At 39.5% G+C, this 72,089-nt stretch overlaps 1 long non-coding RNA gene across 1 annotated transcript; it reads right to left on the reverse strand.

Annotated features, from left to right (window-relative positions):
- Positions 1-981: 981 nt before the first annotated feature.
- On the reverse strand, positions 982-50,035 carry LOC142142839 (uncharacterized). The gene is made up of 3 exons (XR_012689352.1): positions 49,434-50,035; positions 1,902-1,987; positions 982-1,204 (listed from the first exon to the last, which is right to left on the reverse strand). It is a non-coding gene; the product is annotated as an uncharacterized LOC142142839 (long non-coding RNA).
- Positions 50,036-72,089: the final 22,054 nt, after the last annotated feature.

Raw genomic sequence — 72,089 nt, forward strand, 5'->3', positions numbered from 1 at the left:
TAGGTTAGTTGCCAGCTATCAAATTGACCCTAGTCTGTGTGTGTGCTGTTAGGGAATTTATATTGTAAGCTCCAATGGGGCAGGGACTGATGTGAGTGAGTTCTCTGTACAGCACTGCGTAATTAGTGGCGCCATATCAATAAATGGTGATGAATTCTAAAGTATCTCTGATAGCTGGAACAATTGTCTCTGCACAATGGATAGTCTAGTGCTTACTAGTATGTAGGAAAATAGCAAAAGATGAGGATGGGACAATATCTTCCCTTCCTAATCTCTGAAAATATATGAGCTAATAGCTCATCTTAATCTTAATGTTGCATTCCAATACATACTATTCCCTTAGCTTCACATCATACATACACATGTGATCACATACATACTTTGTTAGTAAAATTTTCTATTGTTGACAACTTTCTTTTCTAGATACGCATAACAGTGTACTTTAAAATATTATAACACAACAGGATCTCTTATATATATATATATATATATATATATATATATACATATCTATATAGAAAAGTAATATGCGCTATTTAAACAAACAAAGCTGTATATAGCAATTGCAAATAGGACTATGTAAAACAATTTTACCGTTATCCCTCCAGGTTCACTCCAGCACCTCTGATAGACTCTCAAAGCAGGAATTCAGTTTATCAACACAAGATGTAAATTAAAAATATAAAACAATAAGCGTTCTTACTTTCTTTGCCGCGTCATACACCCTTTGTTGAGAAACCGAAAATCATAGGTCTGTGAGTCCTAGAAGTAAAGTGGAGTCCGCTCACGAGCACCCATGCTGTTATGTCTGTATGTATCATTGCAATAATGATTCTCCAATGCGATTACTGTGATTCCAAAGCACAAAGGTTTATTTGCAAAATATTACAACCCAAAGCTTGGCATGCACACACTTGCGCTGTTAGCACTAGCATAAGCTTCTATCAGAACGCTCTGATTTCCGAGGCCAGAGGTGAACAATTTATACAATGTACAGTTGTAAAAAACAGTGATATCACAAAATGACACAGTTACAGTACTAAGATCGACATTCATAGGTCAATGGGTCATGACCTCCCAAGATCTTTACATGCCATTGGTTGATTCCTCTGGTCATTGTTCCTTGAGGTGGTCAGATTTCCTTCTTCTGGCTCCCGCCTCTAGACCTGTGTAAACTGGTTCTTTTATGACATCTCTGGACTTGCTATTTGGTGTATAAAAAGTGATATTATTTATTACTAGCGCTACATAAATAATACTGGAAACATTCTCATGCAATTGCAAACAGAATGATGCCAATCCTGATGTAATTTAAATATTGAAAACATTAATTAGCCTCTTCATCACTTTATTGTTTTATATTGAAAGTTAGAAAATATGTGAAACATATTAAAATTCTGCTACGGTAATAATTACGTTATGTATTAAACGCATCACAACTGTTTGTAGTGTACAAAAATGATTTATTACCACCTTTGTCCAAATATTAATCTTCCAAATATCCAAAATATAAGCAGCTGTCAGGGGTTACAGAGATCAATGTAGAAAAGGAAAGTCAGGTCAGCAGAAATCAGAACACATGAAGTTCCAGCAGCACTAGCTATTGTGTAAGATTACAGAATACTGAATGTGAGCAGGGTGGCTCCTTAAATAATGCAATAATTATGGAGAGCCAGGGAGAACTGGAATGGGGTGAAGTACAAGAATACTGACTGGGGATGCTCATGGTCTTTGTAAGCTATTTTATCTTCTTGCAGGATTTGCACCCACAAAGAATATTCATAGAAGGCACAGAGCCTGACACAGTACAGCTGAACTGCCTTAATTACTTGGAAAAAAAATGCAAAACAGCTAAACATAGTAATATTTTTTTATTATATTATAGTGATATGTTTTTTTACCTAGCGGTAACATCTGCTTTGCTTTACAGGAATGTGCACTGAAAGAAAAAATCCTTCTCGATAGACTTTAGAATGCAATGGAGAGGCTGGGAATGAAAAATGCAAGTGGTTAATCTGCTGTGTTTATGACATAGAAAATTACAAAGGAACCTATATAAGAGCATGCATAGGAATGATAGATTTCTTCCATGTGACATGACTATAACACCCATTTCTGGATCTGAATCAGGAAGATTTACCACAGAAATTTCCATTACATTTGCTAAATGGATTAACCCATTTTGGAATAAGTATAATTATAATATTTGGGGCTAGATTTACTAAACTGCGGGTTTGAAAAAGTGGAGATGTTGCCTACAGCAACCAATCAGATTCTAGTTATCATTTATTTAGTACATTCTACAAAATGACAGCTAGAATCTGATTGGGTTGCTATAGGCAACATCTCCACTTTTTCAAACCCACAGTTTAGTAAATATACCCCTTAGTGTGTTGTTAAATTTATACTTTGCACATAACACACCATCTCCGTTTTCCTGCTGATTCGTATATTTTAAAGATTAATATGTAGGGTCATTTAGTATTTTAATAATTTATTAATTTTGTATTTTTTAATAAAATGCTCATTAATTAAGACAATTCTATGATCATTTAAACTGTGCCATATAGGGACGTTTTTTACCAGACAGGAGTACGTATTATCTTTATATAGCACCGTCTTCTGTTGTTTTTATTGTGGTTTTTTTGTTGCTAGAGGTGGCTATATCCCTCATTTGGCAGCTGATTCTTTTTATATATAGTTTGAATATATCTGCCATAGTGGGTGAGATTATACATCTTTATTAAAGTAAGTAAAGCATTTTTACACATTTTATGTATTTTCTCTTCACTAGGAGGTGAGACTTTACACCTTACACAAGTTAAATAATTAGAACCTGAATCTCAGTTTTACCTTTTTTGTTAGCTACTTCAAAATAATATGTACTATGAGGTCTAATTGTTATTTGTTGATTTAAAGGACTTTAGTTTTTATCTATACATTTGGCAACAACAAGTGGATGCTAACATCAATTATACACTTAGGGCTTGAGTCATTAATGAAATTAAGGCAAATAAAAGAGTAACTGTTCTCCTGGACAAACCATGTTACAATGCAAGGGTTGCAAATTATTTTATTATTTTGCACATAAGTTAAATACTGGCTGTTTGGTCAACTAGCACAAATACGTGATAGCTTTATTTTTACAATGAAATTTAAAGTTGATCTAGCACATGCCAACTATAAATCTCTCCCTATATTTTAAATGCATATCCCCCTCCAATACAACATGGTTTTGCTCAGTGGCAAAGTTACTCCTTTTCTATGTTTTTCTCTCCTTAATTACTCAGGCCATTAATCAGCACAAGGGAAAATGGCATATGTTAGGAATCATCTGTGTGAAAATGTAATCTGTTATACACTAAAATTATTGTTGAGGATGTGACAAGATTATATTTTGCAACTGGTAACATTAAGATATGAGTGGTTATGTATAACTTTTCTGTGTCAGACAGTGTAACCAACAAAAGGGAAAAATATACAAATCTTCTCCTGCATCACAGTGTCTCTAATCCGCTGCTACTCCCTGTGATTATTAAAAACACTGGGATGAAAGGCCATGCTTCCTGAGTAAACACAGTTTTTGCACCTGGCATGACAGTTGTCTTTGCTGCCAGAACCTCTTCCTCTACTAAGCGGAAAATAAAGTTATTCCACAGGGTGGTGAAAAATAGTCCCCAGAAACGTTTGACCTAAGCTCTAAATTACATTGTGCCATTGATATGAAGACACTGTTATATTTACTGTACCATTCAGATGCTTTTTTTAAAAAAAAAAGATTTTGAGCTATGGTAGGAAAATGTAAGCAGAGCGACTGAGGGAGATTAAGGAAGACTTCCCGGTTGTCCGTTCTGGATAATAATCATAAAATAGATTGAAATTTAAAAATATGCTGTAGTTGAGGGAACCAATAATGACCAATAAGCACAAATAGATATTCACCAGCAACTTTCATTTGCAGCATCACAGCAGTATGCATACAGTCATGGTCAAATTTTTTGAGAATGACACAAATATTATTTTTCACAAAGTCTGCTGCCTCAGTTTTTATGATGACAATTTGCATATACTCTAGAATGTCATGAAGAGTGATCAGATGAATTGCAATTAATTCCAAAGTCCATCTATGCCATGACAATGAACTTTATCCCAAAAACATCATTTCCACTACATTTCAGCCCTGTCGCAAAAGGACCAGCTGAGATAAGGTCAGTGATTCTCTCGTTAAGACAGGTGAGAGTGTTGACGAGGACAAGGCTGGAGATCACTCTGTCATGCTGATTGAGTTAGAATAACAGACTGGTAGCTTTAAAAGGAGGGTGGTGTTTTAAATCATTGTTATTCCTCTATTAACAGTGGTTATCTGCATTAAAACATGTGCAGTCATCATTGCTTTGCACAAAAAGGCCTTCACAGGCAAGGATATTGCTGCTAGTAAGATTGCACCTAAATCAACCATCGAATCATCAAGAACTTCAAGGAGAGAGGTTCAAAAGATGAAAAGAAGGCTTCAGGATGCTCAAGAATGTCCAGCAAGTGACAGGACTGTCTCCTAAAGTTGATTCAGCTGTGGGATCGGGGCACCACCAGTGCAGAGCTTGCTCAGGAATGGCAGCAGGCAGGTCTGAGTGCATCTGCATGCACAGTGAGGCGAAGACTTTTGGAGGATGGCCTGGTGTCCAGAAGGCCAGCAAAGAAGCCACTTCTCCCCAGCAAAAACATCAGGGACAGACTAATATTCTGCAAAAGGTACATGGATTGGACTGCTGAGGACTGGGGTAAAATCACTTTCTCTGATGAATCCCTTTCAGATTGTTTGGGGCATCTGGTAAAACGCTTGTCCGGAGAAGGTAAGGTGAGCGCTACCATCAGTCCTGTGTAATGCCAACAGTAAAGCATCCTGAGATCATTCATGTGTGGGGTTGTTTCTCAGTCAAGGGAGTGGGCTCACTCACAATTTTGCCTAAGAACACAGCCATGAATTAAGAAGGTACCAAAACATCCTCCAAGTGCAACTTCTCACAACCATCCAAGAACAGTTTGGTGACGAATAATGCCTTTCAAAGCATGATGAAGCACCTTGCCATAAGGCAAAAGTGATAACTAAGTGGCTTGGGGATCAAAACATTGAAACTTTGGGTCCATGGCCAGGAAACTCTGCAGACCTTAATACTATTGAGAAGTTGTTTTCAATCCTCAAGAGGTCGTGGACAAACAAAAACCCACAAATTCTGACAATCTTCAAGCATTGATTAGGCAAGAATAAGCGGCCATCAGTCACTATGTTACCCAGAAGTTGATTGACAGCATGCCAGGGTGAATTGCAGAGGTCTTCAAAAAGAAGGATCAACATTTCAAATATTGACTCTTTGCATAAATTTAATGTAATTGTCAATAAAAGCCTTTGACACTTATAAAATGCTTGTAATTTTACTTCAGTATACCATAGCAACTTCTGACAAAAATCTTTTGGACATGACTGTAGATACGTAGTTGTTTAAGCAGCAAAAGGATATACATCTATCATGTTTAGAAAGAAGCCCTGGTAGCCATTAACTGCTTGGCATGCTTTCACTTGTATACCTAGAAATACAAGTTCCAGCATGTGCTGGCAGCCAGTGCCTGCTGTGAACAGTAATGCCACATATTAATGTGACATTAAAAAAGCACACCTATTCTAAAGTATTTTATTGTAAAAAAAGACTCACCCATGCCCACCTTTGCATCTTTATTCCATGCCAAAATCCATAAGAATCACCATCTTCTGGTCTTTTATAGACAGGGATCTCAATGTTTCTTTCTATCATTATCTTCATTATGTTCTGTCTTTCTATCTATGGCCAAGACTATTTATAGACCACATCTATTCTCTTCATCTCCTTTTTGTTTGAAACACTTTTTAATTTTATATATATATATATATATATATATATATATATATATATATACATATATATACACAGAGTGAGAGAGATAGATAGATAGATAGATATAGATTCTCCGCTGCACGTCTGATGTCTGCAACTGTGTACCTATCCCGGCTTCTTCCAGACGATTCAGCGATACCTCCTGAACCTCCTGCAGATACTATTCCTGTTTGTATTACCGATCTTCTATCTGTCTCCCATGTTAGTAGGCTTAAACAGCGGGCGCAACCTGCAGTTTCTCAGCAGCCAAGCCTTTCCTGCCTTGTAGCAGTTCACGGTGAAGACCTGAGAGGCTGTTAGAACCTGTGCCCTTCTAAGCCGGTATAAATACTGACTGACGGACTTCCTTGAGCATAACAATGACCAGCAAAGGATACTGGGATAGGCGGGCATATATAAGACACAGTCAGGTGTGGATGATTAACAAGCTGTGCTAGTTAACCCCTGGTAGTGGTAAAGGCAGAAGAGCAGCACTTCTGGAGGACCACAGGTACTGCAGGGTAATATAAACACTAGAGACACAATGCAGATCATAACATTATTCCCATCCTACAGGAGTCGATTCCAGACGCTCCATAAAAAGTTTCTTTCAGGCTTTTCTCTTCTTCTGCTTTCTCTTCTTCTGTGATTTTTTAAGAGACATAATTGAGCCCTTCTCCAATGGAGTGCAGACAAAGCACAATTCTTCGAAAGCACAAGAAGAATTGTCAAGTTCATCCACTAAGTCTTTAGAAGTATCAAATTAAGCCTCAGAGTTTGAGTACCAAACTAGAGTCGGAACAGGACCTTTTATTTTATGACAAGATGGTGATACGCCCATGAAGCCGGCAACCAATGTTTGTATCTGTTGTGATTGATGCTGGCAGGGAATGGGTTTTTCCTTGTTTTTCTCTTTGTTTTTAGAAGATTATAGATTGAGCAATGAAAACATTGTGCATACATGATTTGTGAACAAACTCAGGAACGGATACAGTGGTTGGAATGGAAACATGAGAACTCTGACCAGGAGATTTGACTGAAGATGAAGTGTATTTCTAATAAACGGCATTGATAAAGTCCATGGTATTATGAATAATGGGGTAATCAGAATTAAGTATTGAGAAGGCTGTGGCTCCCCTTTGGAACACATGATTATTGATCCCACTTGATTAAATTGGTCAGCATTGTAATTCGGAAATTCTTGAAACAGTTTCATACAAAATTAAAGAACTGTAGTCAATTGTTTGAGGACTCTGTCAAAAAAGACTGGAGGATGATTTGACGATTCAGAAGAGGCAGAGCAGGAGTCCCCAGCTGGGACAGCAAGCTGCGCTCACCTGACGGAAAGCCCGGACTGAGCATACCACTCAGACTGAACAGCACTGTGAGAAGCCTCAGACCAGAACAAGGCCAGAAGGAAACTCGGGCTGAATCGAACTGTGTGGCAACTCGGGTTGAACCATACTGTGTGGCAATTCGGGCTGAACAGAACTGTGTGGCAACTCAGGCTAAACAGTCAGTAATGTTTCTGGAGCGTACTGGAGGGATAGAGCTCTCTCTAGAGAAGACTGGAGGGACAAGACCCTCTCTGGAGCGGACTGGAAGAATAGGACCCTCTCTGGAGTGGACTGTAAGGGCAGCACCCCCTCTGGAATGGGCTGTAAGGGCAGTGCCCCATCTGGAATGGGCTATAAGGGCAGCACCGCCTCTGAAGCAGGCTGTAAGGACAGAGCAGGAGTCAGCGACTGGGACGACACAGCAGGAGTCACCGTCTGGGATGGCAATCTGGGCACATCAGACAGAAAGCCCGGACTGGGCACACCACTCAGATCGGACAGCACTGTGAGAAGTCTCAGACCGAACAGCACTGTCAGAAGTCTCAGACTGGACAGCACTGTAAGAAGCCTCGGACCAGACAAGATAATTCGGGCTGAACCGAACTGTGTCGCAACTCGGGCTGAGGCGAACTGTGTGACAACTCAGGCTGAACCAAATTTTGTGGCAACTCAGGCTGAACCATCAGTAATGTTTCTGGAGTGGACTTGAGGGACAGTGCCCTCTCAGGAGTGGACTTGAGGGACAGGGCCCTCTCTGGAGCGGACTGGAGGGACAGTGCCTTATCTGGATGGACTGTAAGGGCAGCGTCCCCTCTGGAGAGGGCTGTAGGGGCAGTGCCCCCTCTGAAGCAAGCAAAGTCTCTGGAGTGGAGGCAGAAGCTTGCAGCATGAAACTGGAGGCAGGTGCTGGCAGCATGGAACTGGGGGCAGAGGCTGACAACGTGAAACTGGAGGCAGGAGCTGACACCTTGCGACTGGAAGCAGATACTAGCATCTCAGAACTGGAGGCAGAGAATGGCACCTCAGAAGTGGCAGAGAATGACACCTCAGAACTGGAGGCAGAGGATTGCACCTGGGAGAAGGAAGCAGAGGATGGTAGCTCAGAGCTGAAAGCAGAGGATGGCAGCTCAAAACAGGAGGCAGGAGCTGGCACCACAGGACAGGCAGCAACTGAACCTGGCCCCACAGGACAGGCAGCAACTGGAGCTGGCACCACAGGACAAGCAGCAACTGAAGCTGGCAGATTGGGCCCCATGAGCAGAACAGGTTAAAATTTAGAAACAGGAAGTGAAGCGCAAGCAAATCCGAAATGATTAGTAGAGTAAACAGAAGTCGGTTATGTACGCTTTTGTGGTCTGCAGAATGGACAGTCTTGTCAATAATGTACATCCCTTGCACAGTAAAGACGTAATTTGTTAGTCCTTCTCCGTCGTCGCTCCTCTTCGGTCGGATGGAGGCGTGTACCACTTACTAACCTGGAGTTTGTTACACAGTAGTTATTAGTTAAATGCAAATTTGTAATAGCACTATTAAGAGGTGCTGTTTGCATGGATTCAGCAGTAGACAAAGTTGGTTGAGGCAATTCAACAGTATTGGAATTGGGAGAAACAGAATATGATAGTTTCTCTGAGGGTTCAAAAGTAAAGCAGAAAATTGAGTCAGCTGACAGAGTTACAAAATTATGTCTGTTTGTAGACACTGTAGCAGAGACAGTTCAGTCATTTGTAAGCCAGACATGTTTGCAGGAGAAAAAAAATGTAAACAATTGCAATGAGAGTCCCAGGAGAAAATCTGAAGCAGGATTTTTCACATGACTCCAAGTCTTTTTTTTAGCATTGCAATTATAGACACGGAGCCAGGCATATGATGAAAAAAATTGAGCTGTTTATTACAGAGAAAACAACAATCCATGATGCAATGAACACAGATTGGGTCTGAACATAATCAGGTTTTCAGTAATAGCAGGAGTAATGCATTGTCAGGTTACCTCAAGGAGAGATACAGGTAATTGATTAATGCTGTACAAGGAAACAGGAACTGGCTAAGCATGGATATCCACAGAAAAAGAGAAAGCAGGCAGTGATCCAGAGTACAAACATAAACAGACGAAGAAACATCAATGACCAGCAAAGGATACTGGGATAGGCGGGCATATGTAAGACACAGTCAGGTGTGGATGATTAACTAGCTGTGCTAGTTAACCCCTGGTAGTGGGAAAGTCAGAATTGGTCAACACTCTGTTCTTCCCCTCGCATTAACAGTAACCAGCCTAGGCTATGAGCACTGGTGCTAAGTTCCTTTATAGGGGGGTCTACGCAATTTATTTATCTATTTAATTATTTTTAAAATGCATTAAAGTGCCAGTCATCATTATCAAGTTAATTTAACATGCAGTAGACCGATGATAGCTAATTGGTCTTTGGTTGCTATAGGTTACTACACATTTGCACTGTTAGTAAAGTAGGCTCACTGACTATAATCAATGAATCGGTAACCTAGTTAGCAACAGTGTGTTCTGTATATGTTTATTGTTACTTTCTTTTTATGTTTGCATATCAAAGATTACACAAAAGAGAAGCAAAGCTAAGCATTTCTATTTTATTATTGCACACTTTTCTTTGCTTTCAGTTATAAAGAACAGCAGTGGCAACCTTTACTTTGGTAAAGGTAATCATTACAGTTTCCTCTCAGCTAGGGCTAATATAGCAAAAACATATTTACGCCATTATAAAAAAAATACATTCTTCTTTTTCACATATATAAATAAATACGTCATACAAACAGTTTTAAGATAAGTGCTTTAGTTTTAACAGTTTAGTCCCATGGTTATTCTGAAATGTGATATGGGAGTTAATCTTGATGATAAAACTAAATTTAAAAAAACACAGCACAGTGGTTAAGAGTCAAATTTTTCATAGGATTTACTTTCTGAAATATCTTCTAAAAAGATTGCTATCAAATAGCTCAATCCCTTCTTGACCGGAGATTGTTTCCACTATAATTACCTGAACATTTTTTATACCTTCATTTTGTGTTTGCTTCATGCCGGGAATAATTTTTAAGTAATTACTAAGTAATCAAGTTATATGTATATATAGTACTGTAGAGGTATATTATTATAGGTATATAATATGTTATCATATATAATATGATATATAATATGTTATATTATATATATATATATATATATATATATATATATATAATATGTTATATACGTATATAATATGCTGCTCTATACCATGCCGCCCTGCTCCTTTCCTATACCTATCCTCTCCCCCAGCCCCCTTCTCCGGCGCAACTCTCACTGCCCCACCTCTCACCCTCCCCCTCGCTCCATAAACCCTAACAATCTCATCCGCATCTCCCCAGTTCCCTCCCTCCCTTTCTCATGTGCCCTCTGGAACTTCAGATCCATCCGTAACAAACTATCCTCCATCCATGACCTCTTCATCTCCAACTCTCTAATTCTTCTTGCCATCACTGAAACCTGGCTTACTTCGTCTGACACTGCGTCTCCTGCCGCCCTATCCTATGGGGGCCTCTCCTTCACCCACTCCACCAGACCGGATGAGCGTCCAGGAGGTGGAGTGGGCCTCCTCCTGTCTCCTAACTGCACTTTTCGGGTCATTCCTACTTTACCTTCCCTCTCCTTCTCCTCCTTTGAAGTTCACTCCATCCGACTCTTCTCCCCTATCCACCTTCGTGTCTCTGTCATTTACCATCCCCCAGGCCCCACCTCCCTTTTCCTCGACAACTTTGCTTCCTGGCTCCCCCACTACCTTTCCTCTGACCTCCCCTCCATCATACTTGGCGACTTTAATATCCCCATTGACAACTGTTCCGACCCCGCCACCATCAAACTTCTTGCGCTTTCCTCCTCTCTAGGCCTCACTCAGTGGACCTCCTCACCCACCCACTGTCTCGGTCACTCCCTCGACCTCGTCTTCTCCCATCTCTGTGATCTTTCTGACTTCTCCAACTCTCCCTTCCCACTCTCTGACCACCATCTCCTCTCCTTCACGCTGTCCTCCTCCCCTGCTCCCGCCCCACCTAAAGCCACCCTCACTAGGCGCAACCTTGATGCTATCAACCCTACCTCCATCTCCTCCTCGCTTGAATCTCTCCTATCACCCCTTCCCTCCCGGGCCTGTCCTGACCAGCCGTCCTCTCTCTACAACCTCTCCCTCACTACTGCCCTTGATGCTGTCGCCCCGGCCTCCTCTATCCGCCAACGCCGCCTGATTCCCCAACCATGGCACTCCAAACTCACCCGCTTCCTCCAAATGTGCTCTCGCACTGCTGAACGCCTCTGGAGGAAATCTCATTCCCTGGCTGACTTCCTCCACTTTAAATTCATCCTCTCCTCTTTCTACTCTGCCCTCTGCCTCGCTAAACAATCCTTCTTTAAGTCCCTCATTTCTTCTCAGTCCTCCAATCCCCGCCGCCTCTTTGCCACCTTCAACTCGCTACTCTCTCCCCCCCTCTGTCCCGCCTTCCCTCTCCGCTTCTGACTTCGCCACCTTTTTCTCTTCCAAAATTGAGGCCATCAGACTGAACATCTCCTCTTCCCCTTCTCCAGCCACCCTCATTGCTTCTCCTCCCTCCAACAAGCAACTTTGGTGCTCCTTTTGCCCCACAACAGGCGAAGAAGTCCGCTCTCTTATTCGTTCCTCCCCACCCTCTACCTGTCCTCTCGACCCCATCCCCTCTCACCTCCTTCGCTCTCTCTCCCCCACTGCCTGTTCTTATCTCGCACACCTATTCAACTTATCACTCTCCTCTGGTGTAGTCCCCTCCTCTTTTAAACACGCTCTTATCTCTCCTATCCTCAAAAAACCCAATCTGGACCCCTCCTCTCTTGCTAATTATCGCCCAATCTCACTACTACCCTATGCCTCCAAATTACTTGAGCGGATTGTCTGCAGCCGCCTCGCCAAACACCTCTCTGACCATTCCCTCCTTGACCCTCTGCAATCTGGCTACCGTCCCCAACACTCCACCGAAACTGCCCTGGCCAAGGTTACTAATGACCTCCTATTGGCTAAGTCCAAGGGTCACTTCTCCCTACTCATCCTCCTCGACCTCTCCGCAGCCTTCGACACCGTGGACCACCCCCTCCTGCTGCAAACTCTTCTCTCTCTCGGTCTCTCTGGTTCTGTCCATGCCTGGTTCACCTCATAACTCGCCAACCGCTCCTTCTCTGTATCCACGTCTGGTTCTTCCTCCTCCCCCTACCCTCTCCCTGTAGGAGTCCCGCAAGGCTCTGTTCTCGGCCCGTTACCCTTCTCACTCTATACCTTCTCCCTTGGTGCTTTCATCTCCTCCTTCGGTCTTCAGTATCACCTTTTTGCTGATGACATTCAGCTCTACATCTCTTCTCCTGATCTTTCTTCCACCCTCCTCTCTCGTGTATCTGACTGTCTCTCCGCCATCTCCTCCTGGATGTCTGCTCGCTTTCTTAAAATTAATATCTCTAAAACGGAACTTATTGTCTTTCCTCCACCCAGACTCCCATCCCACCATGACCTCTCTATTGTCATCAATAATACCACCATCTCCTCTGTCACCCAACTCTGCTGCCTGGGTGTCAGCCTCGACTCCTCTCTCTCTTTTGCTCCCCACATCCATTCCCTTGCCCAAACCTGTCGCTTCCAACTACGCAACATCTCCCGCATCCGTCCCTTTCTCTCACAGGACGCCGCCAAAACTATCATCCACGCACTCATCATCTCCCGCCTCGATTATTGTAACCTCCTCCTCACTGGCCTCCCCCACTCCCGTCTCTCCCCCCTCCGCTCTATACTCAATGCGGCCGCTAGACTCACCTTCCTCTCATGCCGCTCCTCCTCGGCCTCCCCACTCTGCTTCTCCTTACACTGGCTTCCCTTCCCCTATAGAATCCTCTTCAAGCTCCTCACCACCACTTACAAGGCTCTCTTCCACTCTACCACCACCTACATCTCTAACCTCCTCTCCATTCACACTCCTGCCCACTCCCTGCGCACAGCCAATGATCGCCGCCTCTCCTCCACTCTCATCACCTCTTCCCACTCCAGAATCCAGGACTTTTCCCAGGCAGCCCCCCTTCACTGGAATGACCTCCCTCGTTCCATCCATCTCTCTCCTACTATGTGCTCCTTCAAACGTGCACTGAAAACTCACCTCTTCCGTAAAGCCTACCAACCATCCACTTAACCACCTCTCCTCCTCCACTCACTCTCCCGTCTCTCTTCTGGCTCCCCTTATGCCTGTTCTGTCTAACCTCCCTTAGGATGTAAGCTCACATGAGCAGGGCCGTCTTCCCTCCTGTCTCCTCATCTGTTCTTCTACTCCATGCTTATTGTATTAGCCTGTGTGGAGCTTCTGAAGTATTGGTATTTTTGTTTATTGTTCTGTACTGTTTCACCCTGTATAGTCCACTGTTTGTACTGTGTACGGCGCTATGGATACCTTGTGGCGCCTAACAAATAAAAGATAATAATAATAATAATGTTATTGTGTAGATGTATAGACAGTTAGGGGCCTATTTATTAAACTGTATTTCAGCTCAGGCTTGCGTACATTACTCTATTTCAGGTCTGCTCTATGGAGAGAGCATTGCGGTAAAGGGATCTTCGGATCCCTCATCACATCACATCTTACCGCTGTCCCCTCTGGTCAAAATCGCAAAGGTGCGAGAGTGACCATAAAAAGATAGGAAATTGGTCTTCGCAGGAACAGCAGTTTTTTTTGTGACTGGACACAATCTTTCAATCCTTATCTTTGCAATAAGGATTGATAGGGATTGTGTTAAAAATGAGGTAATTCTTAAATATGCCCCTTAGCACAGTCCCAGAAATTTTCACTAAATTTCATTGCCCAGTTCAAATACAAATATGGAGATACAAGGAGTGATTCATTAAGGAACGCAAAGTGAACACAATTTGTATTTTTCTCTTTAAACGGACAGAATATGCAAACATATACATCCAAGCAAAGCAAAAAATGGATCTCAAGAAGTGTTGAGAATGCAGATTGGAAAACCAAAACGACATTGTTATAGAGCACAAAACAAGTTTGGATTAATATACTGTATGTTTGATATTACCCAGAAGATCACCATACTATGTTACATTGTGAAATAATAAACTACTTGCCATTTAATTAAGTTAGCAGAAATTGTTCATTACAGTGCATTTATGGATAATGAAATGCAATATATCCTAAAGTTTATTCTAATCATGGTTGCCTAAAATAAATCAAAATACAGTACACTTTTGCAGAACAATTTCAGAAGTGACTGACACTGTAATTATGGTGGATTAAGTAAATCTCATTCACACGGCTTGCATTTGAAAGGTATTTCATCGATTGTGAAGTGCATTGAAAAGAGAACCAATGAAACGTAATGTTATTTTCTTGCTAGTATAAAGGCCATATGTAGAGTCGGACGCAATTTCAGTCTAAAATGTCGACATAATTTCATCTGACACATTCTACATATAATGCTGAATTGGGTGCATCTCAGCTGGTCATAATCATTATCAATTCGTATCTTACATCAGGGGTACAGCACCTGCTACAGATACATTTCCTGATAGGAGTCTCTGTGCCTGCGTCTAGGTCTACATCTGTTGCATTTACTTGAACATGCCCTTACTGTAGTTGGCCTACACTTGCATGCCCCTTAGTTTCCCCCGATCCACCTCTATAAGTGTAAGGAGTCGTATACTCAAGATGTTCTACCTACAGGTGCAAGTGTAAGTCTCTTTTGTGGGCATGGGCTGTAGTGAAATTCATATTTTACATTACACAATTGGATTTGCATCCAACTTTACATGAGGCCCTGTATGTGCAAGTTACCATGATCCTTATTAACACACCCTTATCCTGCTATAGAACAGAATGTATTGTGAAGAGTCATGCAATCCTTTCCTTCCAGAGCCATTTGGGAGAGAGAGATGTGCACCAATGGGGGTATGAAGGGTGTGATGACCACTCTTCATCCTTTCATTGAGTCTCATCTGAGAGTTTCATTTAATGTTATGTGATTTTTAACTCTATGTAGTAAAACACAAATATAATGCAAGACTATCCCCTCTGTGTCCATCTACTTTCCGTCAGTGATTGTGTAATGTCAGCTTTACCTAGGATTACAAGAGGTTTCCCAAATGTCACTGTTTTCCAAAGACAGTCCCCCTTTTTCCCACTTGAATGTTTAACTCGATAAGCTTGTTTGACATAATGCATTCCCTTTGAGGCACCCAAATTAACAGTCTAAGTTCGACTGTGTTGCTGTAACTGTTTTGCTTCATTTGGAACCTGACAAGAAATATGGGATGGACTCTATGGGCTGAGAAACCTTTCAATCTCTTGGGTGCCATGGCTTTTGCTTTCAAAATCATGGGAGCCCTAGAGCACAAAGAGGTCTTTAACCTAGCAATGTAGGTGGGCAAGTGTTACTTTGCCAAGACACCATGACAATAGGGGGAAGCATATGAGGCTGTGGGTACTGATTTCAGGCAGCTAATACTTTACATAGGTAAGAACTTGAATTTGAACAAGGTACAAATAGAGCTGAAGAGAAACTAATCAAAGAATGGCAAAGGATGACTCGGACACTATTGGGTAAATGTATCAAGCTGAGAGTTTTCCAGCGGGTTTGAAAAACCAATCAGATTCTAGCTATCATTTATTTAGTGCATTCTACAAAATGATAGCTAGAATCTGATTGGTTGCTATAGGCAACATCTCCACTTTTCAAACCCGCCGGAAAACTCTCAGCTTGATACATTTACCCCTATGTGTGCTACATGAAAAAACAGACAGTATTTAACTTATGTGCAAAACAGAATACTAATTTTCACCCCTTGCATTGTAACATGGTTTTGTCCAGGAGACTTAAATAAGAAACTTCTTCATTTAAGTTCCTTAATGAATCAGGCCCAATGTCTTTATCTGAGCAATTTTTGAAAAAACAGTTTAGCATATGCAGCTGACTGATATTTAGCTGTCTTGGTGATACTATCCTACGGGGTAAGAGTTAACTTACCACTTTGCCGGATCAGTGTCTACAGTGTTACCAGCACATTCATGCACAGTGGAAGTGAAAGCCCAGAGTTAGGCTTTCAGTTCCACTAAAGTGGGAAAAAAAATAACTAATGTTGAAGAAAAGGATCAAATTTATTTTAGACAAATAAATGTATTATTAAAATGTGTAAACCATTACTGAATTGTAGAAAAACTGCTTTATTCAAAAAATAAGGTATTTTTTATAAATTTAGTTCTGCTTTCGCCATCTACGTGCAAAGTTAAATAGATTTGCCATGAAAAGGGTAAACCTGGCAGTGTTATTGGAGGTGATAGCTATGAGTAGTTGGCAAAGCGAAAATAAGCACTATCGTCGGCAAAAGTTCTGCTTTTTCCGGCGATAGTGCTTTTTGGCCTTTCTTAAAAATGCCACTTAGCCCCTTAACAAAACCATTCCAACCATATAGACTTAAAGTAGAAACTATTAATTAATTTGCCTAACAAGGCATGTGGATATTACTGTGCATGCATCATGGAACAACATGCAAGATTTTTCTCCCCCACTGCTCTGTAATGACTTTTAAATACAGCGACCTCAGGAACAGTGAACTTTCCATATTTATGTGGCCTGGGTCACTAGCTAAAGTATCTAGTATTGGGAGCTAATTGATTTTTAATGTATTCATATTGTGCATATATATATAATTTGTTTTAAAAAAATTTAGCTAGTTCAGTGTGTGTGCCTGGCTAATTGTGTTCACAGTTTGTGAATTAGCACTGAATTATTACCCATTGTTGATGATTAGGAATGACTTGGCAAATCTAACAATGCTGTCAGATATACTGTCCAAGCAGGCAAAGCATATCCCTGTGTTTAAAAGGACTTACATGATTCCTCTCTCAGCACATTTGTAACACAAAAGGCTTTTCATGTTCACTACAGCTAGATTTTTCGTTGGCAGTTAGTACCGAGTTAGACTTCACCAAATCAATGCATTTTAGCAGATGATTAAAGGAGCCCAGCTGTAGTTTACTATAAATATGTGATGTTCTGTGGCAAACTCAAAGCAAATTCTAGGAAAATTTATTATATCATATTTACTTATTGGAATGGCTGTAAATGTATTTTGTGGACACATCATTTCGTTGTATTGAAAAAGTCCAGGCAGAAATGTACACCCATATTCATACTTGTTATAAAATTTTAAGTTTTGTATATGCCTTAGTGCTTAGATAGTGTGGAGATTGCGGGCCAAGATGGCAAAAGATTTTACCAGCATATGGAAAGAGTTGGCAGTAGCATATGGAAGATCAAGGGTGTTGTTTGCTAACTGTGAATTTTTATTATTATTATATTATTACATATTACATTGCACTGTATATGGAAGGTATCATGACACAAATAACTAACATACAATAACATGAAACAGAACGTAAAGATGGCCCTGTCCAAAGGAACTTACAATCTAAGAGGTGTGGGGAACAACTGATACATAATATAGTGGAATAAAATTGGGGCTGGCGGAGAAAGTGTGTGTGGCTACTGAGGAGGTTTAGAAGGCTTACAAGGCAGAACGGTGGTGGTAATATAAGAAAACACTTTGAGTTGTGCAACCTTAACAGACAAATCAGTTGATGTTCTGAGAAACAGCTGCCGCCTTGCTAGTATCAGTGAAAATGGAATTTGGTTGTCCCCCCACAACATCGCAAGCTGGGAACTGAAGAATACAGATAAAGAAGTTCAACTCATGACTGTTCATGTAAAAAAGAAAACTACTGATATCCAAATAAGGACTGGGGGCGTTGTTGAATATGTTATGCTGTAGCTAGCAGCAACGTATGTTGTATCCTTAAAAGGCTTGGGAGGAATAATATTTGTAGTGACGCAATAAGCTCGATAAAAAGGTGATTCAAATAAATGACCTCAGCTCAGAATCTTAAAAGGATATACGCGTGTATGTCTTGATTACTGGTCTCCCAGTTAACTGGTTTATAATAAATCACAGACAAGCTGAAGGACATTGATAATTAAAAGAACCTTAATACTACTGTAAGACAGAAGCATTATCAGCTACTAATGTTAAAACTGGCATTGGCGACTGGAATTTCTGTGCAGCTGCCAGTGGTGTGGTAAGATTGGAATGGGGAGAGACAGTGGAAACTGGAGACATGAAAGATGAACCAGTCACTGTAGAAATGTCAGGACAGTCGGATGCTGGCAACCATGACTGTCCTTTACCATTTCTCTCAACTGAAGCATCTCTTTCTTCTGACTCTGAGGGGCCAATTCAATTGATGGTATAACACAGCATTAAATGATTGTAATGCTATTTTGTGTCATTTTGGAGCGCAATGATGTTTCCCGCAATTCAATTGCAAGTCTAGCATAACGGTTTTCTTTCCTGAAAGTAGCATATCACTGCGGGTTTGAGCCTCATGTTAAGGTATAGGTTAAAGCTAAAGGGGGCTATTCAATTGTAATTTAACTCGGCGGTGTAAACTGTCAAATAGGCAGTTTTATCTCGAACCTCTCTTAACCTAATGTATTAAAAATCTGAAAATGTATTGTTTTTTTTAATAAAATACAAAGAACAGTATAAAGCATGCAAATATTTTTTCCAAAGATTACAAATCCACCCTATTATGTATATATGTTTGTAGTAATATGTTTTGAGGTACTTTGGTATGAATATAACTGCAAATTACTGTAGTGTAATTACAATATAATAAAAAATGGGTAGTGTAATGTAATGCAATTGAAATTTTCACTGCAAAAAATTGCTAAATACTCATAGATCCGATGGAGTCACAAGGGAATCACCAGAAAGTCCGGAGATGACAGTTTAATGTTGCCGGAGACTTTTGTTATAGCTTCTAAATGGCCGTGTTAAGCCCTCCCCTCTCCTCCCATAACATTCGCATTCACCTATGATTCACACGCGGGGGAGGCATTTATAGTTTTGAAATTGAATTGCACTATTTAGAACGTGAAAACGGCCACTGCTTCAGAGTAAATGCAGAGTGGATTTTTTTTTAGTTTAACCGCAACATTAAACAAATATTATCAGATCAATTGAATCTGTCCCTGAGTGATGCTGGGACACTGCTGTTAGCAGAAAATGTGGTAGCTGCAGCTTTCACCAAGGAAGCTGCCTAGATTACCTAAGGAGGCAAAGAAATGTAGACAGCTGACAGTTGAACTGTTCAAAACAACTCTGTTCTTGTTGTGATGACATTCCTTGGTACCAACTTGTAATTTCCCAAAACTGGTTTATGCTCAATAGAAATACCTGTGTGAATTCTTTTGGTCTGAAGTGTCAGTGTTAAACCCTTTACAAGAAATATACATGCTTATCAGAGTTCACAATAAAGTAGATACAAGTTGAATGTTAACTTTTGTATACTCAATTTGTTTTGAGCAGAAGCCAGTTTTGTATTATTATTTAAATTCATGACCACTATTTTACAGACTGAAATGAAATGACTTGCATTTGAACAGATACGGACAGTTAATAGACTGCGCTGACTGGTGTATACACTACAAATCATCTTCCCTACTTTTGGCGATTCTAAGAATACAAGTCGCAATATGTATGAAGCTGGGATTTTGCAAACTTGCTTGAGATTGCTGTGAAAATTGCCAGAATCAATAGGAGAGATTAGCAAACACATCAGCTTTCCACTGCTGACCAATGTTAACATAACAGGAGGCACAATATACGTTTTAAATATGAGGATAACCGTGATTTCTTGTTTAGAGGGGCACAAATTATTATTATCTTACATGGGCCAAATTATTTTCTGAATAAATTAGTGGGCCAAATTTCATTAATGATTATAGGTAAGGGAACATTTTTTTATTTTATTATAGTGGCATAATATTTCATTACCAGTGGGGCAATAATTTTTTTTTTCTGTGGCACTACAAGTGGCAGCATGCACTTGTACTAATGTGCATGCTGCCACTTGTAGTGCCACAATTATTTACTTTAAATGGTATTCCCATCTGGAAATATTAAGAGTCCCCACATCAAAAAAAAATTATTATTAACCCACTGGCAATTAAATAGTATGCCACTATAATATAATAAAATAGACATTTTTGCCCTTACATATAATCATTAATGAAATTTGTCCCATCAATATATAATTGGGACCCCGTAAGATAATTAATAGTTAGAGAGAAAACAATTGTTTGTCCCTCTAAACAAGAAAACATGATTACCCTCATAATTAAAACTTATATTGTGCCTCCTGTTATGTTATGAATGGCCAGATAGCTCTAACTCCTGGTAAGCAGCTCTTGGTGGATTACTAATTTAGTTTAATCTTCTATATATATATATATATATATATATATATATATATATATATATATAAAAAAGAAGAAGTTTGTTTGTTTGTTGACAAATATCTTCAACAGCCCTGCACCGATTGGGATGAAACCAGCGCAAGGTAGTCCAGTTGGATCCTGGCCTGGTTTTAGGGGGGTTAGGTTCCCGGTCGGACCATCCATTGGTGTATGCTGGGCAGAACTTTGACACAGGGAGCCTGTTCCGAGCCTTCCATTTGAAGGATTTGGACAAAAGCTTCACAGACTGGTAACATTGGATCCCAGAAACCATACTAAGGTGTTGAGGTCCCAGTCAGACCTCCCGTTCGTGTATGCTGGCCAGAGCTTTGACCCAAGGAACCTGTTCTGAGCCTTCCACTGGATGGATTTGGTTTGTCTGTCTGGTTATGCATTCTGATACCCCTGCACCGATTGGAATCAAACCAATGCGAGGTGGTCCAGTTGGATCTTGGCCAGGTTTTAGGGGGATTAAGGTCCCGGTCAGACCTCCTATTGGTGTACGCTGGGCAGAACTTTGATCTGGGAAGACTGTTGTGAGCCTTTCACTGAATGGATTTGGACAAAACTTCACAGACTGGTCACATTGGATCCCATAAGACATACTAGGTGGTTGAGGTCCCGGTCAGACCTCCTAATGGTGTACGCTGGGCAGAACTTTGACCCAGGAGACTGTTCTGGGACTTACACTGGATAGATTTGGATGACATTTATTATAAAAATTAAAACGACACTGGGCAGCTAGCTCATATGTGTGTTGGAAGAGCTGCTAAGCTGCTAATTATTTTTTAAATGTTGACAGTAACATCCAACCAGGCCCGGCGCTCCCATTAGGCAAGGTTAGGCACTTGCCTAGGGCGCCGGGCTCTGGAGGGCGCCTGGAGGGCGCCACAAGAATGTAAGTTACTTTAAAACTGTGCGGCGACCGCTGACCATACCTGTCACGGCCGCCGCACAGCATTCAGATGCACGGGGGAGGGGGGAGAGGCTATTGCTCACCACCGCCGCCTCTCTGCTCCGTCTCCTCCCCTCCACTCACTAGTGTCAGTGAGTGGAGGGGAGGAGACGGAGCAGAGAGGCGGCGGTGGTGTGACAAGGTAAGGAAAGACGGGGTGAGGGGGGAGGAGGGTGCTGATTTTTGCGGGGGGGGGCGCCGATTTTTTCAAAATGCCTAGGGCGCCATGGACCCTAGCACCGGCCCTGCATCCAACTCATTAATAACTTGAAGAAGATATTTCAACTAGTTAATTACTGCATTACCAAGTGTTTTAGAAATCTTTTTGTATTGTTATTACTGACAATGCCTGAGCTTGCACTACCCAATCATGTTGGTGTCTCACTTACTAACCATTGTCCACAGGTTGGAATTGCCTCTCTCCTGTGTTGGGTTGGTAGGAATTATAAAGATGCTATTTCCCAGAGGAGCATAATCAAGATTTGGGTGGAGGCACAGCTTTAGAGAACCTGAGATTTCATATACACAAACCTTCTGAACTACATTTCTAGCCACAGAGCATTCAGGTTTCAGAGGCTATATATATTGTAAATAAAGTTGTACTTTTCTAAAATAAATAGACTTCTTAACGTCTGTTTATTTTATTGTGCAACCACTTTCTATGAGGTTGCTATTATTACCCGTGTAACGGAACCTATTGTTTGCTGCTGATATGAAAAGTGCACCGGGACATTTCAAATGTGTTTTGCAATTTTTGTTAGGTTATATACTCTTATAAAGTAAACCTAACATCTTTCTGCCACAACAGGATTCCTGATGTAAACAGCTGCAAGCCTGCTGAAGACACTTGTCTAGAAGCAAAATGTTTATATTTGTATTATATAAATGACACACACTATACATAAGAAAAATTGTTTTTTTCCATGGGTAATAGAGTAGAGCTAAGCAAGCTGTGAATGAATTTACATACATTCATTAACTTTGGATTCATGGAATCATTTTGTATGTTTTGTAAATGGGGGAATGATTGAACTAAAAAAGAACTTCACCTGTAATATCAGATCAATCGATGTCAAAGAAATCAGAGGAGCCAATCATAGTCCAAAAGTCAGCATGACATGACCATAGCCTTATAAGAATAAATTGGAATATCTGTCAAAGTCTATTAAGCTTTTCTGCACAGCTCTAACTATTTAACACTTTCACTCACTCAGTTACACTTATTGCTGTGTACACAGAGCAGTGCAAATAATACTGCATAGATCTGCTAGTTCACATATAGTTTAGTTTGTAATATCTGTTGTTAGCCCTGTGCCAATCACTAGTCATTAGTTTACATCCTGTTAGGTGATACATTTCTTTGACAAGATTTAAATAAATGACCTACCTATAAGGCAGTTGTGGAGCATGTGTAACTGACAGTCACTGAAAACATCTGGTTCTAGCTCTTTGACCAGCTGTGCTAAGCCTACATTGGGGTTGCCATGCAAACCCAGGGGCACAGTGTTTTTCCCGGTCCCCCGTTTTTACTTTACCTGCTAAAATGATCATTTTATGCAGTCCCATTGTTATTTTTTATTTTATGTATGTACTACAACATTTTAAGCACAAATTACATCAGTGAGATTTTAACCAGGAAAAAACAGGTTGAGACCAGAAATGCGATAACTTGAAAGTGGAAACATTGAATATCAATGACACCACGGGGTAAATGTATCAAGCTGAGAATCTTCCGGCGGGTTTGAAAAACCAATCAGATTCTAGCTATCATTTATTTAGTACATTCTACAAAATGATAGCTAGAATATGATTGGTTGCTATAGGCAACATCTCCACTTTTTAAACCCGCCGGAAAACTCTCATCTTGATACATTTACCCCCAGGACTTCCTCTTTGAGGAACAGGCTTTATTGGGGCAGGATAAATTTGTCCCATGTCTCTTATACCCTCAATATTTTATACACCTCAATAGAAAAAGTTTACTATTAATAGTGATATAATGTAAGCCTAGTTAGCTATTATAAGCTCACTTTTCAAAGTGATCTAACACTGATGAGGTGTAAGTGAAGGCTGTAAAATAAGGGTATACCCCTTCACAGTTTTCAGTCCAATAGGACAAGAGAGGGAGAATCAACTGGGTGCATGAGTAGGGTTAAGAGTGTTTTGGTTTTTTTTTTTTTGCTTTTTCAGTGAGCTTACACCGAGGATTGCTGGTTTTGGGCTAGACTCTTTGGGACTCAATTGTGGACCATTTACCTTTTATCGGTGTAGATATAGGTAAATGTTCCTGCCGAAAGTGGGGTTATTCTGTGACCTGTTGTCTGTCTGAGCATAATGAAAGAAGAAGGGAAGTTAGGACAGGCAGTTTGCAAAGAGCTCCATATTTGAATACTACAGGAACTAAAATCCATCCATAGGAGGAGGACATAAGGGTTGGTAATTATGCTTGGTTGTCTGGCTATATTTATGTTTCCCCAATATTAGTGTGATCTATGGTTATCTAGTGTAGTAGCTGTGACTGTGTCTGTGAACCTCTTTGTAGAGTATAATAAATCATCATCATCATCATTTATTTATATAGCGCCACTAATTCTGCAGCTCTGTACAGAGAACTCATTCACATCAGTCCCTGCCCCATTGGAGCTTACAGTCTAAATTCCCTAATATAGACACACACTCACACACAGACACAGACTAGGGTCAATTTTTGATAGCAGCCAATTAACCTAGCAGTATGTTTTTGGAGTGTGGGAGGAAACTGGAGCACCTGGAGGAAACCCACGCAAACACAGGGAGAACATACAAACTCCACACAGATAAGGCCATGGCTGGGAATCGAACTCATGACCCCAGTGCTGTGAGGCAGAAGTGCTAACCACTAGGCCACTGTGCTGCCCATAATAATAATAAATAAATAAATCTCATTGCTTATTAGCCTTGGTGTGAGCCTTTATATCTGCATTGAACATCTATGCAGATTCTCGCCTCCTAGAGCCTAGTAGGAGTCCAGTGCAACTAAAGGTGACTTACAGACAAATCTAAGATAGTTACTTTTGACTGCTATAGTCCTCTCCACTGGGTATTGTGACATTTTGGTATGAGCAGTGGGATAGCTCATAACAATACATAAAATGACTGAGGATGAGAGGGATAGCAGTGAGTCAATAAATTGGTAAGGCCCTATCCCCCTTCTGGGACTAATACTAGTCCATTCACCAACTTCATTACTGAGTAGTAGGTTGAAGCAGAATTAAATTTATATTTTACTATAACAGCATGCGAAAGGCTAAACTTAAAGCCATGTGTTAGTCTTAGAGACATTTGAACAAATCAAGAAGACCAAAGACACACAAGCTGGACTGATTCAGGCATTTCATAATCAGGAGATTGCCCACCTACAGGACTATCATGATGAACTTTCAGACAGAGAGTGATATGAACAGAAGAAAAATATCAGTCCCAGCACAGGGAATCAAGAATCTGCAGCCAGCCTGAGCAAAGTGCTCATTTTCTTAGGACACCTAGCCACACAATCAAAGTGTGCACGATAATCCAAATGCATAGAGAAGAGATGGTGCAGCTACACACAGACCAGTTAATGAATCGGTCTCAGGAGAGGAACAAACCCTAGCCAAGGTTTGGTTAGCTCACCACTTTGATTAAATAAAGCAGGATATCAACTAGCACCGGCAGTCTTTGGAGAAAGTTATGTTTTATTACCAAATCCCAAGGGCAAAATGATCATGCTACCTGGGTCCCAACCAAGGGGACTTCCCTTTACAAGGCAGCGCCGCTTTAAATTTAAGCGCTGAAGACGCTGAGCTCGCGGGTGTTGGAGAATCCGGAGCTTCATACATTTACCCCCAAATGGGTAGTGCGCTAGAAGCCTACATGCCCTGCTCACTTGGTTTGTACGCTAACATTAACTTACAATTAGAAGAAATCTAAAATTGCTGTGGGGCAGATGTGTGCTGAAATAAGGGTACCAGGACATGCAACCATTTTCAAGCCCAGCTAGCACCCATCTTTCTCACTAGTTGCCAATTCCCAATTATTTTATTTCAGCCCAGTCACCATTTGCTCCCCTCCTCCAAGAGATCCATTTATTTAAACCATTTTTATTGAATAACAAAATAAGAAGTACAGATAACAATAAAATATATAGGCAGATCAAACAGTGTATGGGATACTTGTACATAATATACAACTTGTCTTACTTTTATTGTCATATTTTACTACCTTCTATTCATGTCCAGAACTGGAGGTATAATAAAGAAAAATTGTGTTACGAGGATAAAGCGGAGAGTTGATACAATAAATAGGAAGAACTAATCAGAGAGAACTTGTGAAATAGCAAGTGATAAGCCAACCAAACAATAAATACATTAAACTAACCAACAGAGCTGTATAGAGAATGTAGCAGCATCTCATTGGATCAGAAGGGTGTGCATAGTAAGGAGGGGGGTGAACTAGCGAGCTATAAGATCTAAAAATAGGAAATGGGGACATGCGTGGACAGTCAAGATAGTATGCAAAAGAACTTGGCAGATCACAGTAGATCCGTAAGATCTATTTGTAATACACTGGGAAGAGCTAACTTGTTATTCTGTTACACTTTTATTCTAATCCTATTACTTGATAAATTAATTTGTGTAAGTCCAATTAGCTCTTTTTTTTCAAGATCAACAGCTGCTGCCTCTTCTACTGGAAATCTGGACAGGGGACCCAGGGACAGTTATCTATTTACAAAAGTGGAAGCTGCTCAAATCAATTTATAGGCCATAACAGGTGCTTGAAAGGGTGGGGTTATCCTGCAAGGAAACTACACACAACATTGTTTAGAGTAGGACCATCCTATTAGCAAAAGCGCCTTGGCGTGGCGGATGGCTTAAACATACATTTGCAAATGTGTGCAACAAAGACTTTTGCATTTTTATCTACAGTAGAAATGGCAGATCTGTTGCTGGCTATTGCAGTGTGCTGGGGGAAAAAATGTTGTGTGTAGTTTCCTTGCAGGATAACCCCACCCTTTCAAGCACCTGTTAGGGCCTATAAATTGATTTGAGCAGCTTCCACTTTTGTATTTGTCTGAGAGGCATGTTGGTGTCAGTAGCTGAGAGGGGGTACTGCCACTGAATTGCTGTTTTGAGGCTTCTGGGGTACCTCTTTGGTAAGTTGGCTCTCAATTTAAAAACACATATGTATGGCCCAAATATATGGGACTCTCATTGTTTAGAGTAGGACCATCCTATTAGCAAAAGCACCTTGGCGTGGCGGATGGCTTAAACATACATTTGCAAATGTGTGCAACAAAGACTTTTGCATTTTTATCTACAGTAGAAATGGCAGATCTGTTGCTGGCTATTACAGTTATCTATTTGTCTGGCACCGCTCCTAGCTTTTAGTCAATGGGAACCTGGGTTCCCAGATACAATAGAAGGGGAAACAATTTGCCCTGAAAAGTAGAGATCTTTTAAAGGATCTCTACCCATGGAAAGTAGATATTGGAACAATGAGACACGAAGTTCATTTTGCAACTCTTAAGCCCGCTATTGCAAAAAAGGTTAAAAATTAAATATATATAACAAAAATTAAAATATCAATAAAATAAGAAAGCATGAAAAGAAATAGAGATGGAAACTAGAGAATAGACCCTGCAACCAAACCAACCTCTATGCTATACCTCTATACCAGCCTATCAAGACTGTGTCAACCGATCACACGTGACATGGGCATATTTTGCATGGCTGTTATGCACTCATGCAGCAATAAATAAATGTCCCACAGAAAGTTTGTTTCCCTCTTCCCACAAAAAATTTGACATTCTCAATATTTAATTGTCCAACCACATCCGCCATTGACCCATTGACTCTTACACTAATGATTTTTGCACACAAATGCTTTGCATCTCTATGCAGATATTAAATAACATCAGGTCAAAAATGGTTATAATTAAAATTATAATAGATACTTATGTAATTGGGTCCTATAACTATGACATACCTTTAATAAAGACAAATATGTATAAAGGGCCTGATTAAGTTGTGAATATGTCCATCTTTCATCGTCATCATCATCATTTATTTATATGGTGCCAGCAAGTTCCGTAGCACTTTACAATATGTCAATATTTGTCCATGAACACATGTATTTTTTATTGCATTTCAATGTTTTTGCATCTCTTAGACTTGTGCCCACTTATGAAAGGTGAGACAAAACAGCTGAGTGCAATAAGAGGTTGTTCACATAGGTGTAGCATGTACCTTGGAGATGTAACATAATTCGTTGTTGCTGAGCATAAGTACTTGAGGGTTGGTGTAAAGATACAAGATAATGATGATGACCATTAGCAACACTATCTAGCAGCTTCTGATTGGCTGCTAGTATATTGACCCCAGATGACTGTATTCCATTCTTTAGCATTGCAGTTATGTAATATCAAGTTGCAGCCATCTATTCACATTACTTATTTGTAATTTCCAATTATATTACTTACTGCAGGAAAAAGGATTCCCATTAAATTTATAAAACAGGAAGCAATAGATTATGATGTGTTTGTATTTCATTTCATATTTTATGTAAAAGTTGACTTTGAATTTATAAATAACTATCACATACCACAACAACCTTAGCAGACATGTTTATATAGGGTTTACTCTCAAAGTCTATAATTTCAAACATCTTGCCATGAAGTTCAAATATCACTCACATTTTGGTGATTGGCTTGTAAGCTGGGAATGCTCATTTCTGGGGTCTGTCGTTCGGCAGCATGTTCTGATCTGACTGTTATGTGCAAACAGCGCTTAGGCACTATGATGGCTTTTTTATATCAGTGCTAGCATAATCAACTCAGGGCATGCATCAAACACTATGTTAACCTGGTACACTGATGACTGGGTTTCCAGATTATTGTGTGCCTGTCACAGTATCTCGCATTTCCACTGCTCCAGATGTTACATTGTGTACCAGACCCTTGGACTGTTAATGACTACTATTCTGAGATCTCCTATTGTTCTCTGATATTGCCCCTATGTCTATAACAATATATATGCTAAATATAGAGACATCGCTGCCAGCATTTACTAACACTGGGCCTGATTCATTAAGGAAAGTTAAGCATTGAAGTAAGGCAACACCATGTTGCATTGGAGGAGGGCGGTAAATTTAAAATTGATGGCTGATTTATATTTTGGGTATGGTATGTCCTAGATCAAGTTTAAATGTCAGTGTACAAATAAGCTATAATGTATTTGTTTGCTACATGAAAAACAAACAGTATTTTCCTTAATGTGCAAAATAATAAACTAATTTGCAGTAAGAAAACTTACTCAATTTTTTGCTTAACTTTCCTTAATGAATCAGGCCCGTTGCTCTGCTATTAGAATTTCGTCTTATGTCTTGATAACCTGGGTCACAGACCCTTGTCTTACCATTTGACCATGGGTATAGTTTACTTTCAGACATTAAAATATGACATTCTCCAAACTTCATAGCACACTACTTGCTGAAGAGCATTACCCTGATTTCTGGTGCTAAATTACTAGCACAAGTTTTACTATGGACATTCAATATGAAATATACTCAATTATTACTTTTATCCACTGTGAAAGTCTCTCTTTGTAGGTGCACTCCTGTTGTCCCTATTTCTGATCCCTGCATTGCCACCACACTCTAGTCCATTTCTCAGAGTACTAGCTGCACAATTCATTTTCAGCAACAATTACATAATAATTTGGCATTGTGGACCCCGCTGGGGCCCCTGCTGCACCAACTGAACCAACTTTGGTAAAAGCCATCTAAACATTCTAAACTCAGTTAACTATAATGTACTCCAGTTTGGATGAACTACAGGCAGCTATATCTATTGCTCAGCCTGTATTTTTTACAGCACATTTGTCTAACACTAACTTGGAGGAAACCTTGTGACCCAGTGACGCCTTATTCTTTGAAGATGGGCCTGATTTTGATCATGTTCAAGGGAGATGCCCTAGGTTGGGTTACACCATTTAAAATAAATGCAGAACTACAGTTATGGTTTACAGCAGATTAAGTTTTTAAGATTTCTACAGTGACTGGTTCAGGTTTCATGTCTGAACAATGTATGTCTGGGTGAGGCTAGAAGCAGGTAATAACAGAGAAACAGCTGGTGCAGGTGACCAGGCTGAGTGGAATGAAACCAGGAACAGGGATGTCGGCTAGCAGCTTGTAGTAGTCCAAGGGAACAGGAGAAGTAACAAGAGTAGCAATGGAAACAACAACATCAGAAAGAACTACATTAATGACCAGCAAAGGTGAACTGAGGGAGGCAGGCAAAAAAAGGGAGAGAATAGGAGCAGTAATTACCAGGAGCAGCAGGTTAACCCCTGCTAATGAGATAATAGGCACAATAGCAACACCTCTGGTGAGTCAGAGGTACTGCAAGGTAAATACAATAATATCAAGTCCAACATAGTCCCAGAGACAGGAGCTGCCGAGACAAAACAGCATCCTGAGGCAATGCTGCAGTATTAGTGAAGGCAGATCCTGACATTGAGGGTTTCACACTGGCGTATAGGTTAATTGTCTTCCAAACTGTAATTGAAAATGCGAAAGCAATAAAAGAAAGTATCCCTGGCTAACAACAGTTTTTCATCTACAACTTTTCAAAAAAGCACCAAGAATGTATCCAATACAACAAATGGACGACTCTATGTAAATGGTGCCAATAAGCAAATGTATAGCTTGCTTTGTAAAAGCAGTCACTCACGCTCATGAGGGAACAAAACCTAGAATGTCAGCTCTTCAATATTAGGTGTGTAACTAATAACTAAGCTATTGGATCTATTGAATCTAAAAACAAAAGAGCTACACATTCAAGTCACAAGAATGGAAAAACAATGCTAAAAAAATATTCTCCCTCGCTCCCATTTACAAGTGGCACTAAAGAGAGAAAAAAGATGGAGGGTGGCGACACCTACTGTAATTGTACAGTCACGTTTTACACGAAAATGCTGTTTAGGCCATTGGACCAAGACATTTCCTGGTCCAATTTTTTAGATTTCATGATCCGATCCAACTAATTGGTAACAATTATTTTTTTTACCAGTTCACTAAATTTTAATTGTCTCAAAAAGCACAATTTGAAAATAACAGTGTAGTCTACAAGCAGATTGTATTTAGTTCCAGTAAACTTTTTCTCATTGTGTTAAGTTTTGTTTCATCTTGTAAATAAGTCAGTGCTCCTACATCACCCATTGAACCTGAAATCTTAAGGTGTAATTAAAAAAGAAGAAGAATAGGCTAGGCTTGGTGTGGGCCGTCCTCTGTCTACATTAATACTCCCTGATGAATTTGACAACAGTAGTTTATAGTTACTGCCTAGTGGGAAAAGAGCTAAACAGTAAGTGCTTGTGAGTATACAATAGTGCTAAATAGCTGTGTATTCAGAGATGGTGACATACACCTGACCCATCGAACAGAAAGAATCTGTAGGATGGTAAGAGGGTGTGTCCACTAAATGGTTACATATTGGGTAGGGGCTAAATTTGTACATAGTGTGTGAGCAGTAAAATGTAGTATGCGGCTTTAGATGTCAAACAGCTTTTGGTGTTGCTGCTAGCCAGCAGACAAGGATTAATTTATGTATTCAATTGAAAAAATATATTATAACACCTCATTTTAAAATGGCTACTGGCAAAATATAAAAAAATTCTAATTTATACACAACACATGCTCACACTGAACATGCCTTTTCATATATGCTTTGTGTTCAGTTTGTAAACATGGTTTATACAACATATACATTTTTATTTGACATTTGTACATGCCAAAATTTACACTGATAATCAAATACACTATATGGACAGAAGTATTCAGACACTTGACCATTACATCAACAGGGACAGTAATGACATTGTATTCAAATACATATATTTTAATATGGAGTTGGTCCCCTTTTGCAGCGATAACAGCGTTGACTCTTCTTGAAAGGCTTTCCACAAGATGTTGGACTGTTTCTGTAGAAATTTGTGCCATTCTGTAGAGCATTTATGAGGTCAGGCACTGATGTTGGATGAGAAGGCCTGGCTCACAATTTCTATTACAGTTCATCCCAAATGTGTTTGATGGGGTTGAGGTCAGGGCTCTGTGAGGGCCAGTCAAGTTCTTCCACACCGAACTCATCAAACCATGTCTTTGTAATCCTTGCTTTGTGCACTGGGACGTAGTCATGTTGGAATAGAAAAGGGACTTCCCCGAACTGTTGCCACAAAGTTGGAAGTATAGCATTGTCCAAAATGACTTGGTATGCTGAAGCATTAAGATTGCCCTTCACTGCAGATAAGGGGCCCGGCCCAAACCCTGAAAAACAGCCCCATACCATTATCCCTCCTCCACCAAACTTCACATAATGGCACAATGCAGTTAGGCAGCTAACGCCAATCAGAGAAGTGTGTTTAGTCACTCCACAGAACACGTTTCCATTGCTTCACAGTCCAGTGTCAGTGTGCTTTACACCACTACATTCATCAGAAGAAGAAACCATCATTAAATTTATAGTGTATTTTGTTCAATAAATAGGTCTCCTTAAGCCATCCCACCCTAACATTAACTTAATATCATTCACATTTAATAACTATATCTATTTCCCTTCAAAAAGCCTCAAAATTAAATTTATAGCAACCATATTAAACAATTATGCTTCCTTCCTGTAAACCAGTCCATCATTGAATTAATTATGTTTACAGTTAATAAACAAGCCTCCTATTAAGCACTGTTATATTATTATTATTTTTAATGCTTTACAGTAGTATACAGAGATTGCACACCAGCATTGCTTACCTTGTTGCTGTTCTGCTCTTCTGTTGACCACATCACGCATTGACCTGTACAACCAGCTCTGTTATTGGTGGATTGTCAGATGAAGATCACCATGACGAAGCAGGCCTATCTGAGTTCGGTAAATACTAATAAATACAGGAAAGGCAGCATCATTCATACCTATTGCAATGATGACCCATAGCCTGCAGTTTTTCTTCAATTTGGCCCCCAGTTTTTGCAATGTTCAAACAAAAATCCTGTACAGTTGCTGCACTTGAGAACCATATAAACCCCATCCTTCTCCTTGTTCTCTCCAAGGCCAGCAGTAATCTTACTTTACGGCTTCTCTTTTTCTCCTCACTTGCTACATCTTACTGGCTCCTCTCCACTGACAGCATCATGAAGTAATTATTTTATGTCAGAGAGCATGGAGTCGGGCATCTTTCTTAATTGTCATGGCTTTTTGGCCTGGAGCCAATTCAGTGCTGTACTCTACAGTGCTACCATGTGGCATGTATTGTATGTATACCTGTGGGGCAAATAGTGGGTGGCTGTGCTGCCCCCTTGGCATTGTGTCCTGGGAGGTCGCACCAGCCGCATCCCTTCCTCATGACCACTGCTTATCTGGCACTAAACCCGACAAATATAGTTAGGTCCCTGTTTGGAGTAGACAGAGAATAAAGAGTGTTTCACTTGATTTTTTTTTACAGACAGCACACATTCTGATTTACCACAGTCAGAAAATGCTGTATAAAACAAACTCATTTTAACATTTGCCATTTTTAGGATGAGTGACAGCAGAACTGACATTATTCACTAATTCAGACTCCATGCCCTTACTATTAAAGATTCTATTCATTAGGTCAGCTCTATGCTAACAGATAAATAGGCTTCTTGAAGCCTGAAGCCCATGGTCATTTTCTGTCTCCTCTACCTACACCCTGAAAGCTGAATTTAACCTTGTTTAACCTTGTTCTTTAAGTAGCTGGGGTTAGAATATGGTCTGAATATAAACTGAGTTTGGTTCTGTTGTCGGTTTAATCAGGTTGGCACTGTTGATAAAATAATGTGAACTCTGCAGTTTATTGGCTCTGCTAGTATAGGTTGGTATTTTGTATTCTTTAATAAACTTACAAAACTGCTGGTCCCCAGCTTAAAGAAGACATTGTCCAGCTTTCAATGAACCTATTTTTGTTAAGTCCACTGAGAAATGTCTGCAGTAAAATGATGAACAGAGCCATTAGTCTACCTGAACAACATAATGATCTGTATAAAGAACCAAGCGTAATTAGAAATATTTATACTAGTAGCTGTAAGCAAGTCTATTTTTATTTTTACTCTAATTCAACCACTTCAGGATTAAACAAAGAAGATTCCTTTTCGATTTAGGAGAATAATAATGAGATAACATAGCGATTTTGGGAATGTTAATTTTCATTAAAATACTAAACATTTGGAGGGTTGTCATGGGCCTGCTGACATGTAGTTCTACAATGACCAGCATCTCCAAGCGGTCAAAGGCTGCCAGGGGTACTAGGACTTGTAGGTCCTCTATGCTTAATATTCTTTGTACAATACACTATTACCATTTATTTCCCAGCACAAAAAAGAAGTGTACACATAAAAATTGCTGGATGTGTAGCAAAAACATATTCGAAAATATATTTGATATCATTGTAAAGAGCATCCATCCCATCCAGGCCTGTGCATAAATGTGTGCATTTGTACATAGCATACACACATTAAATAATGTTTCTAGACAAGGAGAGAAATTAGGGTAATATATCAAAAATACATCTTTATTGTAATTTTACATTCTTCTTTCCCTTTAAATTTAAATCTAACCAAGTACATGGTTAGGCAGTCAGTAAAAAATAAGCATTTCCCTAGCTCAGCAACAACATTTTAGGCACGTTGCTTCATCTGCCCTATCCACATTAGAATCCCCAAACAAGAGATCAACTTTAAATGTGCAAACTATCTGATAATACGTTGCTAACAAATATTGTTAATCTATAAATATGGAAAAAAATGTACTATGGGAACGAAATCTCTACTAACCAAGACAATATTAAAACCACTATAGTACAACATTTGAAAATATGCTGTGATGGTCTGTTCTAGCATGTATACTCAGTCATCATCATTAGTAACTGTCACTTAGACTAGCCCTGTAGCTGGTGCAAGTGTTACAACTGATGCACGTACCTATTAGATGCCCGAAGCTTGAATTGGACGCTGCTGCATGTGATAGAGCTTGACAGGCCCTTACTGTACATTGACTATGTGCATCCACCCATTCCCCTCCCCGCTCTGCCCCTGAAATCGTAGGCTGTAGTAAGTGTCTTTGTGCTCAAAGGTCAATTGAATGTTGCTGCATTCGGTGACAAATGGTCTGGTACCAGGCATGCACAATGTAATTGTGTGCATTATACTCAATGTATTAATGAATGAGGCCCTCTGTGTGAAACACACATTGCTAAACTGAAGCATTACTTAATAATAGCAAATCTGAATTGGCATTCAGCAAAAATGTTGAGGTTCATAGTTTTCAATATATCCAAAGAACAAACAACCTGAGGGGTCTAGTTCTCTACTTGGAGTTTTTTTGGAGTATTACTAATGTTTTACCACATTAGAACATCTGCAATGAGAGCATGGCGCCAGAGAATTAGCTATGGAAAAATTGCCCCTTCAAGCCAAAATGTGCTCTCATTGGGCCTGATTCATTAAGGATCTTAACTTGAGAAACTTCTTATTTTAGTCTCCTGGACAAAACGATGTTACAATGGAAGGGGTGCAAATTAGAATTCTGTTTTGCCCGTAAGTTAAATACTGACTGTTTTTTCATGTAGCACACAGATATCAACTTTAAATTCAGTGTACAAATAAGCTATCAAGTATTTGTGTGCTACATGAAAAAACAGGCAGCATTTAACTTATGTGCAAAACAATACTAATTTGCACCCCTTCCATTGTAACATGGTTTTGTCCAGGAGACTGAAATAAGAAGTTTCTCAAGTTAAGATCCTTAAGGAATCAGGCCCATTGTGTCATTGTGAGTTCTCTCATGTATACAAACAGTGAGTCAAGCAAACACATGTGTTATCCTCAAGCATGGGAGATGTAGCTGAATACTTGTTAGAGTGTGATTCTAAAAGAGGGCGAGAAACACACACCAAGAGAACCTGCTGAGTAATCTTCCTAACCCTGCACTGCAACACACCCAAAGCAATTTGCTAGTGGGACAGTCTGAGACAGAGGGACACTGCTGGTACTACTCTACCCTCACCTAACACACATTTAGTAGTGACTAACATTTAAAGACTTCTCTGCCCCTTTTTACTACATCTACCCCCATCTGTAAAGTAACAGTGCGCTGAATCTCACATTAACCCAAACTTTGGACATATTGCCTGCCATTACAGGAACAAATGAGACATATATAGGGATTATAATCCTTATTTTTGTTTTCTGCAGTTTTTTAAAGTATGCTCTAAGCAGAGACATCCCCAAAGACTGAACTGTTTGTCCTAGCCTGATACAGATTGTGAGTTATCATTATTACATTGTATTTGTACCATTATCATTTCACTATTGCCCCTAACCGTGTATTCTTACAGCATTATTATTTTATGCTAATGTCCATTTTACTTTATGCAACTGTGATTTCATTTTGACATTGCTATTGTATTATATTTTCCAACTTGCATCCTATCCCAATTGTTTTCTTTGCTACACTTAAGCCACATAATGTTATGGTTATTCCATAATCAATGTTGCGAGAAAATCATTTACAAATACTACCCAGTAGTCCCAATGTCCAGCCATAGGCCTTTATCCTAATAAACAAGTTGCTTATCCCCTTTACTTGTGCATTAGTGGAAAAAAATGTAAATTGTTACCAGCAAAAACCAGAGGTTCAGAATTCCCAGGAAACCCTGAGGTAAAAATCTTGGTATCTAATTTTATAGAGTCATTTTGGGGGTATCTTTTCCACTTAACACCGTTGACCACTCCCTTCTTTTGCAAACTGAAAAATCTATAGGGCTCTGTTACCCTGTCCTCTCCTGATTTTCCTTTTACCTCCCCAACCGCTTATTTTCAGTCTCTACACATGACTCCACATCCCCCCTTTTCCCTTTCCTGTCGAAGCTCCTCAAGGCTTCATTCTTGCCCTGCTGCTCTTCTCCCTTTGTGACCTCATCCACTCCTTTGGGCTCCAGTGGCACCTCTATGCTGATGATACCCAAATCTATCTTTCAACCCCTGACCTCTTCCCTTCCCTTATGTGTCGTGTCCCCTGCTGTCTCTCGGGCATTTTATGTTGGATGTCCCAGCGCTTTCTTAAATTCAGTTTTACAAGACTGAACTAATCATCTCCCCCTTGCCGGAGCTCCCTCACATCCCCCCTCTCTTTCTGTTAATAATATTACCCTCCTTACTATTCCCTCACTCTCTGTACCTCTTGGCCTGCTTCCCTAGCCCTGTGTTTTTAAGCTCAGGGCTACTTCACACTGGTCACCATAACTGTCGGGAGGAAGGAAGGAAGGACAAATCCATAAATAGAGTGACTTGTGATTTATTTATTTTGTAGCAAGCTAGGGCAGGTACACTCATGTAATGAGAGAAATCAGTGCCAGGTTAGGGGCCACATATTCCTGGGACTGAAAATAACGCAGGGCCTATTGAGAAGGGGGCCATGCCACCAGAGGACATGTGACAAGCACCGTGGAACATGGCAGGCACCTAAAAACTGTGTTTGCCCTCTTCCCTTATATGACATAAACACCATTAACTAGTATATGCAGTATGTAAGGGAAATGAAGGGTGGGAAATACTTCCTTACTCAGAACTTGAATATATCACATGCATTTGGGTTCCCTTAAGTCAGGACAAACAGGAAAATACATTTAGAGATATATGCAAAAACACATGTATAATAAATAAATAAATAAAAAGGGTATACTGTATATTAGCGTATGCTACCAAAAGAAAGTATGTGCTATGAACTCTTTAAAATAATGTACAATTAGTATACACAAAGCTGTTCATATTTTATTAGGAATTTAATGGAAAGTGTAAAATTTAACTTGGTCACAAATGTATAATTCCTGCATCATGAGGATGTTAAATTGTTACTGTATTCCTGCATTCTTATTCTATCTGCCACATTTATTTACTACCACTAAGATCAATTGAATAAAAATGAAGGGAAACTGGATATTTTCTGCTGCCAAATATATTAATGAAATATGTCTACTATTTGGTCATCAGTTATTTTAGCTCCATAACACAAACATAATGCAGAGGAATCATACAATATTTACATATAGGGTCAATTATTTCATGGTAGCAATAAGATTATTATGTTATTACATGATACTTGTCTACTATCCCGCAATGCTTGGGTGACTCCCAAATTTTGGTGAGAGACAGAGTAGGCCACTCTCCTGAAAGTGGGCAAATTGTATTGTTGTGCAGCAAGGGGCAGGACCAGGAGGCGGTCCCAAAAAGTAAGCAAGTATGTATTACATTATTTCAAAGCAATATTATAAATATTCTATCCACACTAATGCTGACCAAGTGACCACATACACCAATATTTAGAATTTACTTTATGTCCTAATTAATTTTTTGCTTGATAGCATCTGTCAGTTATGACTGTAGTATTACATACTCAAATGGCTGGGTTTTTGTTTGTTTCAGTTTTTTAGAAGTGCGCAATTAGAAGTAATTTATCAAAATACTTAAACATGCACTTTTCACCTCACGTAAGAGAAAAAACCCTTTGCTGACAATTCATTCTGACAGAACATAAAAGAGGAAATGAGGCAGAAGTAAATAGTATTGCAGCCAGTCACTCTCCATACAGGAAATATAGCACATTCACACTCACAGTGTTTTTTAGATACCTATTGTTATTTTATTATTTATTTATATATATATTATTTATATTATTTATTGTTATATAAATATATGTAAAACAAAACACCATGTTTTTAAATATTTAAAGTTTATAAGAACAAGCTGAGACATCTTGAGTGCCAAGTGCTGTATTTTTCTACTAAGTATTAAATTCACCAGAAAGAACTGGCTGATCTCTGAAAGGTACTATCAGGGTCATAACATAAAGAATGATTCTTTGATCAACAACATGCCTGTTGCTACCTGTCCAAACTAATCAGTTCATAATCAAGTATAAATATGTTAATATTACAATCAGTTTCTCCTACCACCCACAGTCACACCGGTTCCACTTGAATTAAGCATTTCAAAACAATGTCATTCTGGGGTTATATGCTATTTGATTTCTAATAACTGTAGTATATATATGTATTTTATGTTCCAATTATAATATTTTCAAAAACAACCCTAATTTTCTAAACAGCAGATTCTTTATGGTGTAATCACACTATGTAAATATTACTTATAAAAACACACTTAACTAATACTTTATTTTTAATCCATACATTTTGTTTTATGTGTTTGGAAATCTGCAGGGTTTTCATTGTATTTTAGGCATAAAACAATAAGTTAGCAAATAATTAACATGATCCAAACATAAAAGTTAAAGTCGTAGGGGGGGATTCAATTCCCCCAAAGTACCGCCGGGTTAAAACTATTACCGCTATTACGGTAATAGTGCGCGTAATTACCGTTATTACGGTACTTTTAACCCGGATTTCTGCTCACAGCTCTGGGAGCTGTGAGCAAAATGCCGGCGTTAGGACTACCGTAATAACGGTAATTACGCGCACTATTACCGTAATAGCGGTAATAATGCGCAGGCCGCGTTACTTTTAACAGTAATATGGCCAATTGAATATGCCCCTGTTAGTGTCATGGCCACCGGTAGTTATTATTATTAGCCATTATTTATGAAAATGCCAACATACTACACAGCGCTGTATATTGAGAACATCATGGCACAAGCAAATTACATACAATGATATGAAACAGAAGGTAAAGATGACCCAGCCCATATGAGCTAGTTATAGATGTGTTTTAAATTATACCCATCTTCAAGCTTACTCACAAATATGTATCCGTTTGTATAAAACGTCATCATTTAAGATGTAAGTTAGTGAAAGTCACTTGAATGTAAACAATTTATAGTAAGAAATGGAAATCAAAAACATTTGAGATATGACTGGAGGACCTTAGAAATGATCATTTAAACAATAAAGACTATGGAGTCAAAATAAGCTTAGAAACTGTGTCTCTGAGTGTTCCAGCATAACCTAAGCCCTGATCTTTTGTAACCCTGGATAAAGATGTAGGAGTGGCTCATTTTTAAGTTCCTCAAACAGTTCCAATGCAGGAACACATAATAAAGTTTCAGTTCTGAGACAATTCTAACACCAGTTTACAGTGATTCAGATAGTCTACCAAGTGGTGCTATTTGATATATTTTATTTTCTATTGCCACTCATTTTAAATGTTCAAAACTGACACTAACTTGTTGACAATGAGAACGTCTTGGTATGAATAGATAAGGGAAGGAGTTGGTCACTGCATGCCTAACCTGTAATTTTAAGTTGCAACATACTCCTCAATAAACATCCATTTTTTTTAAATCCAAAAAGATTAAAGTGATTTTCAGCATGTTCCTTACCTGTATATAGATGTATATTGTAGAATACAATGGCAGGTAGTACAAATATTTATTTTTCAATGCATGTAAGCTCTTGAGCAATCTTATGACTCCTCATATTGTAAGTTCTACTATCACTTTATGTTTACATAGTTTCAGCATAAGGTTGAAAAAGACACAAGTCTTACCAAGTTCAACATTTTCTAAGCCTTTTCTAAATGATACATCTGTTGAGTCAGAGCAAGGCAAACAAACCCTCAAATTACTCATGAGATGCTCTTAAGATAATTTCCATTTACCATGCACAACTACAAGTTGGATGTGTAAATCAAAGTGTACGAAATCATGGAATTGATGAGCTTTGACTTGGTACCAAAATATGGTATGAATAATTTTTTTATTATTATTTTATATCATAATATATGCAAGCCCTGACGATGGGCCTGATTTTGAGTTAGAAGCAAAGCAAAAAAAAGGAGCAAGTTTGCACCTGGTCAAACCATGTTACAAGGCAAGGGGTACACATTGATTGATTTTTTTGCACACAAGGAAAATACTGGCTGTTTTTTCATGTAGCACACAGATACTTGAAAGCTAAAGCTTTATTTTTACACTGAAATTAAACGTGCTCTATGACATGCCGAATCCCAACTATAAATCTATCCCTACATTTTAAATTTACCTCCCCCTCTAATGCACCATGGTTTTGCCAAGGTGCAAACTTGCTTCTTTTATTTGCTCTTAACTCAAAATATTTTCATTTTATGTGTTAAGGTCTGAAATGCATGCTATAAATACTATCACCATACTCATTTAATAGAAATGCAGAAAAAATAAACACCTGAAAGGAAGACAATGACAGGCTGATAAGTTTTAAATTATTAATCCATTAAAAATTCCACAGATTTTTTTTCACAATAGATAAAATGTCTCCATGATAACAGCATGGTAAAAACACAATAGAGGTGATCTAGACACCAGAGCCATGATTCATTCCAAAATAATAAAGAACCTTGTGTACTTACTGTGGTGATTGATTTATTAATATTAGTCATGCAAGTGTCTTTGTTGTTTAGTTATATTTGGTATTTAAGTCAGTTACAATGTTAGCCTAATACATAAACTAATCAATACACTTTATAAAAATGTTTCAGTAGCCTTGTACTCTGTGAAATCAATCACGGTAGGGTGCAGTCCAGTGTACTGATAAAATTAATGAGCTTCTAATGATTTAAAATGATGTATTATGGGCTATTTTAAATTCCTGTCACCAAGACACAGCTCTGCGGGGAAGGTTGAGGAATTTGGAAACACTTAATAAAATCACAGTTCCTATGAATTAATTATATTTCGAGCATTTCGTATACATAGAAGGATGAGAGGTGATAACATACAAATGTTCTAATCTATTGTAATATGGGAATTAAAAAGGTTACAAAGGAAGTCATTTTCATAGAAAAAAACAACTTGGTATGAGAGAACTGATTTGGTTCTAGGTCTTTATATCTCGATAAACACTTTTACCCAGCACAATTTACCATTTCTGGTTATTATTGAACAATTTTGGTGTAGTGTTGCTATATATGTTGAACCCATATACTATCAATCTGCTAAAAGTGTAGAGGTGACCTCTAAAAGCCAATATAGTAAAATAAGAAAGACCCTGGTGGAGGAAGGAAAGCATTTCTCTGAGCTTGTACCCCTTATTTCTCAGAATGTGTACCCCTTATTATCCATGACCTATCCCTGTTTGCGGTTAGGTGTACTTAGTTCATCTTATGTTATCAATAGAAATTAAAAAAAAAAAAAAAAAGATTTCAGGAAAGTTTGAATGCCGTCAATGTTTTGTGGCCAATAAATCAACTCACAAAGTGTAGTTACATAAATCTGATGCTTTGCTACATAGTAGCGAATCTCATCTGTACACAGAAACATGCCCTTATTAACTTTGATGGTACAAGCCCTACACATCGCTGAACCAATTTGTGTATAGGACAGTAGGAGCAGTGGGTACGTAGACAAGAGGTATAACATGCTCCTCGCTTTCTCATGAAAGATAAAGAGAAGTTTGCGAGCAACTACTACACTGCAGCAAGAATATTTTTATTCTGTTTTTTGTAATCTCAAGACAGGGAAAAGGAAACGAAAAGGAGAGACAGCATGCATGCCAATCAGAGCACGAGCGGGCATGTTTCACACCATGCAAAGCCAATACAAGGAAGGCTAATGTAGCCAGAGTTTTAACAGTTAAAAACAAAAAAGCAGATAATAGAGAAATTTGTGGAAAGTATAATGAGGACTGAGATAAGGAAGGCTGAAACATCATTACTGATGGGACAGAATAGGTAAACAATGACAACATCTAAGCTTTTACAGAGAAAATAATAATAAAGAGAGTTGAGAATAGATTTAATAAAAATAAATGTTAGTCAGCAATATAAGTGGATAGCAGAAGAATTGATTGACTGGAAAGAGAAAATAAAAGAAAATAAGAAGTAGTAAAGACTATATTATTATATTTGGGGACAAAACGGTTTTATTGAACAGAAATGTTAAAAGACTGAGATATATTTACATGAAATGCAGCATCCAGAGGTTTGAAAAGGAATATAAGGAGGGAAAAATAGCCCTCAACTATTACAGCAACGACTTCAGACCATCATATTAATCGGCAATGCAAAGTGGATGCTAAGTAACATTCAGCAGTAGAGGGCAGGGACTGTATTATAGAATTGAGTGATAAATTAAAGATTGCATCCTAGAAAGAGGAAACCCTGAAATATCATAATGTCTTCATTGAGGCATCACTCAGCAACAGAGGAGATGCTACAATCAATGCTCTCTGAAAGGAAGACATCAGTGCACCACCAACTAGCAAATGTTTTCTTTTTAAATGAGTTAAAAGCTGTCCAGGTCTGTTTATTACATATTCTCATGGGGCTTACCAGAGGAAACACTGTTGTTACAAACAGCCAAGTAATACTGTTTTAGAGGAAATATATTGAGCAGATATTTACTAAGGGGTTGGTATGTTAATATCGGAATTGGTATATCCATATATCAATATATAGAGCGGTATTTTTATATTATGTCTTGATCAATATTATTAATATTAATGATTAAAATTTATGACCATTTAAAAAGGGAATGTAATTAGGAAGGTGTGCAAATAATACACTAAAGTCAACTATTCAAATATTAAGCAATTAGGTAAACCACAGTGAATCACATTATCATTGTTTAAATGAACCCATATTTGAAACGTATTATTTTTATAGTTTAACATTACTTGATCACAGGCAGACTGGCTCTTTTGTAAAATTAAAAATTACAAATTAGCTTTCTTGATACAGTCTCAAGGTCAGAAAAGTTTTGTGTAGCTAATGACATTTGTTTCTCTGAATGTACCATTCATTCTTACATACTGAAAAAGAAAGAGCTTGCCCAGTACAATTTCTCATACCCTATTTGACACACAGTATGTTGTTAACAGCACACACTTCCATGCTAAATTTCCCACCTATTTTTCCCATTTTGATATGGGCCAGTCACATCCCACTATCAATGCTTGGTGATAATGTTATACATAGGTAAATGACAAATAATAACACCTACAGTTACCATGAAAAGTTCATCTATACAGCTGTATGTGAAAGTGAATGGCATAAGCAGTGCAAGGAAAGGTAGAGTTTACATTTAAATATAAGATACTATATTTTAGGCATGGTGCCCCCAGATCTACAGGGAACTCCCCCTGTTTTAGCAAGTCATCCTTATTTAGGAAACTGTTATTAACAAAAATGAAATTGCTAAGGTCTCCACTCCACTCATAGAAACAACTACAAGACCTCAGAGGGTATGAGAGAAAGCAGCTACACACTGGGCTACGCACAAACACTGAAATGGAGAAATAAGCCAGTGTTGTAGGAGTCTTTCTTTTGGACAAGGTTCAAATGATATGAGCCCATGGAGTAGTAAGACTATGGGATGATTTTTATCCTTACTGTCATGAGCCGCAGCAGATCCGGGCACCGCCACGACTCTCTGCCCTCTCGTCCCAGTCGTCATGACGACCGGGACGTCACGTTGCCAAGGCAACGGTCGGGATGCATCCACTGTGCTGCGCCGCGCTCCAGCATTCAAGACAGCCGGGCGCGTGCGCAGATGCAAGAGAAGCCAGCTGGCTGATTGTTCATCTTGGGGTTGCCTTTCTTCCATTGGACCATGCAGGTATTTAAGGCAGGAAGGGGCAAAGCCTTCCTGACGGTTATAGTTCCTGCTTTGCTGCTATAAGCCTGCTATATTTCTTGCTCCTGTGGATTTGATTATTTTTTGCCGACCTTTGCCTGATTACTGACTTCATTTGATTGCCCGTGCCCCTAGAGCTTTTTGCCTGGACTCCTACGCTGCTGATTTGCCTGTGACCTCTGACCTCGGTTTTGTGTACTGGATATTCTGTCTGCTGCCGGCCCTCGACCCTTGCCTGGATTTCACCCTGCTAATCGCTCCTGTACGCTATCACTGGGTTCTCCCCAGTCAGTGCGCAACTCACGACCCTCAGCTGTCTGCGGCCAAGTCTGTATCCACCACTAGGGGCTCCAGCGAAAACCAGACTTCTGAGTAGACTCCGGGTTTTGCGTTGCTGGCTGTTGGGGTTCCTAACACTTACGTTATTTTTCCTACATCTGATTCCACATGCCAAATGAGGGAGGATTTTGGAGAGAAGATGGAAGACCGAAGTATGAGTGTCGATACTAGAGCTTTCTAAGCAGTGCTCAGTGTCCACATCATTTTGCAAAATATTAAAACTATATACTGCCATCTTCCAAGTATCTACTGGCAGTGACACATTAGAAGTCAGTGGTACAATCTTCACATCTTTTAAAAAAATGTGAGGCTCCACAACCACTGCTGACATTAAATTGGGCATTACTACTACTGTTGGCATATCCCTGTAAGTTACTCTTAATGTTGACATGTCACTGAGCATCGCCTCGGGTCTTTTGACATCCTAACAACACCCCTGGCTATGGAAACAGTCAGGTCAAATTTACATTTCGCCTAACACTTACCATAATAGAGCATCACAAGCAGATAGCTCATGCTGTGTGGCCCACAAAAGCTAACTAGTTACCCACCACTGTTGTAGTTCATCTTCCATTATTTACTGTAGATGGTACATTTTATTAAGCAAAACCAATGCAGGTCGGATATGGCAGGTAACTGACAGAGGCACTGAAGGACAACCACACTCTTGATTTTTAAATAACATAAGTAAATATGCAATCAACCAGAAATTACTTTTTTTATCGACAACCTTGTTACAAAATATATTATTGCTATTATTATTAATATTATTATTATATGTTATTATTATAACTTTCACCCAAGAATGAGTTATTTTCCTAAAGTATGCTAATTGTACTTAAGCATAGTCCAGCAGTACCCATTATTATCAATTCCACTAGACAGGTCCGGACTGTAAGATACAATATTTACAGTGTTTTATACATCTCCTAGCTTCCTTGTTCTCTCCTGTCAGCCATAATAGAATGAAAGAATGACCCCCAGAATTTCATCAAATCTTACAACCTGGAAGAAAGCGCAGTTCAAAGATTTTGAATGGTCAACACTGGATTGCAGTGACCTAAATATACTGTAGCTAATTACTTCTAGTTACTCTGGGAAGGGGTTAAGGAGAGAAAAGTGGACAATCCGTTTGATGTATTTTAATACTGTGTCATATGCCAATATGGAAACACATATATATTTTACTAATGCTTGCTTTTATTACAAAAAACATAGCTTGACCTTGATCTGTCTTTCTGAGCCAAGCATCAGTTTTTGCTGCTAAATACATGTAAAGCACTTGAAGGAATAGGGTTAGCACAGCAGTGAGTCTGGAAAGAGGCCAGTAACATACTTACCTTTTCCGACACTTCAACCTTTAATGTGGTAACATTTTTATACTGCTTCTGCAGTTTACAGTAAAAAGAGCTGGAATGTATGTGGTCTTTACCTCATACATCCCCAGATTTTCCTTAGACCCAAGTTTTCTCAGCATTTCATAGAGCTGCAAATATCAAAGCATCCACATTCAAAACAGTTATTGCTAAATGCTGAGTTTATTTCATTTTGGGGGAAAAATCTTACAGCTGTGCAATTAAAAGCTATTTTGATCACTGTACATTTCAAACATTGTCAGACTGGGTTAATGTTTGCTTAATTTTTATGCATGCCTTGCTGTCAGAAACAGTTCTATGATGGTCAGTCTGCTAGCTGTGTTGGATGCAGACTCTGTCACTTTAGTATTTAAGAAGTTAATATACAGTACACAGTCAATCCAGATCTATCACTTGTAGATGGTCATTTCTTTAAATATACCTAAGTAGTATCAATAGTCAGGGCCATCTTTTTCATTGGGCACAATGGGCAGGTGCCCGGGGGCCCCACGGGCAAGGGGGCCCCATAGGCAGGGCTCTTAATTAGAATAAATAATACTCGGATATACTCGGATATATACTAATAAATATACTCGGATCCAGTCTTGATTGGAAATGGCACTAGACAGGGGTGTCCACTCTCACCATTGATTTTTGTACTTTGTATGGAAGCCCTGGCTAGGGCCATTAGAGCCAACCCTGATATTTCAGGAGTGGTAGTGGGTAAAGTGGAATATAAATTATCGCTTTTTGCAGATGATCTCCTAGCTGTGGTTACCAACCCAATCATTTCAATTCCCTATCTGGTTAAAGAATTCCAACGATTTGGTTCTCTATCCAATTTCAAAATCAATTATTCAAAATCGGTGGCTTTGAACCTATTATTAGCTCCTCGTGTGGTTGAAGGGCTCCAGCAGGCTTTTGCATTCCAGTGGCACCCATCACATATTAAATATCTGGGTATACTTATTTCTAAAGATCTGACGCAACTGTTCGACCTTAACTTTAGTCCTCTCATGGCTAAACTTCGTAAGGATCTGGGAGAGTGGCATAACAAGGCCTTTTCCTGGATAGGTCGTATCAATATTATTAAAATGAACATTCTCCCACGTATCCTTTACCTCCTCCAGACTCTTCCAATTCACATACCAAATAAATGGTTTAATGACCTACAGAAATTGCTGAGAGACTTTGTTTGGAGGGGAAAGAGGCCCGGTTTCAAACATGACATTTTATATCGACGTAAACACATAGGGGGACTCCAACTTCCACACTTCCCCTCATACCATAATGCGGTGATGCTGGGAAGGATCCTGGAGTGGTCAAATGCTAATAGTGAGAAGCAGTGGATCGTTATTGAAGGATCATACCTTCCTTCCTCACCTCTATTTACTCCATGGTTAAGCAAACTACCTATCATCAGACACCCCATAATTGGTCCTACCATTTTAGTATGGTCCAGACTTCGGATCCTTCCACACCTCTCCTCTATTATTTCACCACTGACCCACCTATTTGATAATCCTCTTTTCCCCCCAGGCATACAAACTGGCCCCTTTAAGACATGGGTGCGTGCTGGGATTACACGTGTCGGCCAGCTGATAAATTCCACCGGTGTGTCCTCCTTTCTTGAGATCCAGTCCAAATGGGAGCTTCCGGGATTGGAGATTTGGAGATACCTCCAGATCAAGCACTTCCTGACCTCGGGATTACCTCGTAATGATATAACTAGAGCCCTCACATCGTTTGAAACATGGTGTCTAGCAGATGGCTGTCTTACCCACCTGCTCTCCAAAATCTACAAACTACTTATAGAAAACCTTTTTAGCTCCTTACCCAAATTCACCACTGCTTGGCAGCAAGATCTGGGAGAGCAGGTCCGTGAAGCAGACTGGTTAGCCATTTTTGAGACCACACATGCTTGTTCTGCTAGTGTCTCTATAATAGAAACTAATTACAAGGTTCTAACAAGATGGTATAGGTGCCTAGCCCAACTAGCAAACTTTTGCCAGGGTGTTTCTGACTCCTGTTGGAGATGCCAGAATGCCCGGGGCACTACTATGCATATCTGGTGGGATTGTGAGACACTCAGACCTTTCTGGTCCAAGGTCATGGAGGTCTCTGCTGAAATATTAGGAGATGATGTTCCTGATAGTCCCGCCTTCTGGCTTCTCAACAAGATCGACATTCCAATTTCCAGGTTTAAAAAAAACATTTTACGTTATCTGATTTCGGCTGCGAAAGCAGTGATTCCAACCCATTGGAGATCTCCTAACCCACCAACCATCCGGGAGTGGTTCCAGAGATTGGAGTTTTATAGAGTTATAGATTAGCTTTTACCTTCATCTGCTGATAAAGTTACTGAATATTACTCCATTTGGAGCCCATGGCTTGAATTCCAGGACTCCGATAAATTTAATCATTTAAACAAACCAGTTCTCTCACCTACTCTCCTTGCTAGGACTTGAATTGTTTATTTACATAATCTGTACTAGGAAACATTGCCCCCCCCCCTTACCTATCCCCGTCTCTGTCTTTTCCTTTTTCTCTCTTTCTTCTTCTATTATAACATTTATTTGAATGTGTTATTATGACATTTTGTATTAATGAGGTGGTTTTGTTACCCACTTATCTGTTCTTGTGAATCTCTGTTGAAACTGCCTTAAAAACTTCAATAAAGATAAATATCATAAAAAAGAATAAATAATACTGCAAAAGAAAAAACCTGCAAAAAAAACCTTCAAGGGTCACTGAGCAAGTACATCTATCTATCTCTATCTCTATCTCTATATATCTATATCAGTATCTGTATCTCTATACATATATATATATATATATATATATATATATATATATATATATATATGTAGGGGCCCCGGTGCACTACTTTGCCCGGGGGCCCATAATGTTGTTAAGATGGCCCTGTCAATAGTTGTTTGAACAACTATGACGTACATCTTTAACTTTTGTCACTACTAATGTCATAAAGGGTCATTTAAGAACTGAAAAATTGCAGACTGTACGCAAATTTGTCTACTTAATATAAAAACACTCTGGGTCTGATTCATCAATGCCGTAAACGACGATTTTGTACATACAATCTGCGAAATCACTCTGCATATGTTTAGAACTGGACCATATGCTCCAGAAGGCAGCTACGTTCAATTCATCTTTGAGCGCAAAGGACACTTTCTACAGCCTACAATTTCAGGTAGGTAATAGGGCGCAAAAAGGCCGTAGTCAATGTACAGTAAAGGCGTGCCAATCTCGAGCGCACACAGTCCAATTCAAGCTCTGGGCATCTCTCAGGTACTTGTTATTCAGCCGTATCTCTTGTTCCAGCTACAAGTCTAGCCTAAGTGCTGATTACTTGTGATGACAGCTATGTATGCATGCTATTACATGTGTTTGCAATTAGGAGCAACTGTAAAAATGTTTTCATAACAGATAGATATTCATAACATATGACAAGAAAGACACTTGAGCCAAATGCACTTAAATGAATATGTGTAGGCTCATATACACTGAACACTTACCTGCAAGTTCTTGCTTGCAGTATCTTGATAGCTAATAGGATCTGGCGAGGGAGTGTCTAGGGTTATGCATAAAAGTCCACTTTGGGTGTTGTTCTGCCTCAGTTTTTCTTAACAAAATCCGAATCAAGAAAATGACTGTCTGAATGTTCTATTTTATTAGTATTCTTGGATTTCTCCCCACATCCCCCATCCCCTTTTTTATATCTGTTTGCCCATCTCTTTTCTCCATTTCCATTCCGGTTTTCCCAATTTCCAACCACACCCACCCTTTAACCTGATTATAATTTACTTTATCTCTCCAAATTTTTAACCCCTTTTCTAACACTTTCCTATCGCAGATGGGCCGACCTAAGCAAGCGGTTTCCCGCCCGTTCAGGCTGCAGGATGGCTCCCCTTCTCACAGACTGGGAATGGAAAAAGGCGCTCAATTATACTTTGGCAGTGGCATTCCCAGGGCCGCCCACCAGATTTTTGATGCCCCTTCTGGTGTCCTGGCTGCTGGGGCATTAGTTGGTGGTAGTGGGCGGCGACACGCATGCTTGTACAACCCAGTGGTTCAGAATGAACTGTTGGCTGTTGCGAGCGTGCGCAGATCGCAAACTCTGGAGCAAGCTGTCATTCAGCCTGGCTCCAGAGCTGCAACTACACCAGTCAGGCAGCTCTTGTCTTTGTGAGGGGATTTTCATCCCTTCATGCAGAAGGGGCTGGCTGTGCCGGCAGACATTGGCATTCCCGCAGTCAGCACAGCGGTAGCATAATGAAATGATGGCAGTGCTGCAAGGGGGAACACAATAATCATCCAAAACACCAGAAATGATCTATTAAATTTTACCTCTACTCTGTCTGCACCGGACCAATTCAGTTGTGAGCTGGCTAGTGCAGCAGTGAGGAGGGGCATGACAGTGCCTTTCTATTAAGAGCCCATAAGAGAAGGGAAGAAGAGTTAGAAGGGAAGGAAGGAATATTGGTAGGGACAGGGGTGTCAGTAACCCAACAATTGTCACCCTTACCCCACGATCAGGAAGCAGGAAGGGTCAATGTTGATAATCCTATTGCTCACACACCCTCCACTGGCACAGAATACACAGGGGAACAGGTTGAATAACCCCCACACACACAAACCGGCGTGGGCATAAGTTACCCTCAATTGTCCCAGTGCCTGCCTAACCCTGCACAGGTGTTCACAGCTGCAGCTGCGTCTGGTGGGGAGTTTGTTTATAGTGACGCAGGTGTGTATTTGGGGGTTTTCCCCTGACTCTTTTCATGGGATTCTAAGGGTCCCTTATATATTGTCTCACCCAATGTTCAGAAGCCTTATACCCCTAACCCACAATATCACCAACAGGAGTCTACTCATATTATGCAACACTGCACACGTGAACAATACCCGGCAGACGGGGGTAAACATCAAAAGCCCCACTTTTCACAATCATCACAATGGCCTTTCTACCTGGCTGCTTTCCAAAGGGGTTCACTTGATGATTACTCAGCAGTGTCACAGATGAGATCCATTGTTTTAGACTGGGGTTGGTAGTGGTGTTCCGCACCCTCGTGGACAGCTCCTTACTCACCCCCAGTGCTCTATGGGGCCTCACAGTTACTAGATGCCTTCAATTCAGCAGCATGGGTGTTCGACCACCGTCCCTCTTCACATCATGGACATGGCAACCCCTGCACACACCCCAAGACAGCTAACCCCCCCAGCCCTCGGTTTAAGATTAGATGGCAATCACAGGGGACCAGACCATCAGTATCAAACAGAGTATTATGAAAGAGCGAAGGATTAAAACAATTTTGTACCAGCCACTGACGTGTCACTTTATTTCGATCCTCACACTCAATCAAGAGGAGCTTTATCTAACCATTCTCCTCAGTTCCTGGAAAGGGAAGGACGCCAGGCGGGATTAGCGATGTTTCAGCAGGAGAAACGGACACATCCAGAGTCTGTGTCAAGGGCAGGGATGCCCTTACAGCCAGTGAGTATGTTTTACCAGTTACACATTTTACACAACATATTAGTCCTCCTTTTGATAGCACTAGCGGCAAGTCTTCAGATGCAGAGCAGGCAGGCCAGCGCTAAAACTGCTACAGACACATTTACTAGGGAAACAACATTTGCGAGCAGTGCAGATGCTAGTTCCACAGTCGGCTGTGCACAGGATTAACATGGTAAAATGTTCTACCACTGCCCTTATGTGAGGTATTAGGCAGAGTTTTAAGGACAAAATTAGGAAAGGCCTTTTCGTGGATATGTTCACGTTCACGGATATGGCCAAGAAAGGTCTAGCAGCTGGGGAATATAAAGGGATAAGGGAGGAAGCGTACAGATCATTTCCAAATCGGCTAGTGGGGTACTGTGTCTTTGTGTCCGCATACATCGAGAACAGGCTAACAGAACACACCAGTGTTATTTAGTTAATGATATGTTCATCAATGATGATGCAAAGGTGTGGCACACGTATGACGAACGGTTTTGCCAGAAAATGAGTGGGCACTCGAGTATTCCACTGGGTTTCAAAGATGTTGAAATGTTTGGATGGAACTGATGTACCTTCGCAAAGCCAAGATCCGCATGGTCATGATTACAGGAGATAACATGTTAACTGCGATTTCTGTTGTTCGAGACTGTGGAATGATTCTATGTCATGATAAGGTTATTGTAGCTGATGCACTACCTCCTAAGTACGGACATGCTGCCAATTAACTGGCACTATGCAGACACCATGCCAAGAAGTAATTTGAGTGCCATTGACGAGGAGGTTATTCCTATGAAATCACTATATGACAGCCTGGAAGAGAATCAGACAATAGGTTACCATATTGCAATGAATGGAAAATCTTTTGCTGCAACACTTTCAGGAACTACTTCCAAAGTTGGTATTAGGTCATAACCAAGTCATTCCTTGGTTATTCTCTACCGGGGAACAGCAGGTAGAGAGGTGCAGCACGTTAAAGCCCCCTCACCAGTGGATCTGCAGGTATTTAGATGATGGCTCCACCTTTGTCCCGACGTGAAAGCAGTTTAATTTTTAAGACAAGGATTCACATATGGTTTTTAAATTTCTGTCCAAGTTGATTTACGTTTACCAGTCCCTAGGAACTTATGGTCTGCATATATCTTCCCTGACATATTAGTGGAAAAAGTGGGCCACATTTTCCAGACCTGGTGGTTTCTCCTATGGGTGTTGTTCCGAAAAAGTCAGCAGATGAATATCCTCTGATCCAACAACTGTCGTACCCGGAAGGGGCTTCAGTGAATGACGCCATTGATCCATGTTATAGTTCGGTTAATTATCAATTGTTTGAGTCAGTGCTAACATTAGTTCAGGGGGCCCTCTTAGCAAAGCTGGACATTGAGTCTGCATTTCTTTTACTGCACTTGCATCTGGAATTGTTTAAATTTTTGGGTTTTAAATGATGGATATTACATTGACCGTTGGTGGGTTCACCTCAATGTGAAGACACCTTAGCAGCGGCCAAAGCTTTATTTTCAGTTTTAGGGGTTCCCATGGCACATGACAAAACAGAAGGTTCCACATTCTGTCTGTCTTTCTTTGGGATCAAAATCGACACACAGATGGGTTGTTGTCGCCTTCCTCTAGATAAAGTGCTTAGAATGGAGGAAGACATATTCTTCATTTAGGAAGCCCCTTCCACCCCTTTGTGTAAAATGCAGTCACTTTTAGTTTTTTAATTTTGCATGTAGGATTATCTCTATGGACCTGGCTTACTGTTGCACACTGCAACAGGCCACTACAGGCCTCACTATAGCCCTCACAAGGTCTCATGCTGCGTTTACATTGACTGAGAAAATCAGATCGTGGGAGTTGACAAAACCGGGGTATGATACATTTACCCCCTGATCTCCTAGTTTGGTCGTGTTTTTTTAACAAATTTAATGAGATGCACATAGGGCCTTAGTCCGCCCATATTCAGCTTGCAGCTGAATTTACATACGGATGCTTCAGGGTGGCAAGGTAATTGTTGAATGAAAATTAACTTAAATAAAGTGACCCATTGCAATTACTTTTAAGTCTGCAGGAGTCATATTAAAGTATGTAAAGATATTTTCCCACTGATTTAGTGGCACTATTATGGCTAAACTGTAAGCTTGTATGCGTATTAATACCTATAAAAGACAATGTTATGTAGTTAACAAGCTTACAATGTTTTGCCGTAAACCATAAGATTATACAAGAACAGCTTGTATGGTTCCATAAAACACCATTATATTGTTGCAAGCATTAATGCTTGTGAATGCTGCAGACAACATCTAAATTGAGTCAAACCAAGGTGAACGTTTGTATGTGTACTTCCACTTACATTATTGTTTATATTATCACTGTTAGAGCATGTTTAGTAGGCTTTAAGAAAGATTTGGATGCATAAAATGAATGCCTTGGTGTACGGGATACAACAGACCTGAGCACATAGTTTACAAAGAGGACAGTTTACAGTTAAGATATTTAAAGAAAAATATTTGATATTCATCAGCCCTGTTATCACTCAGTGGAAAATCATGCCTGCCGTTATCTAGATTCTTTACATTCTAAATTTGTGGAATGAGCTTTCCTGTTTGGACATGAGAGTGATGTATTTACATTACAGTCACACCAGGATGTGTTTAGAGAAAGATTCAAGTTTCCTCCTTTTGTATGCTTTGGATGTCTAACTTCAGATATCAACAGGGCAAAAGTTTGTCAGTTGTAGTCGTGCTTTATTTTTCTTTGCTATGCTGTATATGAACAGGTCATACATACATACATAGGTGTTTTACGCCTAGATTCATTAGGAACTCATTGGTATCTGCCCATATATGCCCTATTAAATATCTTTACATTTATTTTATTATAACTTCACATGTACAGTGTAGCATATGCATACTGTTGTTATATTGCACAAGGTGGAAAAAATAATTTTTAAGTATTATTTTAATCTTAACGTTATTGTAGCATGTTTTGCAATGTTTATATCTCATTAGAAAATCTATACTAATATGCCTGAAATGTAGGAGTGAGACACTTCTGAACACAGACATAATGATGCAAGAACCAACTGAAGACCGGACTTCATATATTCTTCTACAGGTACCAAGTGATATACCTCTGTAAAGTCTGCCTCATATCCAACTGGTAACTAATTTGGATTAACAAAGAGACTGTTCTTTGGCATACCTTACAACATTTAAAAATTTGGACAAAAAGTGCCTCAACCATGGTCCATCTAGCCAAGTCCCTGGTCCACCCAGTCACAAACCTAATTTACTGTGAATATACATTTTGGAAGTTGTTACAGTCCCACTAGAAATGGAACAGTTGGGATTATGATATAACAACGATATATCTTTATAGGTTGAACTTGATGGACTAGTGTCTTTTATCAACCGCATTAACTATGTTACTATGTTATATGATGAAGCACTTTACACAACTAAAAAGTAATCATCAAAAAGCTTTTCCTTTAACATATAAATAGAACGTTCTTACAGAGTGATTTCAAATTTCTGCAAATCGCTCAAGATCGCTGGCAATTTTATGTGCCATATGTATTAATCTGCAATTTTGTGATTCAAAATCGCTGTAAAAATTGCCAGGATCAACAAGCTACTTTAAACAGGCGAGATTAGCAAACACATCAGCTTTCCACTGCTGCCAATGTTAACTTAACAGAAGGCACAAAACATGTTTTATTGTAAATGATGATTTCTTGTATGTACTTTAAATCGCAGCTTCATGCATACGGCGACTTGTATTCTTAGAATGACCATTTGTAGTGTGACGATTTGTAGCTTGACGATTTTGGTTACATCACTTAACTAGCAATTTACTATTGACTCACCCTTTCATATATCGGCTAGTTCAAACTCACGCTGAGAAAATCGCTCAAAAAGGCAAATCACAGCTTGATAAATTTTACACCATGCAATTCTACAAAAATCATACTATCCTGTCTGCTCATGCATACCATCCAACAAAAGTATATACAACAAACGTAGCAAATGAGCATTGTGTACACCAAATGTTCATACAGTGCTTGCAAAAAAATGCCCATGGGTACAAGCCTTTAGAAATGACATGCTGGCAGGGGCGGGCTACCTCGGGGGGCAGAGGGACACACAGTACATTTTGTACCGTTTGGTCAGCAGAGGGGGGGGGGGGGCGCGCAACACCCGCCCACTCATTACCGCAACACCCGTCCACCGATTAGTGCAACACTACACTGACTATTGACGGAGATCAGGCGCATTTGCTCTCTGCTCACTGCAATGTCCTCACGTGAAAAAATTATGTCATGACACTGCTAGAACATAGGAGACAAAAGGAGCAGACGCAACATGAAGATGCAGGAAGAAATTACAGAGAGAAGAAAGAGAAGAAGTTCCGGAGCGCTCAGGTAATTAAATTACAGGGGGGGATATTGAAAAGGTGGAGGTCTGGAGACAAGAAGGGGCTGATGAAAATAGGGGGCTGATGAGAAGGGGGAGCTGGAGACAACAGGGGCTGGAAACAAGAGGGGCCTGATGAGAAGGGAGAGCTGGAGACAAGAGGGAGCTGATGAGAAGAGGAGGTTGGAGATAAGGGGGTCTGGAGACAAGAAGGGGCTGGAGAAATAGGGGGCTGATCAGAAGGGGGGGCTGGCGATAAGAGGGGGCTGATGAGAAGGGGGCTGGCGACAAGAGGGGGCTGATGAGAAGAGAGGCTGGAGACAAGAGGGGGCTGATGTGAAGAGGAGGATGGAGATAAGAAGGGGCTGGAGACAAAAGGAGGCTGGAAACAAGCGGGAGCTGATGGGAAGGGGGGGCTGGAGACAAGAGGGGACTGCTGAGAAGGGGGGCTGGAGACAAGAAGGGGCTCGAGAAAGAGGGGGCTGATCAGAGGGGGGGCTGGTGACAAGAGAAGGCTGATGAGAAGGGGGCTGTGACAAGAGGGGGCTGATGAGAAGAGGGGCTGGAGACAAGAGGGAGCTGATGAGAAGAGGAGGTTGGAGATAAGAAGGGGCTGGAGACAAGAGGAGGCTGGAAACAAGCGGGAGCTGATGGGAAGGGGGGGGCTGGAGACAAGAGGGGACTGCTGAGAATAGGAGACTGGAGACAAGAGGGGGCTGATGAGAAGAGGGGCTGATGAGAAAAGGGGGTTGATGAGAAAGGGGTCTGGAGAGAAGAGGGGGATGGAGATTTCATTGGGCAGTGGGGTGGAGAGAAGGGGGGATTTTTTTATAGTATGATACATACTATAAAAACATAAGTATTATAAAATATAAATCATTAAAACATTTGTTTGCAATAATAATCTCTATTAAACTCTAATAAACCCATAATTTGATTGTGGGGCTGGTGGGGAAATAGACATTTGTATTACATAGGAATGTTGATAATTTAATGTCGGGCTGGTGAGGGGTGAAATCGACCTGTTTGTTAAATGTGGAGGTTATTAATTTAATGTCTGGGCTGATGGGTGGGGTATGATTGTTTATTAAATGGGAATTTTATTAAATTGTATTAATTTATTGTAGAGGATTGGTTGGGGAGAAGGAGGCTTTTAATTTAATGTTTGGCTGGTTAGGGGGAAGGAGGCCTAATTATTAAAGATGGGTGCTATTAATTTGATGTCGGGGCTATATGGAGGAAAATAGACATTACATATAGGCCAGTGCTGTGTGCTTGCCCCCCGGGCTGAAGTCTGCCAGCCAGCCCTGCATGTTGGCAGCTTTCAGTCTGCAAAAGATTACATTGTAGCACTGATATGAGCCTGTATAAAATACCCATTTATAACTTTAACATTTCTGAAGATATGCTGGTGGCATAGATATATTACAATACCTAGTTATCTACAAGTCTTTATCCGGCTCTGACTGAGACCACTAATTGCATGTGTTTTCAGGATTTGCTTAATGCTGGACTTGGCACATCTAGCTTTCATGATCCACAGTAATCATCTTATAAGTGTTGTGCAGTTACATGTATCTGATGATAGCCAGTGTGTGGCATACAAAATCAATTTAATAGCTATATTATGTGGGGGAAAAATACAATAATTAGCAAAGTTTGTATTATTTCATCTTATGCTGGTCTGACAATAAAGAGTTTCAGTGTGAAATTATTTGTGTGGATGGATTTCCCTTAATAACTGCAGACATTTAGAAAGTGCATCTACATGTACATATTTATCAATGGAAAGTTGTAATGGGACGGCAGAGGTAGTTTTCTCCTCACAAAAGGACTTAGGAGCTCCAAGTAATCAGTAGTTGGATTCTTTCAGGGGCATTTTTAAAAAATTAGTGTGGTGTGTAAGAGATTAGGGCCCCTCCCCATATGCATACCTCCTAACACTTTTGAATGAAGAATCTTGAAAGAGGGGCATGTTGCAAAAGGGAGAAGTCATGCTACACGGTGGCATGATCACGTCACACTTTTTGCTAAAATACACCTTCAATCATGCATGCCACCTGTACAGGAATCCATTCTCAGAGTGGACACATATGGGTAGATGCAGAGTCAACATTTCCCCAAAGACTTTTATTTTATCCTGATTTTTCATGCTTTAATTCCACCTAGGAATGCAGCTTAGCAACATCTGTACACTTTTCCACCTCTTCCACCACCCCTACATTCCCTTCCATTCCCTCTACATCCTCCTCTGCTCCGTCTTCTCCTCCTACGTTCTTCACTTACCTTAAACTCACAGCAGTTACAAGACATATGCTGTTTAATCCTCTTCCCGCTGCTTCTCTCGCGCAGCCACTAGAAGTGCTGGATCATTGCACCAAATCACGTGACACAGGGACTCCAGCTCTTCCATTGCAGTTAGAGAAAAGAATCAGGTGGTGATGAGTCCACCCCATGGTTGCAGAGTGGGCCCAAAGTCAAGGGGCTGGCATGGGACCCCTCTGACTCATGGTCTCATGCGCACTGCACACCCTGCCCCTATACCACTGAATACTTTCAATGGGACTCCTTTTGCATCTCCAATGTGCACTTTGATGGGAACCACATTTATATATTCACTGCAGTCAATGTGATAAAAATATTCAATACATATGTAAGAAAAACTCTAAGTGGCCTCACTCTTATGGTTAATTTAAGACATAACTAAATTTAGAACGAGCAGTATTTCAGGAGAAAAATAGAAAACCTAAAATGAATAAATGGTAGTTACCATATAATCTTAAGGTCAGATCCCCACTACTGGTAGGAGGTATTAATTTAAGGAAGAATACCCAGTAATAATAGAATGGGTTTGTTCAAATAATGTTCTCTATTTTAAAAGACTACTGCTTGCACTCTATTTTCTTCCTCATCCCCCGGCTTCCTTCATTGGCTTTCACCAAGGCAATGTGAGCAGTTTCTCCATCCCTTTTCCCCCTGTTTCCCCTATGTTTGTTGTACCCTTTGTTTGTGCCTGCAACTCTCTGTGTTTACTAATTTCTCCCCATCTGTCACTGTCTCCCCATGTGTGTTTTTCTCTGCCTGTGCCCTCAGGATATTTGTGTGTTTTCTGTTTCCACATTATGGTCGCCTGTCCCTTTATTTCTCCCCCTCAATGTGAATGCCTCCCTTTGTCCCCATTCCATCTGTTCCCCCTCCTTTTTCTCCCATTGTGGCCCTACAAACCACTATCCTCTTGCCCTTTACTCCCCTCCCCCCTCATCTTCCACTTCTCACCTCTTCATGTCTTTCTTTTCTCCTCTTCTGCTGGAGTTAATGTGGTAAGCTGAGCCAGTTCTGGTGGCTGCCAATCAGGAGAGACATGGACAAACACGGGACAGGAAACCCCCAACTAAGTGCATGCCTAATCAAAGAATCAAAGATATGTTAGCTTCAGGCCTATGATACATAAGTGCTGATATCTGTGACTGTGTGGCCTTTTGTAACTGCTGTTTCCATAGTTTTGGCTACTTAAATCTTCATCCATTCAGAGCAGATAATTGATCTGTAGAAGAAGGTCTCAACATAAAATTCAGTTAATATAGGCAAACTTACTTTCACTGAGTGCAGAGTTGTCACAAATGGCATTCTCCCCTCAACCTTCAATGGTGGTAATTATCCTACATCTGTCTAGATGAAATACTGGATGAAGAAAATTGTGGTGCCCTCTTCTGTAATACAAGGTACAATCCCTAGTCCTGAATCTGGCTAAATCCATGCTCCTGATCAGATTTAACAGTGTATCAGGATCAAAATAGTAACAATACATCAAGCACCCCATTGCTTTTATAAAAGTAAAGCACTCAGAACTCTCATTTAAAATCCAGTATTTTTCAACCCACCACCAGAGGGAGACAAGGGACTTTAAGCAACTAACTGTGCATTAAGGCTCCTTACCTGACAATTACTGCAGCTTACTGTAGAGAATGGTGTGTACCCTAGCCCTTAATACAGTGTGGGTCTAGGGAAGTGGTTCCATGTTAGCACACTTGCTAGGCTTTTGAAAATCTACAGATTGGATGGAACCTGGAATCCATACAAATGGTGCAGTATATCAAGTATGTGGCATGGGTATAAAAGGTGGCAGATTTAGAGTTAATAGTAAAAATATGGCACAAATATAGCAGCAAAAGTAAGTCTAGACACATACAAAGGGCAGTGGTTAACTTCTCTGACCTTACTGTACTGTACTTAGGCCTTAACACCCCTTATCTGTCTTGCCAAGCAAAAGAGACAAGGAGTATAAGATATTCTCAACTACAATTATGGGGACAAGTTATTCACATTGTCATAGAATTGACATGAGACACATTTATTATGTGGCATGCATGGATTTACATCCAATTCCTACGTCCAGTGCTAACAGTATGTTTACAAACAGCGTTTAACTGTAATTTGCTTGTGGTTTACTATAAACTGCCTGTGGTTTGCTCTTCTTGATACCGACATACATCAGATTTAATTTCATCAGAAACCACAGATTAATAGATAATTTGGTTTGTGTGTTAAAACTGCATTCAAATTCGAAGTCTTACTTTGATACAAACCTCGGTGTTCCAAAATCTTTGATTTGGTACTTCTTTTCTTAGTATAGTAATAGTGATAGCGACATCAGATTTTTACAGAGAGAATTTTTTTTTGCAATATCTGTACCAGGTTACTATTTGTGACTTATTTTAGTATATTTATTTTTAAATAAGTGTAAGCTTTCATATGTGCCATTATGCTGCAAGATTCAAATTGACTTCTCTTGTGCATACAAAAAGAAGAAAATGACTACATTACTTAGCACCAGTGCGGAACTACCATTGGTGCGGCGGGTGGGTTGCACCGGGACCCATAGATATAATGGGGCCCACTGTATGACAGATGAAAGAATCCACACTAGTGAGCTTTAGGCCCCAGTTCTCTCCTCCCCTCCTCCCCTCCTCTCCGCTTCCCTGCACCAGGATCCACAGCTCACTCGTTCCGCCCCTGCTTAGTACCACATATAGTAAAGTGAGTGAACATACAGTTCTGTTCAACATAATTGGCACTATTGAAGTTTTTGTATAACCTGTACAAAATCTTCAGAAATAAATGGAAATGTACAAACTTTGTATCATCAGTATATTTTAATAGGGAGTTCAAACTTATGAAGCCAAAATACTTTCCTTTTTGTAGTAATGTCAAAGACGAAATATAAAATATGACCTAGAGAGTATTAATATTTGGTTGCACACCATTTGACAACAATGACTGTCTACAAAATTTTAATTTTCAGTTTCTTGCACCTGTCTGCTGGTAGTTTTTCCCAATCTTTCATAGCAATTTGTTAAAGCTCTTGAATGTTTGTAGGAATCTTTTTCCCAAAGGCAGATTTCAGTTCTCTCCAAAGCGTTTCAATTGGATTGAGGTCAGGACTCATTGCTGGCCAGTTTAAAACAGTCCATTTTTTCCTTTCAATCTTTTGTGCTTTTAGATTTGTGTTTTGGGTCTTTATTATGCTGCAGGACCCATGTTATTTCACCCAAACCTAGTTTTTTTACACTGGGTAGCACATTTCACTCCAAAATGCCTTGGTAATCCTCTGATTTCATGATTCCTTCACTACGGTCAAGGCCTCCAGTAATGGATACTATACCATATTTAACCGTAGTTAGGGTGTTTTTCTTCTTAAAAGCTTAATTTTGTCACCTATAAATAAATCGCTGGTCTCCATTGCCAAAGAGCTCTATTTTGGTTTTATCTGTCCAGAGAACATTTGCCCAGAAGTATTGTTTTTTGTTTAGGTCTCTTTTTCAGCAGTAGGTTCCTCCTTTGCCTTTGCCCATTAGCCACTTATTGGTTTAGTGTGCGGCATATGGTACGGGTTGAAACCATAACTCCAGATTGTTCCAGGTCAGCATTTTGGATGTTTTACGTGGTGTTCTTTCCACAGTTCGTACCAACCTTCAAAGACTTCTCTCATTGATTTTTCTCTTTCCCCCACGTCCAGGGAGGTTCTTCACAGTTTAATGTGTAGCAAACTTCTCAATAATATTGTGCTGTGTTGAAACTGGGATGCCAAAGTCTTTGGACATGGCCTTGTACTCTTTAGAGGTCTTGTGTTTGATGATAATAACACTTCTGATGCTCTCAGACAGGTCTCTTGTCTTCATCATTGTGACAAAGTAACAGGGAATAAAATATTTTTTTTCAAAACATTACAGCTATCCTTTATTGGTTAGTTCAAGTCATGTGAGCACTGACAATTTATCACAGGTGAATATAATTACTAATTGATCACACTTGAGTCTAATCTAGCATTCTTTTTTTTCCAAATAGATTTGAATTGCTCAAAAGGGTTCCAATAATTGAGTCATGGCAATCTTTAAATTATTACAGCTTTTTCTACTATTTTTTTTTATTGTTATTGTTTTATCCTTAGCTGTTCTGGCCAAACATTACCTTTTTCAGAAGATATTCTACATGATGCACTTAAAATTGCCAATAATGTTGACCACAACTGTACTTCTGACTTCAGTTAGAAAATTTGGGGTTTAGTGGCTTATAATCTGGACAGAGAATAACCAAGCCACTTCACAGGACCCCCCTCATCTATAATGTTTTTATTAAAAACAGTGACAGAATAAGTTTTACCATACCCAAATATTTTGTGAAACATGATAGAAAAAGATGTGTGATACTTGTGCTTGGTTAAAGTATGTGGCTTATTTCAAGATATTTATTTAAATTTTTCAGCTTTTATACATATCACTGTGCTGAAGGACTCAAATTGGCTCCACTTATTTTAGTAAGGTAAAACTCATTTTGTCACTGTCTTTAACTGCAAACACAATAGGTGAGATAGGAACCTGCTCAATTCTGGTCTGCATATTTAACTGGCAGAATTTAGCCTTAAATATTCCCTGTCCTAATCCAGCCACACTACAAATTAGAATGAATTTATGGTTGTCTTCCCAGCTCTATTCATAGACTGCAAATTCAATGTAATGCAAATGTATAAACATAGGATGGAATGGCATTCTGCAGATGACATAAAACCATGTAGATTTATCTAATGCTTCAATGACAGTGATCCCTAATAATACATTTTTACATTTTAAAAGGTGCTGGTACTTAGAGTAAGCACATGCTAAAATGTATAAAGATGTTAGATATATTAGCATTGATTTGCACACATTCATAAATATGAATCAATATATACCAATTATCTCACGCTTCTGCAATTTCTAAAATATGTTGCTTGTATGTACCTCGTTGTTTGTATGTACCAAATAAAGGCAAAAACAATCAGGTTCTATATAACACCAATAAATACAAAGTGGTGAACAAATGTAAGTAAAACAGTGTAGAGTTCATTCTGTACATGTAGAGTTCATTCAGTAACCAAAACAGTCACGGTTACAGCATCCAGTACCAAGTCCAAAACAGAAATTATGTCAAAACTTTGTAACCATCAAAAATGTTGCTGTTTCCTACAGTGTGTGTTTAATAAGCACTTGTAATCACGACCTGTTCAAAAATGATTATGGTGTACCAGATGACATCTGGACCTATAAGGTTCTCGTACAGTACTTTGCAATTACAATTCAGCAATCCAGATTCCCACTTAGGGTAAGCTTTCTGTTACCTGAATGCCAATGTTTTTAATAGCCAGTTGAATAAAAGATGGAGTCCTCTCTATATGGGAAGTATTTTACACTGTGTGGATTCCTGTCCCATCTGTCCCATGATTCCCCAGAGTCATTCAATGTCATAGATATGAATGAAAATTGCACATAGTGAAGTTCTGAAAATGTTATTAGTAATAAAATATAAAAACGCACTTATTTAAAAAAAAGGTTTGAAAGGCATATCATGTACAGTCTGTACATTCTCCGTCTAGCAAACTGAAAGTGCGCTCAGCACTGGAGTCAGATTCAATTGTGTTTTTCTGCAGTTATTGTCATTTCTTGGGACAGAAACTTTGTGACGTTCTACTAGGTTGCACAGTCTGTCTTATCTAGTAGTGATGTGTAGTGCTACCTAACACATATTATCCCTATCTAGCGACTTTCTCAAGTTAATGCTGTCCCATTGTCACATTATCAGGGACAGCACTTATGCCTATGTCCGTATTCAAATTTGGTACTTATGCCTCCTTTACGCTTGGAGGGTTGGAACAGGGGAGGGAAGAGTCACACGAACGCAGAACAATTACAGTAAAGTCCTGTTTCTGTAATTGCGAACTGAAGCAGGCCCGCACAGAGAGGCATACATGCGTGTCAGTAGGCTAATCACTTGCGGTTGCTTGCAGCCTAATGATGATGATGACGTTTGCCAGAACTAGCTAATGGCTTCTGATTGACTGATTACAGATTCACTTCTGAATCTGATAGATGTCTATATTATATGGTTTTATCGGTGTAGATACGCCTGGTGCATATGTAACTGGTGCTGAGCTGGATGTATCTTTAGATGATGCCGACTCTCCATTTGGGCCTAATTTGCTATTTTTATATGTACCTTTTTAGAGCTTACTGTGTTGACGCGTATGTGTCCAGCTAATCATGAGCCCATAGTCCGCATAGTGCCTCAAACATTGCATATGTTGCGTCCCAAAACTATTTATTTCCCATGCATTCTCAGAAATATTGTGAAGAGAAGATAAATAGTTTCCAGAAATGTTAAATAATTTCTATTGACTTTCCAGCAAAAAATAAAATGACACACTTGATTGCTTAACTCCGTTAAGGTTCCTAAAAAGAGCAGATGTCTTCTAGCTGAAAATGTGTTTTTATACAGCTCTCAGAAATAACAAAAAAAGGTTCAAACTGACTTAAATAACCCATGAAATTTGGGGCAGCCTCAGGTCAAACATGACATTTGGTTAGAAAGGTTGACAGGTAAATAGTTCATGGCTAAAACATCATCAAGACTGTTATACTTGGATGTACAACTGCAAAACATGAAGAAATATGAGCATTTTGTTTCCATCAAATGTGAAAATATAAAAATATATGAAGAGGGAGTCTACCAAGGATCGATGTGCAGAAATAGTGTTCAAATCACAGTTTTTTTTTAAGAGATTTACAGGTCAATGTGCTATTCAACAATTTATTAATTTCAAATTTATCTAAAATTCACCAGTTTTCTAAACCTGTCCCAAAAATAAATGAATGGGCAGACATTGCAAAATCCGTGTTAAGTATAGAACAGGGAAATCTCTGAAATATCGATTTAGTAAATTGTTGTGGAAATCACTAAAAAACTTTCACTGGTTTCAGATACTCGTTATTGCTTCAAAACCAGTGTATAAATTAGCATATTATACCAACTACCTAATCAGTTGCCAATATTTTAGGGCATTCTTTATGTTTCGAAAAAGATCAATCTTTGAATGTCGAGCTGATGACTCTTATGTGCTATTTTAGTGTCAAAGTTTACTTATTCCAGAATTCCACATTCAAACCCACATTGGTATCTTTAAACTGTATGATAAAAACAGAGGGCCTGACTCATTAAGGAACTTAAATTAAGAAGTTTCTCATTTAAGTCTCCTGGACAAAACCATGTTACAATGCAAGGGGTGAAAATTAGTTTTTTGTTTTGCACATAAGTTAAATACTGACTGTTTTTTCATGTAGCACACAAATATCAACTTTAAATGTCAGTGTACAAATAAGCTATCAAGTATTTGTGTGTTACATGAAAAAACAGTCAGTATTTAACTTATGTGCAAAACAGAAAACTAATTTTCCCCCCTTGCATTGTAACATGGTTTTGTCCAGGAGACTGAAATAAGAAACTTCTTAATTTAAGTTCCTTAATGAATCAGGCCCAGGATGACCAAGGTAATTTACAACAAAATGGCAAAGATGGCATCTATGAGCCTAATTTATAGTTGCCTGAGTGTAAAATTGATGTACATCTAGCGTCTGTTTTTAGAGTTTTCTGTATCTTGCACTTGCAGAGATGGATCAGGAGCATTAATATGCAAGTGCAGTACAGTAAGGCCATGCAGACACAAAGGAAGCGCACCATTTGAGATCCATCTTATTTTGTGTTAAAGATTTTGAAATACAGTAGTTACGAGATGTTTACAAAAAAGCTTCCTTCCTCCTCGCCAAAAAGTGCTACCAGCACTAATGCTCACAGCCTAGGATCGTAGCAGCAATTTTGTGGGTGTCAAGCAGAGTGGTACCCACAAGTGGCACTAGGGTATGTGCTGGTGACACTATAGCAATGAAACCTGTCATAGCCTTACTGATGATAGCAGCTTATCAGTGTGTGCGGAGGGACACCATACTGTTTGTCCCCACAAAATTGCTGCTTGCAGCGTAGGCTATGACCGCTAGACTTGTAATAGCACATTGGCACAGTATGCAACTATGTAAATTTCATTTGAAAATAGGAGCAAAGAAAGGGGTATTATTTGTGCCTAGAAGGGCACAAAACTACAAAAACAACATGGTGGCTTTGTTAGTTAACTGGGAAAACTCTGAGGTGATTTCTTCATTGGAAAGATGACACAAGCTTTTCAGAGTCTAAACTGGCTGAATGGTTAAGTCTTCTTGGGGACTGCAAATGCATATTTCTATTGGGAAGCTGGGCACAGATCAAGATGCACAGAAATTGCATGGGGAAAAATGTATTTAAAATTCTAACAAGACAGGCACTTGATTGAGACAAAGCCTAGGTGAATGTGACTGTGCAGAACCCCCAGGATCCGCTTGTAGCTTCAGCAAAAGACGATTCTGTGCATACAGGCTAGGGCTGTGTGACCATGTAGACTAATAGAAAACTAAAAGTTTATCCAGTCACATTTCCTCAGGAGGAGCTGTGGATAGGCGGATGGGACTAGAGCCATGGGTCCTGGGTGTGGCCATGTCCACCTCCACCATAATCTGCCCCAGCAGCTCTTAATGATGCCCCCCCCTTAATGATGCCCCCCCCCCCCCAATATTTTGGTGCTGTATAAATAAAGGACAATAGTGAAGGAGTGATATTTACTGCCACGTCCAAGAGGGTGTACAAATGTGACCTATTTTGCATATCTAGTTATAAATGTCTTCAAATATATACGCAATCTCAACACCTTGCAGCTCATTATTACCTCCCGTTCCAGAAACTAAACTAAAATTATGTACAAAATCAGGCACAATATTGAGTTCTGTATTAATCTATAAGTGTTGTGCCATATCTGTCTAACTTCATAGATAAAAATATCTCCAAATTACTCTTGTTATGCTTCTCCATACATAGGTGTATAAAAATGGTGCAACAACACAAATATATACAAGGTAACATAAAGCAGGAAGAAAATATATATATGTAGTTTGACCTCCAAAGACTTTGACCCCTACTGAGTCCACTTTTAAAAGCTACTATGCCACATAAATAGTTTGTATTGTATTAATGTACTTAAAATGTTGCAAGTGAGGCCCTGCTGAATGTAAACAAAAGAGGCTAGAACCAGTGATGGACCTCCCAGCCTTGCAGGGTGCATCCACTATCATGTTCTATCAGAGAATGCACAGTGGAACCCAAAAAGGGCATGTTCAGGCAAACAGAGCAGGGGCCAGGAGAGGAAGGACCAGCATCCATAGGCCCCCGTCAAAATGTTACTATGGTGTCCGACGACATAGTGTTCCGCCACTGGCTAGAACCAGGCCATAGCCAGTCCAGGTAATAATTCAATCACATTAAACTAACACAGGAGATGAATTGTCTCCCAATTCATCCCACCTGCTTGTGACATACATAATCATTAATCATTAATCAACACATTTACATATCGCATAGAAAATGCATGCATACTTAACAATGAATACTATATTATGCTTTCCCAGGATTGCTAATTGTCAATTGCAAATTTACTAACAGTTAGTAAACTCTAACATCTTCCTGATACTACACTTTTAAGCCAAGGATTTTTAGGCATTGCTGACAAAAACAATGTGCTTATATGTCCTTATCCTCTTTTTCCTCTAGATGATGTTATTAATTTAACTTTTGGATACATTTTAATATCACTTTATAATATGTCAGTAAAAATGATGTCCATAAGTACATTTTTTTTTAGCGCTCGTACCCAATGGCGTTTTTTAAATGTGTCTTACAAGTGTTTTTACATTTAAAAAACACATGTAAACATATATGATACTAGAAACCATTACTTTGGCATTGGTTCATTTGTGTGGTGGCAGCATTTTTAACATTTCTAAAACACAAGTAAATGTATATGGCACTGGAAGCTACAATTATGCTGTGGTAGCACTCTTTGGAATGTGTGCCATATTTAAATACATCGGAAATCCTCAAATAGACTCTACAATGTTAGTAAAATGTTTTATATGTGTTTTTACTAGTGTTAAAAAGCCACATGTAAAATGCAAATGGATATGAGGCCTTATTGCAGTGGCAGGACTCAAGAGGGATCCACTTTTTATAAAATGTGAAAATGTTACATCTTTTACTGACTGTGTATTTGCTGATTTACATACATTATGTTACATAATTCCTACCCTCATGTATAGATCTAAGTCCATCCTCCACTGCCAAATTGGTATACCACAGACTTGGCCACGTCTACTAGCTTTCATATAAGTGCAAATTGTGTATTAGTTAATATGATCATTAATCTATGCTGCACTGTATCCTCACTAGATCAGTAACAAAGGCAAGTGTGCATTTAAAGCTGTTGAAACGTGAAATGTAAGTATTTTTATTTCCCTTTTCCCCATATGGTCTTGTATAATGGTATATATCTTCCACTATTCTAGAACAGTCATTCTAGGACTATGTTTCCCGTGGAAAAGTTCCTAGTGTTTTCTGCCCTTATCTTTGAAGTAAATTCTTTAATAAGTTCTCATTTTAAGCATCAACCGAAAACAATACCAACACTTTACTCACTGTAATTTTGTTTTCTCTTACATGTTTTTTTTAATGAAATTATTAATATTTAAAGTCTCATAATTAGCACTTGCAAAACCATTTTCACTGCTGGTCCTTATATCCTTTTGATGTGCAAAATCTGAATGTCACCACAAGAATCAAGTGCTTTGCTATTATGCAAAAAACGTGCTGTAATTAATAAAAACAAATGTTGTTCTGTCATTCTGTTTAGTTTCAAATTGATGTAACTTAGGCCTAGTACACACAAACACTGTGGGCCTGAGCCATAAAGGAGAGCAAAGCTTAAAAAAGGAATAGCTTTGCACCTGGGCAAAATCATGTTACATTGGAGAGAGGGATTGTGGCTGGATCACTTGTAAATAACTTATTTGTGGTTGGATCATGTAGAAATAATTTATTCTAGAAAAGTATTTCAAACAAAGGTGCAGGCACCAATGTATAATTGCAAAAGCACTTATCATGTTACATTGGGATGTGTTATGTAGGGAAATGACTTGTTTGGGGTTTTGTAACTTTTATTTGGGAATTCTCAAGTTAGCAATAGAGTGGAGGAATTGTGTATTCTACAACTGTCTGAAGAAAGGACCCATATTAATCTCATGTTAATTAGACCTTTTGATGTATGAGTGTCCAACACCCCTGAAAGCAAAGGAAAGTTTAATTAGACTTGCTGCTAGATTTCCTTTGTGTCTAAAACAGGATACAGGAAATCACAGCAAGTTTTAGGATATCACAGATAAGTGTAAATATTGTTAGCTTTGCATTGCATGTAAATTCCTTTGACCTACAGATTAGACCCAACTCTAATCCATTCCCGGCTGTTCTGTGGTTTGGACCCAGCTTTCTGGTACCACAGCTCTTCTGCTACCCAGCAGCTCTGGCCAGTGTGATAAGCCAGGTCAGATCCATCAACAGCAACCCTGATCCATAGTAATAGTTCAAGGGTACCAGCCCAAGTACACCAGCAATGGGGTACACTAGCAGTGACAGTTACCCAGAAGAAACCCGGTTCTGTATGCCGGTAAAGAGTCCAGTGGTGGTAGCAGCTGAAGCCCCTCCTACTGTGGTCAGAGGGCACATTTGGGATAAAGAAAGGGAATGGTGGCACAGTAAGCCCAGCCGGTTCCCAGCAACAACAGACAGGGTGGCATAGGCGGTCCATCCTGTCACAGAGATAAATTTAAAGTGTGTGGACAGATTTATTGTTGGAGTAAGGCAAGTCCTAGATCAACTTTAAATGTCAGTGTAAAAATAAAGCTATCAAGTATTTGTGTGCTACATGAAAAAATAGCCAGTATTTAACTTATGTTCACAAGAAATTAATTTACAACCCTTGCATTGTAGCATGGTTTGTCCAAGTGCAAACTTACTCCTTTTTTTTGCTTTGCTCTCCTTAATGATTCAGGCCATGTGAGTTAATTAATTAATATGTGATTAATGCATGTTCTTAAAACCTATAAACAGATCTTTGATTCGTGTTCAGAGAATCCTGTATGTTTTCAGATTGTGTCAGTGTCCACTGCATGCCTAACACTGAACTGCACCACACCTAGAGCTATTTGCCTGTGGGACAGTGTGTTTGAGACAGAGGTACCACCTTGCATTGCCCTACAGTCATGGGCAAAAGTTTTCAGAATGACACAAATATTATTTTTCACAAAGTCTGCTTCCTCCGTTTTTATGATGGCAATTTGCATATACTCCAGAATGTCATGAAGAGGGATCAGATGAATTGCAATTAATTCCAAAGTCCCTCTTTGCCATGACATTGAACTTTATCCCCAAAACAACATTTCCACTGCATTTCAGTCCTGCCACAAAAGGACCAGCTGACATCAGGTCAGTGATCCTCTCGTTAACACAGATGAGAATGTTGACGCGGACAAGACTGGAGATCACTCTGTCTTGCTGATTGAGTTAGAATAACGGACTAAAAGCTTTAAAAGGAGGGTGGTGCTTGAAATCATTGTTCTTCCTCTGTTAACCATGGTTATCTGCAAGGAAACATGTGCAGTCATCATTGCTTTGCACAAAAAGGACTTCACAGGCAAGGATATTTCTTCTAGTAAGATTGCACCTAAATCAACCATTTATTGGATCATCAAGAACTTCAAGCAGAGAGGTTCAATAGTTGCGAAGAAGCCTTCAGGTTACCCAAGAATGTCTAGCAAGCGCCAGGACCGTCTCCTAAAGTTGATTCAGCTGCGGGGTCAGGGCACCACCAGTGCGGAGCTTACTCAGGAATGGTAGCAGGCAGGTGAGAGTGCATCTGCACGCATAATGAGGCAAAGACTTTTGGAGGATGGTTTGATGTTAAGAAGGCCAGCAAAGAAGCCACTTCTCTACGGGAAAAAGATCAGGGACAGACTGATATTCTGCAAAAGGTACAGGGATTGGACTGCTCATTTTCTCTGATGAATCTCCTTTCACATTGTTTGGGGCATCTGAAAAAACGCTTGTCCGGAGAAGGAAAGGTGAGCGCTACCATTAGTCCTGTGTCATGTCAACAGTTAAGCAAACTTTGTGAAAACCAATACTTGTGTCATTCTCCAAAATTTTGGCCATGACTTTACACTGTGGGAATACTCTAAGCTTACTGAACATGACCACACATTTAGTAGAGACTATCATGTTAGTGACTACCCTGCCCCTTTTCACTAGATTTTCAGCCATCTGTAGAGGAATAGTGCATTCTTACATACATACTGTCCTGCCATGTTATTACAGGCACTTTCCTCACATCAGACAAGTATAGGGACTATTATCACCTTTATCATTGGAGCCTACTATGATGTGCGGCTGTGCACACTAACACTTATTATGGTAATCTCTGCTCATTTGAGATTTCAACTCGAACAGCGCCGCAGAGTGTCATTAAGTGAGACTCCTACAGAAGCTTGCATTGAACTAAATTCCTCCATAAGTGCTAGATTTATAGACATCAGGGTGAAAGTTTAAGAGGCTGTAAATAAATAAATAAATACAATATACAGAAGAATGAAATTTACAATAATGTTGTTATGAACAACTATAAAAAAAAGTGACAGATGCTCTTTTAATGCATGCACACAATGTTAAACCAAACACAAGGATACATATTATGTTTAAAGGGAAATAGTTTAGATTTAGCATTGATCCTGAGCAGCCACTAGTCATGGAATAATCACATTTTTAAAAAGTAATAAGATAGTAAATATAAATTATGTTCTCAGGTTTCATTGAGCTATCGAAATATTTATTTAAATCAATGTCAACAATTTCCATGAAAATTATTTTTACCATGGAATTTTCAAAATTTATATTAAACCCCCAAGCAATCATTGTGAAAGAAGACTACTGAGATGAAACTT

Source organism: Mixophyes fleayi, chromosome 3, assembly GCF_038048845.1.
Source record: "Mixophyes fleayi isolate aMixFle1 chromosome 3, aMixFle1.hap1, whole genome shotgun sequence".
Taxonomy (NCBI): domain Eukaryota; kingdom Metazoa; phylum Chordata; class Amphibia; order Anura; family Limnodynastidae; genus Mixophyes; species Mixophyes fleayi.